General features: G+C 43.4%; 5 protein-coding genes and 1 long non-coding RNA gene across 10 annotated transcripts; 4 read left to right on the top strand and 2 right to left on the bottom strand.

Moving 5' to 3' along the window:
- Positions 1 to 4,915: 4,915 nt before the first annotated feature.
- Positions 4,916 to 20,155, bottom strand: LOC129597245 (uncharacterized). 4 transcript variants are annotated; one of them, XM_055494721.1, is made up of 5 exons: positions 20,024 to 20,155; positions 19,553 to 19,736; positions 18,461 to 19,417; positions 5,847 to 6,509; positions 4,916 to 5,752 (listed from the first exon to the last, which is right to left on the bottom strand). In XM_055494721.1, the coding sequence occupies exons 1-5, from the start codon at positions 20,036 to 20,038 to the stop codon at positions 5,382 to 5,384; spliced, it is 2,190 nt and encodes a 729-aa protein (XP_055350696.1). In that variant the 5' UTR covers positions 20,039 to 20,155; the 3' UTR covers positions 4,916 to 5,381. The 4 variants fall into 4 exon arrangements, with proteins under 4 accessions (XP_055350696.1, XP_055350697.1, XP_055350695.1 ...); XM_055494722.1 differs by having other exon boundaries at positions 19,996 to 20,111; XM_055494720.1 differs by lacking the exons at positions 18,461 to 19,417; positions 19,553 to 19,736; positions 20,024 to 20,155 and adding exons at positions 10,963 to 11,907; positions 12,024 to 12,620.
- A 208-nt stretch (positions 20,156 to 20,363) lies between these two features.
- On the top strand, positions 20,364 to 22,733 carry LOC129597261 (uncharacterized). Of its 2 annotated transcripts, XM_055494742.1 has the most exons (3): positions 20,364 to 20,936; positions 21,004 to 22,083; positions 22,154 to 22,733. In XM_055494742.1, the coding sequence occupies exons 2-3, from the start codon at positions 21,392 to 21,394 to the stop codon at positions 22,671 to 22,673; spliced, it is 1,212 nt and encodes a 403-aa protein (XP_055350717.1). In that variant the 5' UTR covers positions 20,364 to 20,936; positions 21,004 to 21,391; the 3' UTR covers positions 22,674 to 22,733. The 2 variants fall into 2 exon arrangements, with proteins under 2 accessions (XP_055350717.1, XP_055350718.1); XM_055494743.1 differs by having other exon boundaries at positions 21,004 to 22,733.
- A 5,223-nt stretch (positions 22,734 to 27,956) lies between these two features.
- Positions 27,957 to 29,576, top strand: LOC129597249 (uncharacterized). Its single transcript, XM_055494729.1, has 3 exons — positions 27,957 to 28,198; positions 28,294 to 28,917; positions 28,980 to 29,576. The coding sequence occupies exons 2-3, from the start codon at positions 28,297 to 28,299 to the stop codon at positions 29,403 to 29,405; spliced, it is 1,047 nt and encodes a 348-aa protein (XP_055350704.1). The 5' UTR covers positions 27,957 to 28,198; positions 28,294 to 28,296; the 3' UTR covers positions 29,406 to 29,576.
- Positions 29,577 to 33,014: 3,438 nt separating this feature from the next.
- LOC129597256 (uncharacterized) lies at positions 33,015 to 34,481 on the top strand. The gene is made up of 2 exons (XM_055494737.1): positions 33,015 to 33,534; positions 33,787 to 34,481. The coding sequence occupies exons 1-2, from the start codon at positions 33,171 to 33,173 to the stop codon at positions 34,068 to 34,070; spliced, it is 648 nt and encodes a 215-aa protein (XP_055350712.1). The 5' UTR covers positions 33,015 to 33,170; the 3' UTR covers positions 34,071 to 34,481.
- A 201-nt stretch (positions 34,482 to 34,682) lies between these two features.
- Positions 34,683 to 36,669, top strand: LOC129597299 (uncharacterized). The gene is made up of 4 exons (XR_008691550.1): positions 34,683 to 34,838; positions 34,898 to 34,927; positions 35,034 to 35,168; positions 36,438 to 36,669. It is a non-coding gene; the product is annotated as an uncharacterized LOC129597299 (long non-coding RNA).
- Positions 36,670 to 44,889: 8,220 nt separating this feature from the next.
- LOC129597291 (uncharacterized) lies at positions 44,890 to 46,870 on the bottom strand. Its single transcript, XM_055494775.1, has 3 exons — positions 46,465 to 46,870; positions 45,403 to 45,635; positions 44,890 to 45,046 (listed from the first exon to the last, which is right to left on the bottom strand). Exons 1-3 carry the CDS (start codon positions 46,487 to 46,489, stop codon positions 44,993 to 44,995), a joined length of 312 nt encoding a protein of 103 aa, XP_055350750.1. The 5' UTR covers positions 46,490 to 46,870; the 3' UTR covers positions 44,890 to 44,992.
- Between the last annotated feature and the right edge of the window lie 11,002 nt (positions 46,871 to 57,872).

Here is a 57,872-nt window from a genome sequence, read left to right as displayed (position 1 = left end):
GTATTACTACCAACAGACGACCGTTGAGATCTTGACGGCAGTAGCCTGGCAGTGGTATTCTTGCTGATGTGTCATCCACCAGCTCGTTATTGATCGCAACAGTGAAATTGTTCAGAATCAGTTGACTTGTGCATTTGGCCAGGCATGTTAAAGGGAAATAAAATAGGCCAGACCCATTTGCATAAAAAGGGCCATAAAAACCGAGTGGCTGGAAACCAGATCGATAATAATTTTTTATCAGGATTTTTTGGGGATGAGCTCCAATTCTTTTCAGGACAAAGGAAACTGTAGTATCGAACCGAGCAGCTGTGTATAGGTCTATGTTTTCGTGGCGGTCAATTATGTTGACCAGTGCGAGAAATTTTGTAGACGCGCTAACGAAATTTTCAAGCAGAAACGCGATGTTGTATCCTTCCGTTTCCAAGCAAGAAAAGATTTTTTTTGCTATGTTCCGGAAATCGATTATCGTACAGGTAAGACCTCTCGCTCGATCCATCAGCACTGCGCTCCAAAGCTTGGATACCCTGCAAAAAAAAACCTTTGTTAGCGTGGCAAGTGCAAGACCGTTGGTGTGATAACTGATAACTGTTCTGTAATGCGTGTGAGAATTCCGAGAAAGTAAATTCAGTTACTGAAACTGCTTTCTCAGGATGCTAAACATGACAAAAATTTCCACTAATGACGCTTAAAGGTGTAAGAAAAGGATTTTTTGTGGCTCCACGCGGCATCCTAGAGGCTGAAATGTAGTTTAATTTTGGCCAATCAAGCTTTAAAGCTGTTGACACAGAACTGGCCCTCGATCGGCTTAAAGTAAAATGCTGCACGAATGTCGGAACAATAACACTCGTAGCCATGTCGTTGAAGATTAGCTCACTGGGCACCCGACCTTTCGCCACGGACATCGCGACAGTGGCGGGAAGTCATTCTGTCGCAGCTTGCCACAGGATATTCTGTCGCCGACTCGCAGATATTTCGCCGCGCATTCAACCCGCCCGGCGATTTTTCTTCGTGAGACATTTAGTCGACGGGATATTTAGCAGCTAGACATTCTGCGAGGAAATACTTGCATTCTAATACAGCAGCTTTTCTATCGTAGCAGCCTGTCTAATTTCTGATTTTTGTTTTACCTTTAAAAGCCGTTATCTGAACCACACAGAATAACGTATGTATGCGTACACATCCAGTAATTCAGATTCAGTCTTGATGAAGTAACATACCACACTCGTACACACTGATCAGTCACAAACTTTAATTCTTCCTTACCACTTCACGTTAGCGAACGAATGTATGTCCAAGCCGGAGAAAATGCAGGACAAGATTTCCAAAGGTAAGGCCGTGATGAGTGGTAGATCTGGTGATGCAAGACAACAGATGCAAAAACACACTGAATACGGTAGGCAAAGCTTTAGTATTAGTAGAAGTACCGACATTTGCGAAATTCAACGTCATGATGTGACAAAGAAATAAATAAATAATAATGATGGTGGTTGCTAACCACAACTTTTGCACCGAGCGAGCTCTAACAACATTGAAACGGGAGGTCCCTTTCGTGTTACCTGTCACGCTAAAAACGATTACGGTTTTAGCGCCATTTTCACGCAAAAACAACTTTTACGCAATTCTTAATTCAGTTACCGCTATAAACAATTCAAAACACAGTAGTGTACAGACAAATGGAAATGTGAAAGTTTATCATAAGTCGCAAGCCGATATTCATTCGTGCGCTTGTTAGTGCGCCTACTCGTATTATCACACTCGTGCTAATCATAAGTTAGGCTAGCCGGTTCCAACTATGCAACATCTGCGTCACTACGTGACATACAATTTACAAATGCATCTGCTTTTTAAAAATGCGGATGGCTCCAATTATGCGGCTAATGGGAGTAAAATATGTACCATAATATACTAGTAAACAGATACGTACGACAGGTTTCCTGGTCGCCAGTGTATGCACTGACCAGGCCTGGCTCGTCGACTTTCCGGCATGATTTTGGAAGAAACAAATTGTTCACCAGATATTCTTTAGCAGCTAGTATTTTGTCTCCAGCAGAATCCGCCCATAGCCTGCTGTCACCGGCTCCGTTATGCAGGTAGATGTGCATAAGTATAATTGTAATTTGGTCATCTCCTATTTCCACGAACAATTGGTCTGCTGCTCCTCTAATATTTCTGTTAAATTTCCGTCCACCAAAGGGCTCCCCGTTTCGGAATACTACATCCAGAAACGCATTGATGCGATTTTCGTCACATACTGAGAGTAATTCCAACCTTGGCAAGGGTATGACATGTTTAAGAGACTGCAGGTATTTGATACGACGAAATAAAGAATAACTATCCGAATGGGGCGGCAATTTCGTTGCGAGTTGCCATCGATGCACCAGAGTAAATGGTTTTTCTGATCCATTTGTCTCAACAAAGCATACAAAGAGATTTCTATGATCGCAATGTATAACCTTAGTGGGCGGTCCGAAAACGTAAGCACCTTTCCATGGACCGTCTTCGCAACGCAGCGCTACGTTAACATTTACTGGGTAGTGACAAGAGATAAGAGTGTTCTCCCAGATGTTTTCAATATGAATCCACCGAGCAGGTACACCAGAACAGTCAAAATCTATAAACGCAGCGTCGCTTCTGATATCCTGCAGGTATCCCAGGCAGAACACATCGTTGCACATATTGACCACAACTGTATTTGCCATGTTAAACTGACGACCATTACGTTGTCCTGCTCGAAAAAAGGTTGAGGTAGCAGCCATCATCAGGACTGAATCAAAATATAACTGCAATGCCTGAAAAAGGGCATTAAAATTAAAAACAAGCATTTGACGGTATTACTTTTCAGCCTTGTTTATAGTTCAATCCTAAATCCACTGGTTGCTGCCATCAATCAATATTACATTTATTTGATATTGGGCAATAAAACCCTAAAATAATGCCTTGCTTGCTCTTCGTACAAATCCCTTGGTTGTAATAACTCGCACTGAGGTACTGTACACTGTCTGTACTATTGGTATCAAGTTACTACCAACGCAACCAGCGTCAGCCCGCCTATCTACGAGGCCAGGCGGAACCGTACATGAGGGGTTAACCCCGTCTGAAATCTATAGGAACTCAGTTATATGAATTTTATAATTAGTGAGACCTAGTTTTACCATGATAAGACTTGTGACTGAATCATGACGCCACCCAAAATGCAGTAGGCGTTCACGCGTGTTAGGCTTAGACATACCCTTTTCAATCAGAATCATCAATGAGACCTCGGATGCAGGTAACAGCTGATACTTATGATCAGTTGATCCTGCTTTCTGCCAGAACGGCTATGAGTGTCAAAAAGGAGAGTTTCGAATAATTATTATGGCAAGTCCATATTGGTGCCAACTGAAATGAGATGAAACTAGAAGAAAGTTTTGGAAAAATTTTAAGACAGTAAATGGAAGGTTTCGGGAGACCAAATCCACTGAACACAGTTTTATGGCTTCACTCAGCCGGGTCAGCCCTACAATGACCTACATCAATTTATTTCCCAGAACATAATAATCAAAACATTTTATTTGTGACATGCGATATATATATATCAAGTACTTACAAATAGTGCGAGAAGTAAGTTCATCTAATGACAGCTATAGCACAGTCGTGGCTATAGTAACTTTTCTTGGATATATCCATATACTCGTACTGCAGATAGCACATGTCTGCACAATTGTATTAAGCAGTTCAGTTGCCATCAGATCCAACTCAACTGGGCGAAGGGTGTATCGGTATCCTGTATCCTGATAATATTTTTAACCAAGAGAACAGAGAGATCAAGAGGCTAGAATCAACACACTGCAGATGTGAGCAACCCCGTACCCTTGTTATTCCTCTAAAAATTTACCGGTACAATGGAAGCTCTAATGCTGCATCCGAGATGTAGACACTAGACAGGACTACAGGTCGAATACGGCAAGCCTTCACTACCACGAACGCGACATACGGTACAGGACAGCCAACTGCTGTTCTCGTTCAGCCCACCCACTGCCCCACTCAAGGGGCTTCACTGTATTGTATGAAAATACAATACAGCCCCTAGAGAACCGCGTTGGCCCACCTTAGAGAAGGCCGGAGGCCGGCGACTGGGCATAGAGCAGACTGCTCGCACTTTCCCTGGCTGATTCGATCACAAACACATTGGCAACATGTCTACTGGCATGTAGCTAGACTAAAAGGAGGTCTGCATCGCCCACAAATTTTATTGAGTTGGCTTTCTATTTGCAACACCTATGGCCCATTTCGTACCACTCTATAAAATCGACCCCTTTTTTGTTGATTGTATTCCACGTATTCCTATGTATCCCACACGTATTCTGTCTGTATTCACGTTATGTTATCCATTATTTTGCTTTTGCAAGTACGGCTGACTACGTCTTCTTGTGCTGTATTAAATACCGTATTCCCACGTATTCTCCCCGTATGCTGTCCTTGTTGACAATGTATTCTTCGGTTTCTTAGGCTTCTTAGGTTTTTATCTAGAACAGGGAATACGTGGTGAATACTGGCTGAATACATGGGAATGCGCTAATATGCTGCAGGAAGGCAGCAGTCACTGAGGTTAGATAAGTGAGTTAGGAAATACTTTAGGAATACAGGCAGAATACAGGAAGTATACGTGGGAATACGGGCACACTCCACAGATATATTAATCTCGCCTCTATGACTAAGGTACCTTTAGTCTTTAACAGTATTCCCACGTATTCCATCCGTATTCTGCCGGTATTCCTACTGTATTCGCGAGGGAGTTTCCATTATATAGCATTAATTCAGACATGACTGTTGTTTTCTTTAGTGTGTCCCCTTATTCTCCCGTATTCCGCCTGTATTCCCCATGTATTCTTGGGTTTCCGAATTAGAAAACTTAGAATACGCCTTGAATTTGGGCAGAATACAGGCGGAATACACAGGAATACCGGCCAACTGGCAGAGAATACTGAAATCATATTATATCGGAAGCGGAGAATACAGTAGGAATACAACCGGAATACTTAGGAATACATGGAATACAGTAACAAAAAAAGGGGGTCGGTTTTCTAGAGACGAAATGGGCCATATCTATCTATTTGTGTCTTTCGTTTTCAGATTTTTTATCCAAACGCCGCCCCAAACGGCGCCTAAATCATTGTTAAAAACAATGTGCTCTTCATACACACTTGCACATTTTGAAAGATTATGCACCGTTGTATAATCCCGACTTTCAGATTAAGAAGCACCATTATATAAAGACCCGAAAAATTTGTAATAGAACAGTTTAAATTCCATTCACGTGGCGCCCCATGCGTCGCAAACAGATACCACACAGTAACATATTCCAGGCGCTTGCTCTTCTCAGCTATTAGGAAAATGTTGTTTTAAAGGTCCTTCTGAAACCAGTAGTTTCCTGTTCTGCATATTGGGCGCGGTAACTCGTTTCGTGCTGTGCTACAGTGCACGGCTCCATCAGTGGGATCGGGTCGTTCGTATATCCTATCCAACCAAGAGATTATATCCGGGTGGACCTTGATACTCCTTGAAACAGTATCTGTTTCCTGTGGACCATCTGACATTGGTAAACCTAGAAGGTCACAAGCGCTGGCAATTGATCTTCCACCCCATTCGGATCGATTTTGATCGGCACGATTTTTAACAACCCATGCAACGGCCAGCTGGACGTCTTTGTCAGTTACAGGGCCCAAGATCCTCAAGAGTGCGGCAGAGTCCGACGACGTCTGGTGCAGGCTAGCTGCACAGTTAAACAATGGTTTGTTATACTTTGTTTTGGATAAATCAATAGACTAAGGCACCACTGCGGCAACGAAAGATGGATAGAATCGTACCCGAAAAATTTTTTTGCACGTCACCTATTTGAGAGTCCAGTTTCTTCAGTTTGTCCAACAACTGGGCTGCAGAGTCCCGTTCTCCGCTGTCGTAGCAGAAACAATTTTTTACGGTACCAATGATTCGTCCGTGCACTGAGGGAAACATTAGCGGTACAAACCCCATGGCTATTTGAACTATAACGCGCTTGGCATTTCCCCTTTCCGACATTCTGATCCTCGTATCAATACAAGCATCACCGCTCTGGGATGGCAGGTGAAACCATTTATCGTGATTGCCACAATGGCAGTCCATTAAATCCATAACAATGCAACCCAAGCTCCAGATGTCTGTTTTCTTGTTAGGCTTATTAGCGTCACATTCCGCATGCATCTTTGCAATTTCCGGTGACATGTACCGTGAAGTTCCTTTAGCTCGTCCAATGTCCTTGGTGCATACATGGCTGTATTCGGTGATGATACCATCATCCAAATCGGTGATCTGCAGGTTCCATTTATCCCCGCACTGACGGCGCATTAGCACATTTGCGGGTTTCAAGTCACAGTGCACAAAGTTATGAGTGTGTAGAAACTCCACACCAGCGGCTGTTTGCTGACTGAAACTGACAACGTTGGCCCAGGACAGCGATCTACCGGATTTAATAAAGCCGTCCAAATCGCCATCTGAAAATCAGTTCAAAAACTTATACGAGCTTCTGTCACAACAATGGTGTGACGAGTTCTTTTACCTGTGTGTGACCTATTCTGTGTGTTGTGTGTATATGAGTCCTGTGTAAAGGTCAACGATGACCAGTACCTATGTAGATTACAAATGAACCAAACAACCAGGTGTACACGACCTTTTAATAATCTTTGACCATTGCCCACTACAGTATACTATTAGAAGTGATCACTAGACAGAACGATACTCGACTGATACTGGACTGAATTGAATGTCTTTGGTGGGCTCTTTATATATGGATCGAAGCCGGTTGGGGTGTGATCGTGAATCATCCCTATGATGTCATTATGATGCAAGAATGAGTAATTATGACGCAGTTATGACTGCATTGTCCTTGGCGTTCGACCTTGACGGGCACGTGGTGGCCTCATGTATGTGAGTCATCGTGACAATCCTCCTCTTTGAAATTCGCCGTCTCTGGCGAATAAAGCGGGATGTGATAAAGGTTTAGAAGAATTAACAAAAACAATAAATATAAGAGTTCAGTTACTATACAACATGTTATTAGATTATGCATTCATTTTACAGACTGTAGTGGGCTCAACAAGACTAGTTCGAAAACATAAATACAGCAGAATTTTAGGTCACAAAATTAATAAAACGCAAACAAAAATTCATAATAATACAAATAGTGAATTATATCCAGCATTTCTGTTAGGTATTCGGGTAATCCAATCATTCTGATCGTAGCGATAGGGTGGTTTTCAGGAAAATCATGGTCAAAGAAAAGCTAGCAAACTCATGCGCACAATGCTCTCGTGAGAAAACTGAGGTATCACAAAGAAAACACAAAAACAAACAGAAAAAACACAAAACAGATAAAAAAACACAAAACAGCAATTAAAAATTACTACAAGCAAATTAATGCAAATATAAAGTCATCATAGCAGACAAAAAATGCAAGCAAAATAGAGTCTGAAGAACGAGTAACAGGTTTGCCAGATAATAAAGAAAAGAAATAAGATATATGCTCACCAATATATAAAAGCTTCTCTGTCATCGCTCTTTTCACAAATAAAATAAACTATTTCAACTCAAAATAATGTGTAGCTCAAAAAATATAATTTTCGGTTCCTTAAATCATTATAAAACAACAGTAAAACGTATACATGAATGAATATTAGAAAATAAACTTTAACTGAAAACCTTTGTTAAAATACGGTATGAAAATAATAACAATCATTGCTTAACCATTCTATGATGCAATGCATTCTGTAATACATCTTCTGCTTAATTTACTACTTCGAAATATTTTCCGTTGCCATGCGGTACTGACTTTTCTCTGCGGCACGTATTTGATATGTCTGATCGATGCCAAAATGAAGATGATAGACATTGTGCATCGGTAATTCATTACCGCAGTAATAGCAGCTTGCTTCACCATAGTCTGTTTCTTCCGATTCGACTTTCGTTTGTGGAGAGCGGTCTTTTGCTCTTCTGTTGGGAAAATCAGACGAAAATTCCATGTTTACAATTTTGTTCAACTTTTCTAAAATCTCATCAATTTTTTCGTCATTTCATCAGTTTCCGTGGAATGCTTCTTTGTTGCATTTGCAAAAGGCAGGGTTAAAGATACTGCTGGTGTTTCAATATTTTGTTCACGAGTCCTGTATTTCACAGGATACAATTCTTCAGCTACTTCTAAAATATCCTTCGGTGTTTTCTTGCCCATGATGCGTAACTGCATCGCTGTTTGCTTGTCCCGCATTCCTTTTAGAATAAAATATCATTTTTCTGTCTGGTCCATATTTGCGTCGGCGTGTTTGCATAAGTCCAGGATGGAAAAGTAATACGTCCGAAAATTCTCATCGTTTCCTTGCTGCCTCGATATCAACATATCGATGGCTTGCTCTGGTGTGCCGACTTTTCCAAAAGTTTTGAGAAATTCTGTTTCTACTGCATTCCATTCGGCTGCAGCATTAACTGGACGGTTTTTGATCCATTTTCTTGCGGTACCAGCTAAGACTTCGGGAAATCTTCTTGCTTTTGTGGCATCGTCCCACGCATACGACTCGGCGCATCGAAGATAAGATTCTAGCCAAGTTTCCGCATCTTCATGTGGAGCGGCTGAAAATGGAGGCGGTAATTTAATCTTTGGTCCCTCTGCCATTCTTTGAAATTCTTCCTGACCGTTGAAATTGTCGTCCTCCACTTGATCTTGATTTAAAGGTAAATTTCCGTTGTCTAAATCCTCCTCTTTATCCTTCAAATTATTCTCTTCAAAATTTTCGGTGTCCGATTCTTCTTCACGAACGTCCTCTATGAACGCAGTCTCGTGTAAATTCTCTTTTTTTTCGTCTCCTTCAATAAGGTCCTCGTTAGTTTTTTGTTCCAGATTTTCTTCCAAATTTTCTTCAAGGCTTGTGTCAGGGGAGCCTTCGGGGGTTTTTTTTCTATCTGAAGCTCTTTTCACTTCTGGTATGCTTCTTTTTACTAAATTACTGTTGCCTCCAGGATTCCAATATTTACTATTAATCTGTTCTTCTGGTACTATTGGTGGTGGCAGGTTCCTTAGTCTGTTTGAAACGCGCTCGGCAACTGTACTATGTTTTAAAACACTACGCTGTTCTTGCGGTTTTTTAGGCGCAAGTTTAATTAATAATTAATAAAAAAAAATTTTGCAATTTTTTCGATAAATATTATTGTACCGACCAGATTTATACCAATTTATTTAAATAATTATTTTGCCGCTGGCAAAATCAGTAATATTAAGGCATATCGGAATTCTCTCGTTTTATGCTTTGCTAGCTTGCATCGATCACGGTTACGCCCTTCTATACTAGTATCTTACAGACCACGGCCAAAGATCGCTCCAGCGAACCCGTATGATACGACTATGCGGGGAACTTGCACAGTGTTACTATTTGCGCATCAGTGAAACCATATAGGCACTGATTGTTGGTGTCAGCAAATCGTGTACATAATGAGTAAACTGCTTTTTTGTTTTATCCAAGTAACACCAATCACAATAATTATCGTTCCATAGAATGAGTACTTTTAAATAAAAATGCTAATTTGTTCGGAATTTTTTTTAACTTATTTCAGTTCAGCAATTCGTTTTTTTTGTTATTCCGTTCAGATAGATTTGTAGTCTTCTTTTCACTAAATTTTACATATTTAGTAATACCTTAAAACAAACTAAATTTTACAATAAGATCAAATGGAAACTATTAAAATAATTCAAATATTTCACACTTTACCACGGACTCAGTAAAAATCATCTTTACCACGGGCTCAAATCAAAATCATACGACTATCTGTATGCAGCTGCGCTATTACGGACCAGGTAACAACAACAGACAGATACCTGTGTCGTCTGCGACTATCTGTAATGAAAGTGACCTATGGTCAGTAGGACCACTTTACAATACCTGTGCCGCAAGTGGGCTTGTATTAAAAATTTCCTCGAGGACAAATCCAAAACTTATACAAAATTCATTTAATAACTGTGCACTTAATAAATTTCCCAGCAATCCAGTACAATAATCCAATATAAATCAATAACATATAACTTCAATCCATTCAAAGGTCACACTAACAGGTTCATCCTTCACGACAATTTGTCACAACAATGGTGTGACGAGTTCTTTTACCTGTGTGTGACCTATTCTGTGTGTTGTGTGTATATGAGTCCTGTGTAAAGGTCAACGATGACCAGTACCTATGTAGATTACAAATGAACCAAACAACCAGGTGTACACGACCTTTTAATAATCTTTGACCATTGCCCACTACAGTATACTATTAGAAGTGATCACTAGACAGAACGATACTCGACTGATACTGGACTGAATTGAATGTCTTTGGTGGGCTCTTTATATATGGATCGAAGCCGGTTGGGGTGTGATCGTGAATCATCCCTATGATGTCATTATGATGCAAGAATGAGTAATTATGACGCAGTTATGACTGCATTGTCCTTGGCGTTCGACCTTGACGGGCACGTGGTGGCCTCATGTATGTGAGTCATCGTGACACTTCCCGTAATTCATCTTACTGTGTAAGGTGATCATTTTTAATTCCAAACTTTAGAATTATCACCCTGTTGCGCTACCTGTTATGCGATACAATGTGATTTATAAATGAATATCTATATAATCGTAATTGATTTTAGGCAACAGCGAAACTTCATGGTTCCTCTTTGAAGGCCAGGGCCTTCAAAGAGGTGGATCGGGAATTTATTCGGGATGGTATTAATACTTAATGAACACGCTAGCACCGTCCAAGATACACAGTACATGCTAGGACTGCCGTACATGACCAAGTAAATCAATTGACCTACTAGCATCATACAGTATACTGCGCCACCAGTAACTGGCGTTCATTATTGTACACCGCTTTTCACTACTGCCTTTAATATCTGTCCTGTTAAAGACTGCGACAGTTGTGTATTACCTGGAGCGTAATCCATTACTAGTTCTATTATGGTGGCCGCTTGTTGCCTCTCCGTGTCAATTTTGTAGTACGTCACTACATTATCATGTTTCAAAGACAGTAAGGATATCCACATTTCTTCGTAAACTACATTCTCTGGATTGTTGTCCGTGCTGTAACCTGTTTCAGTTTTGAGGAAAACTCTTTTAACTGCCACCACACTGTCACCGGTAAAATCTCCCCGCTCCGTTATTTTGGCCTTATAAACGCAACCAGAAGCACCTAAGCCAATCTGGTCGCTTTTGTGATCGTAATGGTAAAGACAAGAGCTACCGAAACACTTGACTGGTCGTATGGCGACGGCTAAGCGATCCAGTGCATCGACAACATCAGCAGAGTTCAAACGTAAACCAACATCCTGGTAAAGACAGCCCTGAATAGCCATCTTTATCCCTCCGTAAACAATGTCGGGTATCATGGGAAGATAGCCTTCTACTAACCTAACACAGAGTTCGAATATCGTGAGGTGATCCATGCGGAATTTCTTCTGTACTTCCTTGTTGTACAACCATCTGTCTTTGACCCCATAATGGCAAAGTGCAATGTCAAGGATAGTGCAACCAAGACTCCAAACATCTGTTTTCCTGCCGCAATGATCAGCACCACCCACCTGCGTTATCTTTGCCAACATTTCGGGTGACATATATATCAGCTGTCCGAAAATATAACTTTTCTCGCGACCTGTGATACTGTATTCTGCATACTCCAGGGTACCTATGCGCAAATTGTAGCCATCATTTCCTCGATAATGTAAGAATATATTTTTTGGTTCCAGATCGCCATGAATGATCCGATTAGCATGCAAAAATGCCAAGCCTCTAGCGATTTGCTGGGCAAAACTCACGAGATTAAGAAACGAGAATTTGTCTTTCGGTGTGTTTTCTAAGAAAGTGCTCAGTTTTCCATCTGCAATTGAAATTACCGTAATGCATTACCATTAGTCTGATGCATTTTCGAGTTACAGATAGGTATTACAGATCCACAATACCAACATACCTTCTTATGGAATTTTAAACACAAACCTGGAAAATAATCCATCATGATTTCCTTCACTATCCCTTTAAGCGCATGTCGAATCGTAAATTTGTAATATTGGACTAAATTTTCATGATTAAGCCGGAGCACGGAATTCCATTTACATAGCAAGCGTTGACGCTTGTGTTCGCGCAAAGTTTGATTGTTCGCTGTTTCATCTTTACCATAAATCTCCTTAATAGCGATTTGATTGGGCCCAGAGAAGTCGCCACGGTTTGCAATGGTTGCCAAATACACAGTACCAAACTGTCCCACGCCCACCAGGTCCGCTTTGCTGTCATAGACGTAAGTACAAGTGCTGCCAATAGATGCAATCATAGCGGAATAATGCAGTACTGCATACTCTGCAGAAGCTGAATCAAGAACTAAAATTGCAATAATACTACGATCAGTGAATGAAAAATGGATTTGAGTGGGTTTGATGATATCGCGACCGGCAATTTACAGCTAGGCCGGATATTTTGCGAAATTTTTTCAGGTTAATATGATATCGACAATATAAAAATACACGGCTCGCAAATGCAAGCAATGAGACAAACCCAACATTGTCAGTATTGCTTTGCTTACGTAAATACTTTACCAGTTTAGCGTTTACCTAGTGTAGATCAGCAGTAACAATCATACTCTTGTTCGCATGCACTGCAGAAATGGTGAAAAATGCAGACCTCTATATGTTCGGTTTTAGATATGCAGCGTTAAGATTTTTTAGCCTTGCATTCAAACCAAATAGTGCCCTTCAGCAATTCTCTGCTCTGTCAGTTTGTAAGTACAGCGCGTCTACAAACGTGCATGGATGTGCGCTCGGATGTACGTTATCGCCCAACTGAACCTGTTATGCGACGCCGCAGTACCGTAAGTGCTAGTAGATAAACGCCTATATACTACTAACACTATCATCAGAATGCTCTATAGCAGTATAGGTTACCAGAGTTTTATTGCGCTTCACGCTATGGTTTTAACACAGTAGTGACAGTAGTAACACTACGTTTGTACTTTGTACATGCTTTAACGGCGCTGCATTGATATTCGAAAGTCTAAGAACAGCACCGCAGCTATTAATATATGGGGGCCCCTTATATCTGTATAGTACATGCGGTGCTATTCCTAGACTTTCGAATTCGTATCCTTGAATATTCGTTCTGGACTTTAACAAGTATCACATGTACGACAATTATAAGAACAATCTGAGTACTACTAAAGCAGTTATAGGTATTGTTTAGTTTTGATGGTTGCCTAACTAAAACCAGCCGCAAGGCACTTTTTTCTAATATTATCAATCTTGTCACTTCCACTTCGTCTCGTGCAGTTCATCTCGCATGTCGGATTGTTGTTTACTTGGTTTCAATGGTCAGAGACCGCGGTTTTTGGGATATTGCAGCTTTGAACCAATACCGCTTACGCAATCAACTGTACATACGAAATTACCGCCTATAGTTAGAATCGGATAACTAATCTTTGCCATTTTTTAAGAGTAGACCTCAGTCAATGATGGAAGGCATGTGAAATACTCGTTATAACGAAAGGAAAAAACAGTGCCACAGAAACTTAGCATGCCGCGATGAATAAAGCAAATTGAGAAACTAAAAAGTTACCGAGTTCTGAATACGAAAAAACGACAGTAGAATATACACATATTCCCCAGCTCTGCTGTAGTGAACTAGCTTACTCTAAGTCCTTCAAGAACCAGTATCCCGTAATCTTACACAGTGACCGGCGTGTTTCGTAAAATTCATCTTTCTCTTTTGTAAAATACACTGCTCCGTCAGTAGGATCGGGCCGGTCGTAAACATTCTCCAGCCAGCTTTCGATTTTCGTTTGAGAATTCGCATCGTGCAGCTCAGGCACTTCGTTCTTGAAACTCTCGAGCGAATCCAGATGTCCACATACACAGACGATGGAAGTGCCACCCCATTCGGCGCGATTGTAATCCGCGCGGTTCTTTATAACCCACGCCACAGCCAGCTGGACGTCTTCCGGCTCCATAAAAGCTATGGAGAGCATAGCCTTTAAGAGAGCAGAGTAATCATTGGAGGTTCGGCCCAACCCTTCTGCAACAAAATTAACAAAACCGGTAAGACCTGCGCTGTCATACCGTACATGTGTAACCTACAGATGACAGACTCATAACAAATACAGCCCATGTACCTGACGATCCCTTTTACATCTCGCCGAGTTCAGGGTTAAGAGCATTTAGTTTTGCACGTAAATCTGCTGACGAATCTCGTTGTGTACTGTCCTCGCAGAAGCAGTTTCTCGTTGCCTCAATAATTCTTCCATGTACCGATGGAAGCAACAGCGGCACAAAACCCATCGCAACTCGCAATACTGTAGGCCCTCCGCCACTCTTGTCAGACATTCGCATCCGTACATTTTCGTTTGCGGTTGTACATGTCTTTTGGAATTATTTGTCATGAATGCCGCAGTGTGCGTCCATTAGCTCGATGATAATGTAACCAAGACTCCAGACGTCGGTTTTTTTCCCGGCTTGCCTCGGTCAAATTCTACAAACATTTTTGCCATTTCCGGTGACATACATCGTGCAGCGGCCTTAAGTTTTCCGACATCTTTAGTGCAGACGTAAGTGTGTTCGGTAATAATGCCATCATCCAGATCGGCTATTTGTAAGTGAAACTTATTTCCCCAGTTGCGCCTTATTAAAACATTTAGCGGCTTCAGGTCGCATTGCACAAAATTATGCGAGTGCAAGAACACTAAACCAGTTGCTATTTGCCGCGCAAAATGGCCTAAGAAAGCTGTTCATAGGATTTCGTAATTGTCGCCAAGTCTCCGTCTGGAAATCAAATAAACGTTCGTCTTTATGTTTAAACTCCATGAGCTGGAATATTAAATATACAGTATATTAAATTTATTCCTCGTCCTAAGTTCTAGCTTTGCGGTTTCATGTGTAATTATTATGTGGCGACTGTTGTGCGTGTACCCGGAGCGTAATCCATCAATAACTCAATTACTGTTCCATTTTGCTTCTTTTTGGTGATAATTTTGTAGTATGCCACCACATTTTCATGCTTAAGTGACAATAAAGGTAACCACATCTTTCCATCCACGCCGTCCACCCAATTCTTTTCCTCAGTTCCGCTTGTGTCGTCCTTCAGGAAACTCCTTTTGACCGCCACTACATCGCTGCCGGTGACGTTTCCACGTGCTTTTATGGTTGCTCTATAGACCGATCCGGAAGCACCCCCTCCTATCTGGTCACTGTTGTGGTCATAATGGTAAACGCAAGAGCTACCGAAAGAACAAATCGCTGTCAACTTGCAGACCATGTTTCGTAGCGATTCCTGTACGTCTTTAGCGGAGGCACGTGAGTTAACTTCACATAGACAAACCTCAAAAACTGATTTGATTCCTTCGTGAATACCGTGTGGTACCACTGGGATGTAGCCTTTCGCAGCCATGAAGGCGACTGCATTTTCACTGGAACCATTAGTTAAAAAATTCTCCACAACTCCGTTTTTCTTCAACCATCTTTCATTGCTGCTGCAATAAAAGTTAACAAGAACAAGAATTATACAACAAGAATTATACAAGAATTATATTAGAATTATACAAGACGCTGTTCATTTTCGTATAATAAAACACGGCCAATTTGCGACGAGCCCAGGTCATCATTTACGTCGTTTCCTCGATAAATTTCTTTCACAGCGACTCTGTCTGGACCGGTGAAATCCCCGCGCTTCTTAACGATGGCTCTGTAGACGGTGCCATGGTTAAGATGGCACCGTCTACAGAGTGTACTGGTACTGCTGCTTAGTGCTGCTAGTTAAAAATTAATGGTGGTTCTAGACTGTCTCGTCCCCGATTAACGGCGTAATAGGTCCCTAGTAACTTCTGTGCATTGTGCATTAATTTACCCGCGGTCGTTCTACAGTACTGTAGTTTGTGCGACAAGTGTTGGAGCTTCGTGAATTGCCCGCTTATTGGATACAAGTAATTTTTCTCATACGACATTTCCAACGTGATGCATGCAGTGGTGAGCAGAGCGCAAGATGATGATGATCACCCCCAGCTGAAATATAGAGTAGGATTCTCCCCGAGAGAGAATCTGTTTATTATTGGCTGACACGGATGGCCATTCCTCCCTGCCCTGAGCCGTCAGCGGTCATAAAAGCAGTAACGGATCACCGGCAACTTCCAGTTGCTTTCGTTTTACAGCAGCAGCAAGCGGATTTTCCCTCCCGCCCACCCAATGGATCGAGGAGTTGGATCAGCAAGCGTCCAAGGATGAGATGTAGCGTGTTGTAGCTTTGGCTTGATGCTCCTTTTGTTTTAGCGACGCGTTTCAGCTTTAGCTTTTGTTTGTTGTCTACACAGTGAGTCTGTTGTTCTTATTTTTTCAGTGTATGAGGCATACCTGCGTGTGTGCAGGCGTTGTTGGGTGTTTGTGCGTGCGCAAGTTGTTGTTCAGTGATCACTCCAGCGGGCAGAGTCGTCCGCCAGGGATTTTAATATTAAAATCCACCCCCCATGCACATCTGTGTCTGTTACTCTACTCTAGCAGTTAAGCACAATAATAGATGAGATTTAGTTTTCTCAGTTCTGAGAGATTTTTTTAAAATTTTTTTATGAGAGTTTGGGTCATTTTCTACTGAACCGATTTACCCGGTTTGTTGGTGTTTTCTTCTAATGGAACAAAACGAGCTTTTCGCATAACAGCTCTTCTTAAAATATTGATTCATTTCTTGTAACTTTGGCGTTGTATAATGAAGGTTTCAGTTTAAGTCGCACATTTGAAGAATCTGAACTGCACCATTTTCAAGTAACAGCAAATTTCACTATATTTCATGCACAAAAACATATTACGGTGTAGCGTACATGATACATCTAATGCAAGTAGACAAACTTCGAACAATTCTATGGCAGATGTTTGTTCCTCTTCCTCTTGTCAGGCAACACCGTTCTTACAGGTCATTCTGAAACCAGTAGTTTCCAATTTTGCACACCGGACGCGGTAACTGGTCCCGTACTGTGCTGCAGTACACGGCTCCGTCTGTAGGATCGAGACGTTCGTATACCTTTTCCAGCCAAGTGGCAATATCGGGACGAAACATAAAACTCTTCAATGCAATCTCTGTTTCCTGCGGACAATTTGACACCGGTAAATCCAGGTGGTCACAGACGGTGGCTATTGACACCCCACCCCATTCGGATCGATTTTGATTGGCACGGTTCTTAATAACCCATGCAACCGTCAGCTGGACGTCTTCGTCAGTTATGGAGTTTAAAATCTTCAAAAGTGCAGTGTAATCTGAAGATGCCCGGTTTAGGATCCCTACAATAGAGGTTTGAATTGTTACGCATGTATGATTTGTCGTTGTACGCATGCATTTATTCGATTTTACAGGGAGGAACAGGTTTTACGCATGCTGAATGTACAAACGTACCAGAAGTTTTTTCTTCCATATCGCCTAGTTGAGGGTCCAGTTTCTTCAGTTTCGCTAACAACTGTGTCGCAGAATCTCGATCTCTGCTTTCGTAGCAGAAACAGTTTTTTACACTGTCGATGATTCTTCCGTGCGCCGAGGAAAACATTAGTGGTACGAAACCCATGGCTATTTGAACTATAACGCGTTTGGCATTTCCCCTTTCAGACATTCTAATCCTCGTATCTATACAAGCACCATCGCTTTCGGATGAGAGGTGAAACCATTTATCGTGATTACCATAATGGCAATCCATTAAATCCATGACAATACAACCCACGCTCCAGATATCTGTTTTCTTGCTAGGCTTAATAAGGTCACATTCTGCATGCATCTTCGCAATTTCCGGTGACATGTATCGTGAAGTTCCTTTAGCTCGTCCAATGTCTTTGGTGCATACGTGGCTGTATTCGGTGATGATACCATCATCCAGATCCGTGATCTGGAGGTTTCATTTGTCCCGGCACTGACGGCGCATAAGCACATTTGCGGGTTTCAAGTCACAGTGCACAAAGTTATTAGCGTGCAGAAACTCCACGCCGGTAGCTGTTTGCTGACTGAAACTGATAACATTAGCCCAGGACAATGACCTTCCGGATTTAATAAAACCATCCAAGTCTCCATCTGCATACGAAGTCGAAATGTTGTAATTATACGCATCTCATAGTTCATTGATTCTATACGAGTAGAGTAAGCAATCTGTTTCCAACACTTGGCGTTTAGCACTAGTACCCTGTCGCATTATCCGCTATTTGTTATGGTGCAACAGTAAGGTACTAAAATCCTAACTACCTAACTGCAGGTTGGTGATAACAAACATCTTACCAGTGCCTTCTAAGTAAAAAATAATACAGAAGAAGTTTAACGGTGAAAATAAACATTTTTAAGCCTTGCCCTGTATAGATTTATTAAATGGACTCAAAATGATGTTCTTTTTCCGTTATCTCTGGAATCAAGGATAGTCCTTTTACTGTGAACCGTACCTGGAGCGTAATCCATTACTAATTCTACGATGGTGGCCACTTGTTGCCTCTCCGTGTCAATTTTATAGTAAGTCACTTCATTATCATGTTTCAAGGACAGTAAGGACGTCCACATTTGTTCGTAAACTGCATTCTCTGGATTGTGGAAAGAGCTGTCGCATGTACGAGTATCAGTCTTGAGAAAAATTCTTTTAACTGCCACCACACTGTCACCGGTAAAATCTCCCCGCTCTGTTATCCTGGCCTTATAAACGCAACCAGAAGCACCTCCGCCTATCTGGTCGCTCTTGTGGTCGTAATGATAAAGACAGGAACTACCGAAACACTTGACTGGTCGTATGGCGACGGCTAAACGATCCAGTGCATCAGCAACATCACTAGCGGTAATGCGTAAATCAACATCCTGGCAAAAGCAGCGCTGTGTGACTGTTTTTATTCCTCCGTAAACGATGTCTGGTATCATCGGTAGATAGCCTTCCATCAAGCTAACACAGAGATCAATTATCGTGAAGTGGTCCATGCGGAATTTCTTCTCTGCTTTATTGTTGTACATCCATCTTTTCTGGATGCCGTAATGGCAGTGTGCGAGGTCAAGAATAGTGCAGCCAAGACTCCACACATCGGTTTTCCTGCCACATCGATTAACATCACCCCATCCTGTGATATGGGTTAACATTTCTGGGGACATATAAGATACGTTTACGGGTCCGGTTTCTGGCGTTCGTTTGCCCTCGACGGTACAAAAATCTACGTATTCCAAAGTACCTATACGCAAATTATACCCCTCGTTTCTTTGATAATGTAAAAATATGTTTTCTGGTTCCAGATCGCCATGAATGATCCGATTAGCATGCAAAAATGCCAATCCCTTGGATATTTGGTGGGCAAAATTCACCAGATTAATTAGCGAGAATTTGTCTTTGGGGGTGTTCCTCAAGAAAGAATCCAGCTTCCCGTCTGCAGTTAAAACTATTACTGTATTGTACTGAAACTAGTACTAGTACTTTACTGTACTGTACCACTTATTTTTATGCTGAAAGTCTTTGCAAATTCACAACACATATGAGGATGAAATATTTACGTAGAACAAACCTGGAAAATATTCCATCATGATTTCTGCCACTATCCCTTTATGAACATGTCGAGTTGTAAGCTTGTAGTACTGTACCAAATTTTCATGTTTAAGCTGAAGCACAGATATGCAGTTGCGCAACATGCGCTCGTCTTCACGTTCTACGTTCTCTTCTTCTCTCCAGTAGATCTCCTTAACAGCGACCTGAAATAATCACCACGGTGTGTAATAGTTGCTAAATACCAGTAGATCTCCTAACAGCGACCTGAAATAATCACCACGGTGTGTAATAGTTGCTAAATACACCGTGCCAAACTGCCCCACTCCCACAAGATCAGCTTTACTATCATAAGCGTAGGTGCAGTTGCTACCAACAGATGCGATCATGATGGAATGGTGTATTATCTCATGTACGCACTACAGTGGTTGTATAAAAGTGCGTTTAATTCTTAAAGCGTCTTACATTAAATTATTTTAGATTGATCTCGTACATGGTAAATAAACATGCGACACAATCAATATAACCAAGCCCCGGCCAGTTTGCAAGACCCCACTATCATTCAGCAGGCCGTAAACATTAATTATATGATTGCAAACAGTCAGATACCGGCCGCCGTATTGCGTTTTCACGCTCATCACAAGAACTACCGAATAACGGTTTCCTTTATGTGATGAAGTACGGGGCATAATACTAATCTGCAATAAAGCATAGCTTATCGCAGTGCCGTTCTTATCTCTCAGCAAAAGCCAGACGTAATGAATCTGAATGTTTGAGAGATATTAACGAAAATTGTGCTATATGGTTCACTGAACCGTACAGCACAATTTTCCTTGATATCTTTAGAGCCGCAGCGTTAAACTTTATTGTGATAGAGTTATAATCCCCGCGTTACCGTTTTGATCACTGTTCATCTTTATGTTAGTAATTGGAGGAATGCGCAGTTACAGAAGATACTTGAGGGACAGACTCCATTTTTACTCCTGCACGACATTTATGATATTAAACCGGTTGGATTAACAATAAGTCTCTTCGCGCTTGTTAACTGCATGCAATGGAAGCAGGTTTCCTTATGATACCGAAATGCGAAACATTTGGCACCACGTGTACATATCGTTATAGCACCCATGACGATTTCATTGGAAAAGGTTCTTACGGCAGCGTATTCAAGGCAACGGTTACAGATGGCGGAAACTACACAGGGGAGGATTCAGTGGCAGTTAAGGTAGTGCACTTGGAATCAACAATGGAAAATCTGGTAAACCCCAAAAATTACACACAAGCGCGGAATAGATTGAGATCGTTAGTGAATCTAAGGCACGAGCACTTGGTTGCTTATCATAAAGTGACTATCATCAGAGCGGTCGGAGGAGTCACGGTCGAGCTAATGATGGAGTACCATGATGGTAAAAATTACTAACAAAAACGACTAATTTCTGCCGTATTCTCATCGCTGCTTTACGCTTCTTTTAGGTGATCTGGCAGCTCTTTTATACCAGTTACGGCAAAGTCAAAGTCTGCTTGATCAGAAAACAGCTATTCTGTATGCCATCGAAATCACTAAAGGAGTGGAGTTCCTTCACCAGAATAACATCATTCACGGAGACCTGAAACCAGGCAATGTGCTGATCAAGCGCACTAACTCCGGCCAAAAAAGACTGCTAATTGGCGATTTGGATGATTTGGTAGAAATGCAGCGAGACATGACCTGTACAAACGATATTACACATCTTCGTGGCACGATCCGTTATATGTCGCCCGAAATGCTTCAGAGGTTCGCCACGTTACGCAATGAAAAACCGGGACAGGAAGCTCAGGGGCTAAAACCGATTTGTGGAGCGTTGGATGTATTGTCCTAGAAATGGGAAACTGTGTCACAAGATCAAATGATGAACTTGTGCTGTTGGGTCCAGAAGGAAAGCTTGAGAAAACAAGTGAACTCTCTAACGCTGGGTTCGTTACACTGATGATCGCTGGTTACGTTCCCGTAATTCCCGACGCACTCCCGGCAGATTTGGCCGCATGTATTCGCCGCTGTTTGTGTGCAAAAAGTGAGAACAGGGCAACCGCTCAGGAGCTAGAGGGAGTACTGCGACAAGTGCAAAGTTTGGTCGAGAAAGATCCAAAACTCATAGATTACGTTTTTTTGTTTTACGACACCGAAGCGGCAACAAGGAAACCGTCCAAAATGTCTGTTCAGCAGATGGATGCCTACAATAATACTGTGGAGGACTTTCCTGTGCCTGTAGAGCTTCAAACCAAACGATTTTCCAACGAGTTCCTTATAGCGAACAATGGAATCGCTTGCAGAATTTGGGACCCTAAGGAGAAAAGCGCGGATCGGCGAACGATTACCTGGAATGTGGTGGAAAAAACTTGGCGTTACATTATGCTTCCCAGTGTATCAGTTCGCGAGCATACTGCATTGGCTATACAGGACAAAGTGTATTACATCGACAATATGGACAACGACTTCAAAGTTTTAAGTGTCACAGATGGAAAAGTGGTCGTGTTACCGAAGCTACCCATGACATCTGCGATAGTATGGGAGGAGTATGTATACCAGTTTCTCAGTTTGTCCCCTGCTGGATTCTGATTGCAATGTGTATGTTCGCTGTTGCAGGATTGGGCAAGTCGTGTGTGGAGTACAAACCGGTCTCCGGATAATTTACATCGGGATAAACATTTTCCTCAAGCAGGGAATTCCGCTTTCGGTATGCGTTGAGAGCTTTAGCACGGTAAACCAGGAGTGGCAGAGGTTCCCGGTGTGGCCCGAATCCAGGTGGTCCTTTGCGGCGGTTGCACTGGACGAGTGCGTATACGTTTTGGGAGGCGAAACCCTCGGTCACGGAGCGATGGACTCGTGTGTACGCTTAAATATGCGAACGCGTACTTGGGAGAAGAGACGCTCCATGCCAAAAGCCCGGATGAAGCATTGCGCATTTGTAATAAACAAACGCATTTACATCATTGGCGGATGGTCAGATAAAAACAAATATGTGTCGCGAATCGTGGATATCTATGATCCTGAAAGGAATTCATGGGAAAAGGTCGCTTTCCGGGCTGATAATAGTACATGTGAGCCAGTTTATCAGAAATTTGCCGAGCCTTGTGCTGTTTTAGTTACTTCTCCGAATTTATAGCACAGTTGTTCGATGTCTTGGAGACATGCATACTTTGGTGCTTTGTTGTTATGTGGGATTCTGGACACATTGTGAGATTGAGTAAAGCAGCCAGCAACAAACGGCTGGCAGAAGGTTTGTTCGCGAAGCACTCAGTGACCTGTCAAGAATTACAGAAGAGTCTCGTTCGCTCTTGAGCTACATTTGTATTTCTTTGTCCAAAGTCCAAAAAGCTCAGAAGACAGGCTTACATAACCAAACTGTGTTTCTGCAGTAGTGAATTTACATTACGTACTTGCTGTACATATACCGGCGATACCGCCACCTAGGCCGATTGCAATATTGAAATTACTAACACTACGAGGACATTTGGGTGCTGTGAACATTAGAGCCCTGCAACGGACTGGTAAATCCGAACCGCTCCGAATCCACTCCGATTTTCGGAGCGGATTGGACGGATTTGTTTTAAAAAAATTCGGATCGGAGTGGCTTCGGAGTTTAGGCTTGCCTGAATGGATTGGATTCGGAAGTAATTATGAATCCGCATTATCCGAAATAAAATTAATATTTTCAACTAATTTTTATAGAATTTCTATAATTTTTAGGACAAAAAGCATCCTCAGCTTCGCGCTCCGCGCGAGGCTTCAGTGTGACTCGGTAAAGCACCAAACGTAGCCACTTCTGTTACGTTAGCTTCAGTTACTCTGTGCCCTTTGTTAGAGGCGAAGCTTGTTCGATCAAAAAAAGAATCCGAATTACAACTTTTATGAATTTTTTCGTTGAGAATTAAAAAAGTTGCCAGTAACAAGTGAAAGCAACAGCCAAAAACTGTTGTTTTTGCGATGGCAAAATCAATGTCCCTACTCGAAAAACGCTCAGATATGAACAGTTTATGGCTAAAACGACGCAGAATTTAAACGGAGATTAAATAAAAATTAAATAAACGTTCTGAAGATTCAGAATTTTGATGACAACTTGCCGTGCGCTATCTTTAATTGTTGCAGCGGATAGTATAGGTATTACAGATCTTCCTGGAATGAGATAAAAAATAAATATGACAAAAATTTTCGGAGACCCTGCACGATTAGGCTGCGATGAACAGCCGGCTAAATTTATAGCCGTTTGCATTCAGACTGTGATATCAGTAGCGTTGCGAGCTACGGCTAACCAGCTGTTCATCGCAGCCTAATCGAGCAGGGTATGTTCACAGCACCCAAATGTCCTCGTACCCTGGTTCTCTGTTCTTGCGATTCAAGCAGGCTCCGCTCATCCACCGCTCGAAAAAACTGCAAATTAGTGTTTGATTTTTTTGAATGCACAAGCACAACCGCAAAATACGTATTATATGCGGCACACCGACAACTCGCTGACGGTCAGCTTGCTGACCGACAACTTGCTGACGACTACTTGCTGATCGACAAAATGTTGACTCGACAGTTTGCTGAAACAACAAATCGCTGAACGACATTTTGCTGAACGACAGTTCGCTGATACCGACGACTTGCTGACGGCATTTTGTTGACTGTCAGAATGTTTATCCGACAACTTGCTTACTTGCTAAACTGTTGACCGACATTTTACTGACCGACGTTTTATGGAAATCCCGACAACTCGCAGACCACAGTAATCCTTGTAAAAACAATTTGAGCGATTATGATCGGATACCACACACTTCTCCTGCTATTAGCAGCTGCCGGCTTATGCAGCAATAATATTATGACAATTCCAGTCGTACACTTCTCATTTTTTCTGCTCGAGCGCGTCCGAGCGAATTTCATAAAAAACCTATAGAACAGAAGGTAACTATGATACCTAAGAAACCTAAGAAGCCTAAGAAACCTAAGAAACCTAAGAAACCTAAGAAAACCAAAGAAACCTAAGAAACCTAAGAAACCTAAGAAACCTAAGAAACCTAAGAAACCTAAGAAGCCTAAGAAGCCTAAGAAGCCTAAGAAACCTAAGAATCCTGAGAAACCTAAATAACCTGAGAAACCTAAGAAACCGGTGTAATTATTAAAACATTTTTAACAGTTTAATAATAAATAATTAATATTGACTGAGACAATAACATACTCGTGAACTACTTAATACGGCGTAATAAATGGCAAAAAGTTTTATTTTAGTTATAGCTGTCTTAGTGTTGCTTCCTTTTTATGAAACATAAAACGAAGATTCTAGTTTTCGCGTAAATATCCCTAATGTGTGTTGAACTGGTCAGAAAATCGTCGGTCAGCAAGTTTTCGTCTTCTACAAGTTGTCGGTCAGCGAGTTGTCGATTACAGGTATTTCGTTGACCGACAAGTAAGCTGTAGTTCAGCAAATTAATTTCAGCAAGATGTCGGTCAGCCAGTCTGTAAAAAAGCGAAATGTCGGTCAGCGATTTGTTGGTCAGCAAGTTGTGATAGTTAGCAACAAGTCGGTCATCAAATTGTCGGTCAGCGAAATGAAGGTCATAGAGCTGTCGTGCTACCATTATATGCATCTATAAGCTAGATGACAAGGCACAAAACCGGAACTTGAAAATAGAAACCGAATCGGAGCCATACTAAGAGTACTAGTAATATATTTCGTATCGAAGTTCAAGGTTCCGAGCAACTTGTACAAGTCCGCCCACAAAACGAACGACCCGTGTAAGCGGCGGCATAATGAGATGCATACAATAATGCAGAAAATTAGCGTAGAGCAGTGGCTGCATCTCAGCCTTCTCAAGTACGGTAAGAGTGAGTGCAATCAAAGAATGCACGTTGCCCATACGGCCATGCAAATTGCCTATGATATCTCGGTCGTCGTTAACGTAACCACGATGGTGTAGTGTGCCGTAGTATGCTAAATGACTCGGTCCGTGTTTTCATCTTTGAACTTCCCCGCTTACATTGGTCGGTTATTTTGTGGACGGGCTTGTACAGTATATGGTGTCGATGTGTAGAATCCGTACATTCTGGAAAATATAAATGTACAAGAAACAGCCTCGGCTTCGCCTCCGCGTTTCTTGTGGTCCACGGACCACGGCCACTTTATTTAATTTAATGATTTAATTTTAATGAATACTTATTGGTATACATCTATATTTCGTCGAAAAATGATCGATAGGTACATCACAATAAGGCAAAAGCACGGATTTTATATAAAAATAACTCCATGATTCTCTTAAGGTCGAAAGCGTTCCCTGTGGCTGCACAGATTATTTTTGTTATATCCTCTACCCGAAAAGAAATCCGAAATCTCACTGTCTATAGGGTACTAAATCTGAAATAGTGCAAGTGCACTGGACACTATCACTAGTTCGGTAACTCGGTCACTTCGCCGGCTTTTGTCACTGGCGAATGGTTTGTGCCCGCTAATATATGTCCGGTCAATAGTGAATAGTGATACCTTGCTTATCTAACAGGATCTGTGAACTGGACATTAGTGGTAGCTCGGTTACTCGTTCAGCTAGCGGGTTCTTTGAACTCGACAGTGGTAGCTCGGTCACCCGCTCACCTAACGGGCTCTGTGAACTGGACAGTAGTGGTAGCGCGGTCCCCCGGCTCACCTAACGGGCTCTGTGCACTGGATAGTAGTGGTAGCCCGGCCATTCGACAGTAGTGGTAGCGCGGTCACCCGGCTCACCTAACGGGCTTTGTGCACTGGATAGTAGCGGTAGATCGGTCGCCCGCTCAAATAACGGGTTCTTTGCACTGGACAGTACCGGTAGCTCGGTCACTCGTTGACCTAACGGGTTCTGTGCACTGGACAGTAGAGGTAGCTCGGTCACCCGCTCACCTAACCGGCACTGTGCATTGGATAGTACCTAACGGCATAGTTGACCTTACGGGCTCTGTGCACGGGAGAGTACCGGTAGCTCGGTCATTCGTAGGCCTAACGGGCTCTGTGAACTGGACGGTAGTGTCAGCTCGGTCATTCGTTCAGTTGACGGGTTCTGTGCTATGGACAGTACCGGTAGCTTAAAAAAACAGCTTCTGCTTTGCCTCTGCGTTTCTTGTGGTCCACGGCCGGTCTATTCCAATAATTTCATGGGTTTATTGTTAATATCTTATGTCGCCAAACAGCATAAAAAGGCAGATTTGGTAGAAAATTCGGTTTATTGTTTCTGAGTACTGGAAGACATTAATTCTGGTTTTTGGATCTACGAATAATTTATTTTGAATCCGCGAAACGAACCTACCCCTGTCTTCCACGTACTAATCTACTAACTCCCAGAACGTTTGCACTGGACATACAGTAGTTCAGTCACTCGCTGACCTAGTCTTGTTACTGGAGGGTTAAGACAATTCGGTTACTCCCTAACCTAGAGGGTCAGTTCGGTCGCTCGTTCACCAAAGTCTTGTTAACCGCGGTTCGGTGTTAACCGGGCCTTGTTAACCGCCCTTTGCACCGGACAGTAGTGACAGCTCGTTTACTCGTTCCCTAACGGGCTTTGCACACTGGACAGTAGTGACCGCTCGGTCACCCGTTCACCTAGCGATCTCTTTGCACCGGACAGTAGTGGTGGCTCGGTCACCGGTTTTCTAACGCGCTCTGTGCACTTGACAATAGTGACAGCTCAGTTAATCGCTCGCCTAACGAGTTCTTTGCACGGGACAGTAGTCACCGCTCGGCCACCCGCACACCTACCGAACTATTGTGGTAGTTTGGTCACTTACTGGCCTAGCGGGCTGTGTCAACTACACTATAGTGGTATTTCGGTCACCCGCTGAACTAACGGGTGTGTGCACCGAACAGTGGCGGTAGTTCGATCCCTGATTGAACAGACAATCATGGTCGTGACTAGTGACAGCGTAGCGATAGCTGCTCGGCCGGCACTAGTGCATAAATCGTACTTGATGACAACGTTACATACGTAGTTGTTCTTGCCGTAATAATGGTCTGCTAATTAAATTCATTTGATAATTTAATCAGTAGAGCGGACTTTCATTTTTTGACTATAATTTAGTTGGTTTACGTGGCAACATTGCGTGGCTAAAAATACCACGATGATAATTATTATTATAATAATTTCGTTGCATTGGGTGAAGGTAGTCAACTCTTCCGCTTTGGCGTTCGAAGCGGGAGAGGTTCAGAAAGAAATGAATACTATCTGGCCGGGTTTTCGACTACGGGCTTTCAGAATATAATATTGGTTTGGGTCAGTCTTTTCTGGTTTACCGGCTCTGGTGTATCCCATTCGTGGCCATATAGATCTGAAATCTGGATAAGCCAGCCAGTGAAATTTCGAAATATGTGCTCCGTAAAAACGATTGTAATCAGTCACAGATGCGTACTCAGATAATACTGAGCAAGGAGCACATTAGAGAGAAAACTTCTTTAAGTAGTCGCGGGCAAGTTACCGTTTGTGAGCCGGCAGCCGTGCGTGCCTGGATGGTCGACTTTGGAAACCGAGTATTTAGGAGCGTTGTGTTACGGAAAGCACAGAACAAGCGTTGTATTGGAGCTCCTAACCGCTAACTCGTGGCTTTACCACTTCCCACGTTTAACCTGTGCTGCGGCATTTATGGTAGTGTTCTGCATTTAGACAAATAAACCGCTAGTGGAGCGCTGAATCCCAGGTACTGATACATACGGAAGTGTAATGTTGCCTTGAGCCTGTATGTTTGTACTGGCTGCAGTTTGGTGATTGTATGTAATGTACCTGTCATCGTAGGGAATGCTGCAACTACTGCTAGCAATCCTTCTGATAAAGTCGACAAACGGATGGCGTACGCGACCCGGCGATCCCGACACGACACCATTTTTCCCGCATCCTCTCTGCCACTATTCCGACCCTTATGAACTGACGTGCAGCCATGCCGACTTGCATATCCCCGGGAATTTCCGCACGGAAACTTTGTACTTTAACACTACGAGTAGCCGAATTTATAACGACGTCAATACGCTCATCCTCGACTGCCCCACCAGTGTCAACCGCACCTACTGCAACACCATTGGTCCAGGTGCTACAGCCCTTTCACACCGCTACTGGTTGTGGGACTTGACGCTGATTGGCTTCCAGGCGGAAGGAGGTGGCCGCGCGCCTATTGACGTCCTGTTGGCAGAAGTCCCCAGTCTCCTAACCCTGAATGTGCACTATTCCAAAATCGGCACGCTGGACCGGCATTTCCTCCGGCGTTTCACCCGCCTTGGGAGACTAGACATTCGCAACAATGATATCAGTACCATTGAACTTGAAGCTTTTGAACCGCTTGTGGAACTCGTTCAGCTCAGAATGGGCGGGAATGCTTTACAAACGTTGGACTGGAGTGTTCTGGAACCGGTAGCCGCAAAATTGGTAGGCATTAGAGTTACTTTATTGAAATAAAATTATTACTGCAGGGCCTTTGGTTTTTACAGAGATTACTGGGAGTTGACGCGCAGAATCCACCCTTGCAGACTTTGCGACGCAGCGGGCCGTTGTTTTCTATTAATATCACAACACTAGCTTTGAACCACAGCCGCTTGTCATCCGTTCCTAAAGAAGTCGTCGACACCTTTGATGTCCGGCAGTATGGTGATGTGATCTTTGATATTGGTCACAATCCCGTGTGTCCGGACAAAGCAGACTGTGCATGCTGTGCCATGAAGGATTTGGCCAATTGGTTCGCAAAGCGCAACGAATGGGCTACAAGCTATCGTAATCCGTTCGGTGGGCAACCCTGGTCACTGACTGTTAAGGCCACCTGCGGATTAACATGGAATGCCGGCACCAGGGATGCAGTGAAGGAGTTTACGCTGGAGAACCCCTTGTTGCCCAGCGTATATGCCAATTGTCATCATTAGTTTTTATTTTAATAAATCCATAATATACGATTTATAAAATACGCTGGCGGATTTTCGCCGGCTTAATTTATGTTAGATATAATGGATCGCTTATATTGTGTTGTTTGAGCTGCTGACAGATTATGATGCAAGTACTAGAGTACTTAGTACGTAAAGCTCCCGTGAAGCTTCCCCTGCAGACACTGTAGATAGATATGACTATACAATACCTATCATAAACAGAAACCGGTTTGTCTACTGTTCTAGTGGTTGGTCAATCCACGTGGCCACGATCTGTCTGTTAGTGAAAAAATAATTGAAGAGCAAGATGCGTATAAGCAGCACGGAAGGCGCGTAGCAAGATAACAGGGGCAAGATCCCTGAGCAGGCTGCAGCAGGACTAAATTCACGGTCATCCTGACCGTGGGATGCGGTCGAAAAATGCAGAGCAAAAAAATTCTGATCTGCATTAGTGCAACCAATAAAAAGCTGCGAAAGACAGTGGACATCCCTACTGGCGTCTGACGGTACATTCTCGATTTCTATCGCTACAATATGATCTGGGCAGTACTGTATTTAACCAAGTTTTGTAGGTAAAGTACTGAACAAAGGGAATACTATATGCCGTGCCAGGGTACAGCGGAGTGTGTCATAGTGATTACTGCAATAATCAACCAAAACCCTTGGATTGCGTTAAACTGGCGTAACAGAAGGCGCCAGATGAAAATTATTCCATTTCAGTGTTGAAAACATACCATAGCAGTGACGAGGCTTTTTTTATTCACACATTTCCGTTTCTCTCAAATGGTGGCACCTGCATTTGGTTAGTTGGTTTGGATGAAGGCTGTGGAAACGCAAATACGGGCTCGGACGTCCGAGAAAAGCTTTCCGACTTTGAGCGTTGGTGATGTAATGTAGGAAACGGAACCAAGTTCTCGTCCCGAATTTGAAGCGAATCATGTTGTTGCGATACAGCAACTCCATCTCGCGAGGTGGCTTCGCGTATCGTATCTGTAGGCGTGGCCACTGCCTACAGCCACTTCTTGCGGTTGATCAACCGTACCATAGCGAGATTCGCTTCGAACTCGGGATAAGACCTAAGTATTTGACTTGATCCCATGCTCTTTAGTAAAAGCCCAACTCAACGGAACGCCATACTTAAAACGTTAAGAACGTACTTCAATGCGAACGTTGGCTGCATGATGACTGTTGACCTTTGAGTCTGCGTATCCTTAACAGAAGTTCGGTTTAAGGGGAGTGTTTCGGATAATCATTTTTTAGGTTAGGTTTAGGTTTTAGGTTTTAATTGCTTAATGTCTACAGATACAAGGAATCACTCCTTATCGAGATCTATAGACAGGTCAACATAATAAAATAAGAAAAACAATAATTTAAAACTCTTAAAAGAAAGAAATGAAACAGTTCATCGATTTTATCAAAGGTCAAGGTTATTCGATGGCAGGTGGTCTTTAGCAGATGCGATCTCCTTCCATGAGACGTCTTCCAGTGCTGTTTGGAACGTTTGCAGTGAGCGATACGACGATAGATCCAAATCCAGGTCGTTCCAGATTTTAGCGATCCTCCATGCGAAGGAGTCTTCGCTGACTGGCACTTCCGCTCCACAAAAACTGGTCCTGGCGGCTTGAATCGGGAATGGGTGGCGCGACATTCGATCCGCATTCCGAGTGTTGCCTGCAACAGTGATAGCGGCAGTAACTGACTCATAACTAATGAAAAAGTTGTTACCGAAAGGTATCATGCCGAATACGAGTTTATATGCAACACACAAAGAGGTTTTAATGCGACGCAATTCAACACCGTCCCAGTTTATCTCGCGAAGCCGGCCACAGTAATCTGTAAGTGCACTACCCATTCGCAATCTTAAGTAGATAATGATTTTTATAAGTATTTCGAATAACTTCCGGATAAGTAAGTTGGTTGTCCCATAAAAGATCAGACAGGGGAGGCGCGCGCTACCGAATATTTGTGGCAGCGTACTGTAAAATTGCTGAAATTTAGCGCGGAAATGGGAACTGGGAATTCTCTGTTCGGGAAACTGTTGGTTGTTCAAAAGAGTGGAAGAGTTGTTTTATTCAATTGTTCTAGCGATTGGATACTCGGTTTTAAGTGAAAAGGGCATCTGCCTGTACAAAGTATGAATGAAAGAATTTTGTGCACATCCCTTTTCTCGTTTTCTTTTACGTTTCAGTGTGCACAAGGTTTGTAATAAATAAAAATGATATTTCACGACCGAAGGAGTAATACGTAATTAATCGGTTAAGTAATCGGTTAGGTACTTAATTGACGTATATCTGCCAAGAAACCAACCGGCTCATCTTTTGTCGTACTTGTCAAAGATAAAATGTGTTGAAACTGCATAAATACGAGTATGTAGCCAAGTTTGTTAATTCTGGTTATGTGAACAGTTTTGTTCGCTGCTCGTTTAGCTGATTCTTAGCTTCGAGGTATACAGTAGTTGTAGCAAAGCAAGCCGAACGTTTATGAAAAGACTTACGCTTTAATCGCAGTTTCTGTTGCGATTTAAACGTACTATTGGGATTAAAGCGTAAGTCTTTTCGTAAATTGCACACTGTACATTGCTAAGAATCAGACAATCTGTTTTCGCCCGTTTTTGATGTACTGGAGAAGTTTATAAGCAAAACTTTTTTGTTTCCAGTTGGGATATTTTGGTAAATCGTTAACCATTAATCGGTTGATGCATTAATCCGCGTAACGTCGTTGGATATAAAACTACTGTAGTAAAATCAAGTTTCATTAATTTATGACGATCCTTAGTCGGATAAAATATTTGGTACAACCGATTGTACAGTCACTGGTTATCTGTAGGTCTATTGATTGCAGTTGCATCTGTTTTCAATCCACCTTGTAAACGCTTCCGGTACCGTACCACGAGGTGCGCCTACCTCTGTTAGATATTTACCGTACTGGGACGATAAGGAGAGCAGCAGATAATATGAGTCAACAAGGTTGGTACTAGTCTGCAATCTGCATGGGCATAGCATGAGATCATAATTCCAGCCTGAACAAATAAGCAAAAATCTTGATGACTTCAGTTATTGTTCCTGATGTTAAGGCCGTGACCTCAAAGCGTACAGTATCCGGCAAGCATGTACTGCGCCCTATAGTATTTATTGGTTCAACTGCTATTATCGTGCTGTGTCGATTTATTGATAAACACGTGCAGTATTTTACATCTCAGTATCTGCACTGTTTTGTAGCCACGTTGTAATGCAAACTTTTATTCGGTAAAGGTCAGCACTTAAGTTGTTTCTACACTGCATTTATATTTACGACAGTATTTCTTTGATTTTTGTGGTAACTTTTAAGTATCGTAAGCGCTACTAGTGCGGCAGTTAACGGAGACTGAATAATACAGTGATTATGGTACGAGGCAAGCTTACTAGTCCCTGCTGCAGTTAACGGATCATGAACGGAATACCGTAGTCAGTGAGTGCATGCTGTATCATTGTAATGGCTTACTACGGCGATAAATTCACGGCCTATGTACCGTTATCAGTGCTCAAACGCTGCATCCGGTTTAGACTGCGGCTGAAATCAAGTATCCGTGACTTCGCCTCATGACGAGAAGGTAAAATTCGCCGATCTAAACGCTATCCCTGCTGTACCTCTTCGCCTCATACAGAAGGTGTTATTCGCAAGGGCTTCGGTCCACCCGACGCCCTGAATAGTTTGACCTGGCCGTTGCCACAGTCATGGCATCGCGCCGCAGAGCTAGCCGACGCTTTCCTCTACAATGATGCGGTAATGCGACGCAACCTCCTGGATGACGGCATGGATATCGTTCCCGGCTGCGCCCCGGAATATAGCCTGAACAAGCGCCAGCGCTGGACACTACCGGAACGCCTGCGAGAACTCGCGGAGGATGCAGCTGACGACGTCCGCGACCTTAACCTGCATCTTACGGTACACTGCTACCAAACATACCCCTGGTTCTATCGCTACAATGGGAGCACTCTCAGCTTAACATCGACGAAATTTGCGGCTAATGCGAACGATAATGGGGACGAGGGCGCATCTTTGTGCACGATTTATCCTTCGCGGCCGGCACGGCCTGCGAAGCTAAAAAATCTTTGGGAGAAAGGAATGCCAGATGCGGCTAATACGAGAGGTATGGATAATTGACGGGTAAATTGAAACTGCTGCAAATTTTGGTTACGGTTTCGCAGGTGAGGTTGTGTGTTGTGCAAGCACTCGTAGGTGCTTTAAATAAATACAAGGGTAGTATCGTGGTCAGCAAGGCATTAAATCAACATAGTGGCGATATTTAGTATTCGTTTTACCAGCGGTGATATTTTCCAATTCGTGATTATAAAATCAGTACGTAGTGACGTATTGTCACACCAGTTTCGCGATGTTGTAGATATTGCGAAAGTTGCCGCTGTAAACGACATCGTTTATGAAATTGCTTTGCCATGGCAGTATGGCAAATTCTACTTTCATAAACAATTTCACGCAAGAGTCACGAAGATGTACCAAGCTTGCAGGGGAAGGAAATCTTCAATCAAAACAAAAGGCTGCCGCAACAAAGTCGGTCTGCATTCGTCCAGTTACCGCCTTTTACCACCGGAAAATTGTACTGAGTACGCGGATGTGATTCCAAAGGATGTTGGGATATACCCCATCGCGCTGCCAAGACAGCGGTGAAGATGCTTATTACGACGACAGCGACACTGGTGTACCAACTCCGCGAGCTCTCCATAAATATATTCCACTTCGATCGCTTGGAAGAGTATATTCCTCAATCTCCTAAAACGACAACAACAAAAAAGAAAAAAGCGGCTGTGGTAAAGGTTGCGGAATTGGGTTACGAGCGTTGTGAAGAGAAGTAAAGCAACTGTGTATTTTCGATGCTTCCGATGGTGTTAAATGTTAATAAGCCGTTAGTTATGTATTCCCGTTTTAATAAGCAACTTCGCAAACGACTACTAATCCTTTTTCGTGACTTATTTACTTATTTCTATTTAAAACTGCTAATTTTTTTGGTCATGAAATTAACACATTATGACATTTCAAACAAAAAAAGTAGAATGCTGCCGCTACTTTTTGCAGCCTTGGCTTACGAGTGCTGTTTGTATGTTAAACAGTTAAGTTCAACCACTCATCGTGAACTTCTACAGATAAAGGTAATTTGCCATCTAATTTGGCTGTATGTCTTTCTTGTTAAAAAAAGCCTATTCGACCGATTACTGCCCCAGTAACAGCAAAAAGGCTGAAATCTGTATTGCGGCCGCCGGAAGGGAAAAATGGAAGCGAGACTGGATGAAGCATAAAGTTCAGCCTGCCAACACGCAGGGTTTCAAAAAACCTCTTGTCCAAGCACTGTTAAATACGGCTAAATTACATACATTCGCGCGAGATTCGATGTCTAATGTGCTTGCGTGAATCTGGGAAATTATCATCTTCAGACTTCAGGTACGAATGCACAAACTCCGCACATTCCAAATCCCTTCACAATGTAAAATATTTTTTAGGGAAACCAAAATATACAAAGGTTCAAACATGTAAGTAGCTGCAAATATTCAAAATAAATGCGCAGACGCTCGTAACACCTACAATGTAGAATAGCGATATACTGCAGTATTGTACAAGACTTTCCTCACATTCCAGCGTAACAACTAACTAATTACCAACACGCAACAGCTCCTAGACAGCACCGGTGTGGCAATGTGACGAATACTACATTTCATCGGTCTCCATGGCACACCGCTATTCCAGATGATACCAGCGCCGTACGCCATCCAGGTGGGTTGGATCTTATAACACATAAAAAGCAAATTCAGTAATACCTGCTTTATTTGCCGCTTGGAGTAAAAGCTTCGTATACCTGTGAGATCCGCGATGACTTCGCCGAGGAAAGTGTCTGCCAGCAGCCGATTCTTGTCCCACACGGACATAACGACTTTCTTCTCGTGAATCTCAGCGGGCTCAATGGCTCCAGATGTGAAGGTTTCCTTCCATTCAGGACTCAGAGTGTGCTTGATATAGCGCGTGTGGTACGGGAATTCCCTATAGTGCACGCAAAGATGTCCGTTTGAGTAATGACACTGAAGAAGCATAATTTTGGTTGAAGACTTTAAGGCTACGTACGCTTGTCCAGGGACCACTTGAACCTTGCAGTAGGGATCGCAGTAACCGGCTTTGAGTTTGCGCGCTTCCAGCACTTGCAATGTTAGATAGCGCTTGCAAGGTTCAAACGTCATACGCAGGAGGATATTTCCCGTAACCGGATGCGGCGCGCTAGATGTGGCAGACTGCAAACCCAGCAATAATCTAAACGGCTGGTAAAATTAGAAGAGTCTGTGTTCCGGTGTTTTCCCGATTCTAGTAACCCTTATCGTAGCTGCAGTGGTGGCCTTTTATCTTGTCCCTGCCTGCGCAGCTGGAAGGTTCTGTCAAGCGCTAAATAAGTTCCATCGTTATATTGCTTAAATACCTTCTTGTGAGTCAAGATACCACAAATCAGATGATCGGCGCTGTCATAGTTATTCTGCGGGGAGGGGAAAACGAGGGTATACCGGGTGATTAGGAAGCTAGTTAATGAGACGCTCCTGTGTACGTGAAGCAAAACCAAGAGCATCGTCTTCAGCCGTAGTCTTTAAGCTGGCACCCTCTTCCCCGGGAAAAGGTCTTAAAATTCTTACAGAATTAAAAAAAATTGGAGCTGGAATACCGCTTACCTTTTTTTGCGCGCGGAACGTCTGTTGTTGCGGCCCCTTTATACGTAGTTAAAGACGGGCCTGCACAGAACCATGCCTTCGCGGGCTCACTCTCCGGCCCTCTTACCTCAACGTTCAACGACTTCTAGCTTCTAGCTTTAATCGTTTTGTCCGTACTCCACGAGAGCCTGCTGCGGGTTTCTCTCAAAGGTCACAGAGTCCAACAATGAGATGGAATGTTGCAGTGGGATGTAGGGACTATAGAGATTGGGTTAGGTCAGGAAGGACCGCTTCCACGCTTAGCGTTGCACAAGTGATTTAATTACTGCAGAAGTTTACCGCACAGTTGTTCTAGATTTGGGCAAATGGATCGAGCGCCGCCACAGCATTGTAATGGCTGTCTGAGCAGCATGAGCATGTTGGCTGCTCCGGCCAGCTTAGGCCTGTATGGACTGTGGGTCAATATAGCACCTACTCTAACGTAAGAGGCGAGGAATGGATCGATAATGGCAAGTGTATGCTGGCTGTACTGCACGGGAATGGCTGTAGCCAGTGCCTGCTGACCCGAGATCGATGCCGGCAACGCTTTTGATGCAGTGGTAATAACGGCGTGACCGCTGCACCATATTTAGTATGTACGTACAGTACTTTTATCACTGCCATGTTCACATGCCGCCCAAGCGCATCATGCAAATGCAGCAGAATGATGAAAAGATGTCCTTTTTGCTCACAGCCATAGCCACCAATCGAATTTCGTTTGGTTTACGGTAGATAAAAGACAAAAGAAAAATTACTGTTACTGTCAGAACTTAAAGGTTACTGCCGGTAACTTTTAATTAAACAAAACATTTTCAAAACATACTGTTTAAAATTTCTACTGTAATATTTTAATCATCCCAAAAAAGTCCCCACTGGTGCTACAGTAAAACGAATAAAGTGGGCGACCGGCAAATACTGTATGTAGCTACGTAGTACATATTTGTGTAGTATACGTACTCTGCACACAGGGTATTCTGATTGCGCTACATTTTTATGCAAACGAATGCCGCTTTTAAATTGGTTAATTCACCGCGAGCAGTACTTACCTTATGCTCTACGCGCTATTTGTGCGTACTGTACTCACCAAGGCACTATTTCCGCCTCCAAATTGTAAAGCGCAGCCCCGTCTGTGCCATGGCCGCTTGATTCAGCGCCATACACATCCGTTCTGCACTGTTCTGCACCTTAACATTTGCCGCCGAAAATACTTTAAACAAAAGCATGAGTATTTAATGCGGTTTGACATGACCCTTGTGCTGATACTGGTGAGTAGGAGGTTTTTCTTCACCTGGACCAAGTAGACGGGGTAAATGACGCCATGAAATTCACTCTATTTGAAGCCCGATACCGGAAACAGAACGTATCGCGGCTGACATTTGTCTTGAGAACCCTCTGGTTCAACCAAGAACATTAGCACAAATTTTGAATTACTTTACAAGAGAAGTGGATGAGTTTGTTTGTGGGTTAGTAGGATTATCAGAAACTGTCGTTATTGCCTTTGACAATGTTGCTGCTTACCGCGCTGACAACATGCTTGGATTTCTGTTCCATCTTCTTAAATGCACATAAAAATACAACATATGGACGACCGCAAACTGTAATTCGCGACAGAACATAGTTTCAATAACACTAAACCTCGGAAATTATTGGCAACACATACAATAATAAAAAGCCGGCACATTCCAAAATCCCCTACAAAATCTAGATTAAGGTAAGCCAAGTTGGAAGGGTACAAACACATAGGACAATAATGGAAAAATGCGTGAGCACCGGAAACGCTTACAATGTACAATAAAGGTAACCAGCGGCACTGCGCAAACTAGTAAAACCAACACAACTAATGACAGACAAAAACGCTAAGAATGCGAGATTTCGTCAGTTTCATGACATTATGCCCCTATTCCAGCTGGTACCAGCGTCGTATGCCATCCAGATTGATGGGATCTAATAATATACTGTATATAAATTTCTCAATGAATACTTTGTTTGTTTCCTGTACACCCGCTTTGCGTTATACGTATCGACAGCTACGAGTACCTGAAAGATCCACGATGACCTCGCCAAGAAAAATATCCGGCCACAGTCGATTTCTATGCCATACCGAAATCGCTATTTTTTTGTGATAAATCTCATTGGGTTCGATGCCCTGGAATGGGAACGTCTCATTCCATATGGGATCCAGATTCTGGTAGACAAACCGCGTGCGACACTTGTATTTCCTATAGTGCACACAAAATGTCCGTTTGGGTAATGACACTCTGGACCTATTGCAATTTTGCGTACGCTCGTCCAGGCACCACATGAGCTGTGCAGTAGGCATCGGAGAAACCAGTGCGACAGCCCGCTTTCAGATTGCACGCTTTGAGCACTTGCAGCGTTAGCGTGCCGTGTTCGTACGTCATGCGAAGGAGAACAGCACCGGTAACCGGATGATGCCCACTGGATGTGGCCGACTGCAAACAAGATAAGACACTGGATTGTAGTTTTATTTCTTCTTCCGTTCGTACGTCACGTTCTAATAAATTAAGCCTGCGGTCTGGCCGGACAGTAAACAGGTGTTTCTCGATTCTGGTAACTGTAATCGTAACTGCTTCGTGACCTCACATTCTTTTTCCAACAGTCGTTGTTCCCTGGAAGCGCTAAATAAGCAGTTCCAGTTGAGATGCTTTAAAAGCATCGGTTTTTTACCTTGTGCTTCTCCAAACTGTTTCGCGACGGTCGTGCCAGCTGGTTCCGCGGCACATACATTTCGTAGTCCTCCACCTTCGCCTCCCCTCCGGCCCGCTCCGTCCCTAAATAGGTGGTTTCCGTCGTGGTTAACTGTGCCGAACACTTGTGCGCCGTCCACATCGACGAAGCATTCGAGTCCATTCTTAGCGCCTGCCACGACATGCGCTTCCGTTCTTAGCTCTTTAACAATTACCAACTGAACTAAAACAAACAGACGAACCGTCATTAATTCATGGCATTGCTGCAATTCACACATCACACAGAAGATATCACTGCAATTGTTGCATGCATACCTAAGAAGCATTTAAAATGCCATTCCTTGCGCTGCTAAAAGAGACGTTTGCGACTGCAATCTTGCGGAATTTCGGAACATGCACCTGTGTCCACCCCACCCCCTTATATTTGCCACTGATTAGGGTCGTTTTTGGGCGATAACATTAAAGACGACTTAAAGAAGCCACATTACACAAACAATGCTGAGTATAGTTACTCACTCATTAATAAATATACTCCAAAAAGTACTCGACCAGAAAATCTTTGTAATTTACTGTTTGATTTATAGAATTTCTAGAAGTAGCAGTTCTCGCAGTAAAAACGTCCGTCTAGTTGTAAGCCAAAGTAGCGTCCAGCCGCTTTTACAATGGATACGGTGCATTATGCATAGTGCACTCCCTTCCGGGCAAAAAATCTTTGAAATGCCCATAGAAAATTAAGAAAATTTGGAACTCGGCGTCATTGTTTGCCCTAGGGATCCCTATTGTTGCACCCCTCCCCCCTAAAAGGTAAAGACAAGCCTGCACTTTCTATGCACTCTCCCCTGTCTTACCTTTCGCAACCAAGTTCCAATGTGCATCTGCCTTGCCCCTTTCAGCTCTTTATCTCCTCGCCCACACTCACCAAGAGGGTGCTGTGGGTATAGCAAAGGTCACGAGTCCAATAATGAGATGGAATGCTGCTGTGTAATGTAGAGCATGCATTACATGTAGGTCAGAAAAAAAACACGCTCAGGTTCAGCGTTGTGCATGTGATGACTGCATGGAAGGGGTTAATCTCGCAGTCATGATCTCGCAGTCATGTTCAATGCAGCACTGCCTTAGCACTGAGTGACTGGGTTAGCACTGAGTGACTGGGTGACTGGGAACATGCTGGCAGCACCGGTCAGGTTGCATTTGCATCGGTCAATAGCAGGCGCCTCGCGAAGGAGCGCTTGCGATGATGGATCGATAATGCGCTGGCAAGTGTATAGTTATACGTTGCCTGCATGTACAGATACGTGCACAGAAATGACTGCAGCCAGTGGCTGCTCACCCGGCGAGGATATGGGTACTACCGTACTGGACATGGGTACAATATCGGTGGGGCAGCTGAAATGCATTCACTGCAACGCTCAAAACGCCGCCCGACGCGGACTCACACTCAACATGCAAACGCCTCCTCCCGCCTCCAATTAACATATATGGTGTTTAGTGTTTACCTTTATTTTCTTATGCATGGAATGGCAAGTACCATAACTTACGGCTATGGCAACAGAATGCTGACAGTGACCATCAGAATGTTCTCTTGGTCCACAGCCAATCCGGCCGCCGATCAAACTGTTTGTTGACTCTGGAATAAACATACCTAGATGGAAATTCTACAGTCAAACGCTATGGTCGCCTAAGCAGACCATTTTGGTTACGCTATTTTTGTAACAATTTGTTTCAGTTTTTAGATTTCGAAAACCGAAAATACCCGCTGGTACTAGAACAGTCAAAGTGAGCGACCGGCACGTACAAATGGCATCCCGAAAGTAAGTTACCCTTTTTTGTATATCCCTCTTTATATGCATTTTGCGTGATAAGCAGAGGAGCTTCGTCATCATACTTCGTCTCAGTAATTTCAGGAGCGATAATTTTAACGCACACATTAATTTTTTTTCGACTGCATCTACTGCTCTGTTCGTATTCACAGGACACCTATTTCCAGTTTTTAAATTTCGGAATTACTGTATGTCAGGACTGTCTGTCAACGATCATTTCAACTTATATGGTTTGATTACTGTAGTTCTACTTACAGAATACAAGAGTTATGTTACTAGTACTACTAAAGTAAAATTCAACTGTCAAAAGTATAACTCTTTGTAAAAATATTATCGCATATTATGAGTTTCTTACGCATATTATTATCGCATATTATGAGTTTCTTACGCACTTACGCATCACGCATATTATTGCGTGCCTCTTGAAAGCGATTGCCATCATTAAATCGGCCTATATGAGTCATAGATCACTGAATCCGAGCAGAAATAAGAAAGGGCCCTAACGTTTGTTTGTCGCCAGCCATGGTAAAAAAGTGCCTAAGAACTCTACAAGAAAAGCCAAGTGTATTGGCTGTCGTTTTATGGGAACCGTAAAACTTCAACCGTTTTATGGGAACCGATCGATATCAATCATAATAATGGCGATTATGCTGCCAAGTTTGAACTGCAACTCGTAAGTAGCAGTATTAGGGCGTTTCAGTTTGCATGCGTTAGAGCTCCGTACATAGAAAGTACTTATACAGTACTGAATAACATTACACTCGCTCTATTTTTTCTCATGAACGCTCGAGATCACGCATTCTGTGAAAACCAATCCGTACACTTCATCCGCAACCGAGTGAGCTGCTACTTAACCTGTGCCACAAGAAACACACCGCGGGTAGGACGTTCAATCCTAGGAGTCAAAAGATCTAAGGTATTGTATTTGTACCGAGTAATCTTGTGTACCGTTGCATGCTCTATAGTATATGGAAATACACAACAGCATTGAGAGCTGTTCCATATAGAACTAACCTGCCGTTTTCAGTCTTTGACCACAACTTTCCACACCGCCTGCAGTGTGAAGACTGTTTGTAATTTAAACTGTCGTAGTAGAAAATGCGGCATCTTCTGCTGCTAATTCTGGTACTGAAGTCGGCAAACGGTTGGCGCACGCGACCCGGCGATCCGGACACGGCATCACATTTCCCACACCCTCTCTGCCATTATTCCGACTCTTATGAACTGACGTGCAGCCATGCCGATTTACACATCCCCGGAAACTTCCGTATAGAAACTCTGTATTCCAACACCAGCCGCACCTACGACGACGTCAACACACTCATCCTCGACTGTCCCACCAGTGTCAACTGCAACCTACTGCAACATTATCGGTTCAGCTGCCACAGCCCTTTCGCACCGCTCCTGGTTATGGGATGTGACGCTAATAGGCTTCCAGGCGGAAGGAGGCGGCCGAGCGCCCATCGACGTCCTGCTGGCGGAAGTGCCCAGTCTCCTAAATTTGAATGTGCATTATTCCAAAATCGGCACACTTGACCGCCATTTCCTTCGACGTTTTGACCGCCTTAAAAGACTGGACGTTCGCAACAATGACATCAGTGCCATCGAACTTAACGCTTTCGTACCGCTTGTAAACCTCGGTCAGCTCAGGATGGGCGGAAATGCTTTGCAAACGTTGGACTGGACTTGGAGCGTTTTGGAACCGTTAGCCCCCAAATTGGTAGGCGCAACAATTACTTCGTCGCAATAAAATTACGATTGCAGTGTTTGCATAAATTCTGTTTTCACAGAGACTACTGGAAGTTGATGCCCTTGCAGACTCTGCGACGCAGCGGGCCGTTGTTTTTCATGAACATCACAACCATATCTTTCAACCAAACCGCTTGTCATCCGTTCCAAAGGAGGTCGTTGACACATTTGATGTCCGGCAGTATGGCGATGTGACCGTTGATATCCACCACAATCCAGTGTGCCCGGACAACGCGGACTGTGCGTGTTGTGCCATGAAGGCTCTGGCCGATTGGTTCGCAAAGCGCAGCGAATGGGCCACACGCTATGGTAATCCGTACCGTGGGGTACCGTGGTCACTGACTGTAAAGGCCACCTGCGGATCGACCTGGAATACCGACGATTCAGTGAAGGAGTTCACGCGGGAGAGTCCCTTGTTACCCAGCGTATATGCCAGCTGCAATTAACGTTTTTATTTAAATAAATCTGTAATATACGATCTATAAAATATGCTGACGGATTTTCACCGGCTTCATGTCAGATGTAAGCAGCTTATCGTACAAGTACGTAAAGCTACCGCGAAGCTTCCTATCCGGGCAAAATGTTCGCTTTTGCCTTGTTTCGACATCACGACATGTAACACTGTTTTTCTCTTCCACAAAGCTAGAAAAGTTTTTTTTTTACTGGCGATGCATAGATACTGTACTGTAGTTTTTCTTAATGTCACCCCGAAGTTCATCAGATGTGCATTCGGCTAAAATGTGAGCCCGTCTCCTGTTGCGGCAAAAGTCCTCACATTACTTGTCTTAGCAACTCGGTCGGCTGCCACATGAAATTATAAATATAAAATAATGAATACGAAATGCGACATGAAAATATGCGACGTGAATTATGATTCTATACACACTGTGTGCACACACTCTGTTTCTATCAGATGGCGAGATTTTGGCGACCTGCAGATTCCAGCAGAAGCTTGTCAGAGCCTTTGTAAAATTTAGGTACAGAAGCTTTGAATAGCGTTGAATACGCTAGAAATTCGTAGTGCCATTGAGAAAATAGCGTTAAATTATAGAACATATGTATTATCTTAATTTTTGTGAAACGAATTAAACGAATGTGTGTTTTTCGATGCTTCCGGCTAATGCTTGGTAAATGACCGTTTCTACGCGGCTATGTGTTACACTTTTGTGGAATTTATTTATTATGCCTGTTTAGAAGTACTAGTTTTTTTTAGAATAGCCCCCGCAGATAACGACATATCATCGGAAAACAGAACGCTGACGCTACTTTAGAGAACATTCATTATCACTTTCAGGGCTATGAAGTTAGGTAAGTGCAACTTCTCATAAAGGAACAAAAGATTAAAACCGCGGACCGGAATGCACAGCCAAAACATAAGTTTAATAACATAAAACGTCAGAAATTATTTTCATCATATCAAGCTGCAGAAACCCGGCTCATTCCAAAATCCAGTCAAAAAAATTATATAATATAAACCAAGTAACAAACAGACAAGCATTTAGAACACCATAATTAATAATAAAGTATAGATACAATGTAGGACTAAATTAATGGTCGCATAGCCCCATACCCAGCATTCTGTACGCAAGCGGTGCAGTGCACTTGTACGAAACGGATATTATTTTTGAACTTAGGGGGGGTCCATAAATTACGTACGCAGCGAACCAGGGAGGGAGGGGTCCAAAAAGTGTGACAAGCTGTGACGGCCTCGACGAACCCATGGGGGAAGGGGTGGTCAGCTCCATGTATTACGAGTGAACGAACCAGGGGAGGGTCAAGCAAACGTGACGGACCGCTACGAAGGGGGAGGGAGGGGGTAAAAAATCGTGGTTTTCTGCGTACGTAATTTGTGGATGCTCCCTTATCCATGGTTAGTCGTACAGTGCACTGCGCTGCATACGTACTGAATGTGGAGATGTTGGGTATGCGACCATTTCGTCGTACGCTGTACATGTACGTGAACTTCAGAACCACTTGCAATATACAATAAAGAAAAGCAGCGTCACTACTCACTGCACAAATCACTCGTAGTTAAATAATAATCACGCACACCCTCTTTGCTTTAACGTTAAGAATGCAAAATTTCGTCCGGTTCCATGGCACACCCTAATTTAGCTGATACCAGCGCCTTGTTTCATCCAGGTTGATTGGATCTGATCAAAGACACAAGCTAACTCATTATACCTGCTTTTATCGTTTGATTAACAGCGTCATGTACCTTTGAGATCTACGACGACCTCGCCGAGAAAAAAATATCAACCCACATCGGATTATAATGCCATACGGAGATCGCGATTTTCTTGTGGTTAATCTCATCAGTCGATGCCCTGGAAAGTGAAGGTTTCCTTCCATTCGGGACTCACATTCTGCGAGATGTACCGCGTGCGGTAGTTGTATGTATTCCCTATAGTGCACGCAGAGATGTCCGTTCGAAGAATGGCAGTCGAAATCATAATTTTTGTTTAAAGCTACGTACGCTCGTCCAGGCGGCACCACGTCAATTTTACAGTAGGGATTGGAGTAACCGGGTTTGTTAGGCGCTTTCAGATTGCGTGCTTTCAGTACTTGCAATGTTACACAGCAGCGGTGATAAGTCATGCGCAGGAGGATATCACCCGTAACCGGATAAAGCACGTTGATGTGAACCTCTGCAATCAGCCCACAACATTGAACGTCAAACACTTTCATGACAGCTCTTAAGTGAAAACTCTTAATTAATGCTATCTAATCGGTTTATCACGTGCTGAATGTCTGTTCTCATTATTTTGCCCAAAATGTGCTATACTGCTTCCAGATTGACTTTAGTTTCGGTTTTACCAACGTCCGAGACGTTCTAAACGTCTAATTAACTAAGAGCCTGTGTTCCGCTGTTCTTTCGGGTTTTAACTAAATCACAGCTGCATTGGTGACCTTAAATCATCTTTCAATTTTCGCAGCTAGAAGCTAACACAAAGCGCAGACAAGCAGTTCGAGTAAAAATGCTGTAGTCACATAGCTACACTACCTTTTTGCGAGCCTGGAAACCGCTACGCAACGGCGGCGCCAGTTGATCGCGCGGCACATACGTTTCGTATTCGTCCATCTTCTCCGTCCGCCCGCCCCGCTGCGTCCCAAGGAGGGTGTTTTCTGGCATGGTTTCACCCAACACTTGCGTGCTTTCCATATCGACGGCGCCCTTGAGTCCTTGTTTGGCGTCCTTGCCCGTCCTCCGGCGTTTGCACCAACGCCGGACGCAGCCTAGTAGGTGATGGCAAGAAAGATCAGACAGCAATTAGCGATAACAGCTGCCAACACTGCTTTTTTCGGCACTACAGCCTAGTTGCACCGTATTTATTCGTATTATACAGATTTAGATAAGTTCATGCATGTTAAATTTTTTGGGGCTTTTTTTTGGGAAATGTATCCTCAGTATCTCATCGTATCCTGACACTTGACAGTATCCTTTACATTTCCTGTATGCATCCTTTGATACTATCTTTTCTTTCACTACCGTATACCACCGTATTTTCAGTGTTTTCTGTGTATCCAATATGTATTTTACTGAAAAAACGAAAGAACACATAACACACATAAACATAAGAAATCCAACACAGGATACTGCATGCTTGACGAGTACGCACCAGATACATAAAGCAACGTAAGCATACTGATATTGCATTAAGTCTATCAAAGCTGAAGGCGGCAGAATGCCTACATAGAGTACTGTGCGATACGATAGGCAAAAGGCCCCGTAATACGCGCAACATAGCAACTGATGTTTGCGTGATGTTCAACTTCAACATAAAGGAATCTACAAATATAGATATACGGTGAGCTGCGGCAAAGAAACTAAAAAAAGGATTGGGCGTTTTCAAAAATCAGTGTCAGGGTACCCCAAAATCGCATAGCAACTGATGTTTGCGTGATGTTCAACTTCAACATAAAGGAATCTACAAATATAGATATACGGTGAGCTGCGGCAAAGAAACTAAAAAAAGGATTGGGCGTTTTCAAAAATCAGTGTCAGGGTACCCCAAAATCGCAGTTAATCCCCTTAAATCTCGCTCCGGTCTAGGTCTTCACTTACATTTCAGCCGCTTTAGCTTGTCCATTATATTGTCGGGAGCGCGCTCTCCCTTCGTCTTGCGGTGCGGCCCTTGGTAATTCCTGTTCCTTTTTCTCTCGTCCACAATCCCTCGTCGCTTGCTGCGTCTGTTACAGAGATCACGAGTCCGATACTGAGAAGATATGCTACTGCGTTTATAGGGAATGCGTTGGGACAGGAAGGACCACGATCAGGCTCCGCGTTGCTCGGGTGATGACTCAATGGAAGAAGTCAATCGTCATTGTGGAATTTAAGCACTACCACAACACCGAATGACAGCGTCAGCAGGCAATCTATTAGCTGCCCGGATTAAATTGAGCTTGGGAGGTTCAGCAGCAGGCAGTGCCAGATACCTCGCGGAAGAGCGACGATGGATCGATAATGCGCTGGCAAAACAGGCTGGCGGTACGACTGACTGTAGTTTCACTGACTAGGACTGACAGGAGTAACAGTAGTCAGTGCCAGCAGCCTGGGATTTATGCTGGCAACGCTTTTCATGCAGTAGTACGGTATGGTAGATCCCCCTTATATAACATTCACCCCTTTTTTACGTAAATGCGACTGACTCGTGAGAACCGAATTGTCCAGTAGACCAAGTGTATAACACAGGGGCAGTTCTCCACATAATGTTCACCCGTCCACAAATACATATGACGTACATCCATTATGGAACCGTTGATCGGCATTATTTAAGGGAAGTGTGCCGGTACATGGTGTCAAATTCGTGTGCATGTACAAGTACAACAACTACAATTTGCTTTGTGCACCCCCAAAACACTTTTTCCCCTTGTTTTATGCACAAAAATTGGCCAAATTACCCTGTTAATTAGACATGAAACCAAGTGCACTGCCGTCCAGCCTCTGCCTGCACGCAGTCATTACAGCTTCTCCAAGGTTTAAACACATTTGTTAACTGCCTAATCAGCACTAATGTTAGTGAAGTTTTTTCATATTAAGCTACCGTATGTAAAGCAACAAAAGAAAAAGATGTCAACCGTAATGCGCAAGCAGAACATAGTTTCAATGACACAAAACGTCGGAAATTGCTTATTTTCGTCATAAGCAAATGTGGAGACCAGGCACATTCCAAAATTCCGTCGCAAAATCGAATACTACGGTAAAACCAAGTTATGAAGAGACAAACATTTAGGAGACTACAAGTCTACAAGTAACTAAAAAAATTTGTTAACATTGGAACATGCACAATACATAATAACGAAAAGCAGGGGAGGAATACGACTATCCTTACAAACCAGTGTAACAAGTCACTAACAACTCCAGCACCGGTGTGAAATATGATGAATGCTACATTTCACCGGTCTCTACGGCACACCGCTCTGCTAACTGATAGCAGCGCCGTATGCCATCCAAATGGGTCGGATCTGACGAAAGATTAAAGCAAACTCATTACCACCTGCTTTATTTGTCGTTCGGATTAACAGCTTCGTATACCTGTGAGATCAGCGATGACCTCGCCGAGGAAAGTATCCGCCCACAGCCGATTCCTGTCCCATACGGATATAACGACTTTCTTGTCGTGAATCTCAGTGGGCTCGATGGCCATAAAAGTGAAGGCTTCTTTCCATTCAGGGCTCAGAGTGTGCTGGATGAACCGCGTGCGGAGCGCGTATTCCCTAAAGTGTACACAAAGGTGTCCGTTCGAGTAGTAAAACTGAGGAAGCATAATTTTGGTTGAAGGCTACGTACGATTGTCGCGGCACAACCCGAACCTTGCAGTAGGGATCACAGAAACCGGCTTTCAGATTGCGAGCTTTCGGCACTTGCAAAGTTAGGGCGCAGCGTTCATACGTCATACGCAGGAGGATATCTCCGGTAACCGGATGAAGTCCGCTAGATGTGGCCGACTGCAAGCACGGCAAAGACCTAAACGACTGATAAACTAAGAGTCTGTGTTCCGGTGTTTTCCCGATTCTAGTAACCCTAATCGTAGCTGAATGGTGGCCTTATATCTTGCTCCTACCTACGCAGCTAGAAACTCCTACGAAGCGCTGAATAAGCTTAATCTTAAATACCTTGTTGTGAGCCATGATACTACGCGACCTCGGTAGCAGATGGTTCTGTGGCACATAAAATTCACCGTCCAACGCCTCCACACTCTCCATACGGGCCTCACCTTTGAATCGCCTCTTGGCGTCCCTGGCCTTCTCGCGGCGCTTGCACCAACGCCGGACACAGTAGTAGACGATGGCCAGGAATACCAGGCAGCAAGCGATGATAATTATCACCAGTTCCGTAGGCACTGCAGAAGCACAACCATTTATTTTACTTAATACAATGACCTGCAAATTGATTGCAAAATGACCTACAACTGATTCTTTTTGAATTGTTTTCAGTTGTCGCAGCATGCCTTTTTTTATTTTATGTTGTCACTTTGGCACTGCATGGCCACTGAGAGTCTGAGTGTATTGCTCATTTTTTCAATATATTAATTTTACTACCTGTTCGAGTACTTCTATAAACAAATTTAATCGTTACAACTGATCTTGATGCCAAGAAATAATTGGTGGAAGCTGCTAGGTAGAATAGGTCAAGACCTCAACTTACATCCCTTCTTCTTCGGCTTGGCCATTGCCTTATCTGGAGCCTGCTCGTGCTTGGTCTGGTGCTGCGGCTTCTACGGCAAGTTTTGGACACCTTAAAAACAACTACAAGAAGAATGACAATCTTCACGCTGAAGTAAAAGAAACTTTCATTAAGAAACCGTTAAAAGTCATTAATCTCAAATTTAATGATCGGCGCTGTTATATGTAGCTATTGTCGGCGCCGACGTTTTAGAAATGAATTACAACGATCTAATAAACAAATGTTCGTGACAGATACTCTGAGATGCTGACACTGGTCTCATTCACAACGAGGATCAACAATTTAAAAGGCAATTGCGTTCTTAAAACACAACAGCGTCGGCTTGCTGCAGGAAAGCTATACGAAAGCACACTGAGTGATCAAGAAGTTAGTTAGCGAGACACTCCTGCGTGACCCAAAAAGGCAGAGTAGCATCTTCAGCTGCATTCACACGGCCAGGCCACTCTTTAGAGCTGAGCCACTCCTCCCGGAAAAAAGTCTTAAAATTAGAAATCTTCCAGAATTAAAAAAAATCGGAACTGGAGCACCACGCGGTATTTTTTGCCCTTGGGGCGCCTGCTGTTGCGCCTCTTTAATAACTAAAGACGGGCCTACACACAAAAATGCACTCTCAGGCTCACTCTGCGCCTCGCTTACCTCAATTTTCAACGGCCATTGCCTTGACACTTCGGGCTTTTATCTTATCGTTCACAATTTACGGGATCTTGCTACGGGAAGAGCAAAGGTCACGAGTCAAATAAAAGATGGAATGTTGCTGCGCATGTAGAGAATGTACTAGGGCAGAAAGGACCGCGTTCACGCTGAGCGTTGTCCATGTGATGACTACTCTGAAGGATTTATCGCGTAGTCGTAGGTAAATGCAGCACTACCACAGCACTGAATGGCTGCCTGATCATGAGCAGTGTAAGCATATTGGCTACTCCGGCCAGCTTGAGCCTGCGTGGGTCAATAAAAGCCACCTCGCGAAGGAGACCGACCAGGCGAGGATTGGTCGATAATGCGCTGGAAAATCTATACTGGCGATATGCGCATGGGGATAACTTTAGCCAGCGATAACAAGTCCGGGATCGATGCCGGCCAGGCTATTGGTGCAGCAGTACTGCAGTAATATCCGTGTGGCTGCTGCAACGCATTCACTTTCATCGCTGCCACGCTTAAGTGCCGTTAAAGCTTACACATACCGGTATTTTACTATTTACTGTGCGAGATTAGCGATTGGGATGTGCATTGTTCATATGCCGATTGCCGATTTTCCATCGGACTTGAAGGTGATCCATAAGAACAGAAAACAACAGATCCGGTAATCCGGGATGGAGAAATTCTTGTTCCCACGGATATGCACAACACCGCTGGTAACGGGAGTTTATAGCCAATTCCTTGTCGATGTTGTGGATGATGATACGTCAACATACCGAGGATACATCTGCGGAGTGGAAAATGATCGATTTTGGGTGCAAATCGGCTGTATGCAGCAACAACGGCGGCTGGTATCCATGTAGAAGCTGCGAATAATGTTCGTATCCTCCAATATCAAGCCCACTGAAGCTGCCGAAGGAGTCGACCTCCTGATCAGCGTTGACAAGGATCATCCGGAGTCATGGCAGCCAGCACGTATCACTGATGGGTTCTGGTGCGAAGACTTTTCGCTAGTAAATGTAGACATTACCATGCCCGATAACACCGTCAAAAGTTATTCCGTGTTCGACGGTGTCGGTGCCATTCGAAAGCGTATCCGTCGGCGCGGACAGCTGGGGTCGCCTGTTACCAAGCAGTCCTTTCGCTACGTTCTACTTCCTCTGACCATGTTCACTCATGCCATTCCCAATATTGCCGATGTACTGGGTCGCATACAGGACATGCCAAAATTCCGCAGTTATTTCCTTTGTACTACTGGTAGCGTTCGGAAGGAAATAATGTTTCTCGGGGTCGTCCACGAGTGCATTGCCGTGCTGATTGAGCTAGGTCGGCGCCTAGTCCCGACGAATGAGGATATTTTCAAACGCGTGGTCCTCGCCATTACGCAGTTTACTGCCTCAGTCCCTACGGTGACCCAAACGGCGCTCAGAATATTGGACGAGATGTTAAGCGTTATTGTGGCAGTGGATGGTAAGGCAACATACCGACAAAATCTGTTTTTCTTCGGCATTGTCTTGCAGCTGGCTTATAATTGCAGTTGCCTAATGTTACCATTCAAGAAAAACCCACTGGACGGCTGACAACACGAATTGCGGTTTAAAATAATTAAACCCATTTATGCATTTTCCATAAGATGTATAGCATATAATGCATTTTAGTGGATTTTAGAAAATAACTGTTTTATGGTACTTCTATATAGGTACTTGACAAATACCGACAAATAGCGTACAAATTATTTGGCTACTGGATGCAATAACGATTTTAGGGTGTGTGAGAGCGCGCGAATATGCAAATTTTAGTGCATGTGCAGAAATACTCGTACGAGTAAATCTTCAACACTGAATACTTCGCTTTTTCTCATATTCCGGCCACTTTAACTATACAGTTTCATATTCCGGTCACCAGGTAGCAAAATGTCCTAACAAAAAAAATTCACAGAAATGGTTAGTTTTCATAAAAACTTGTTAGTTTTCATAAAAACTCTCTCATTAAATTTGAAGAGTAAACATCAATAAATTTACTAACAAAACAAAACAAATACAGTAAAAATACTCTAAACCGGGTGAGACGCAAAAGACCGGTGACCGGAATATGAAACCATTCACTCAAAGTGACCGGAATACGAGAAATAGCGAAGTACATATCGGTTTACTTACGGTTTACTTTCTAGACATGGACAAGCCCGGTGAATTGCGCTTAAATGACCTGTACGTAGATTTGCATCTTGTTGTATTTTCCTATTTGGATGTCTTCGAACAACACCAGCTTCGCAGGTACGAGAATATAATTATCGACTATTATCGGGCACGCTGCTTGTGGCATTATCTGTTGCATGTGGATCAAATACGAGCAATTTAAAAAGGTATATCTAAGGCAAATATTATATATGAAAACAATTATTAGGCCAACTATGTAGCTGCATTCAGATACAGTAACTTGCCAGTTTTATGCTCTGTGAGCCGCAATTCCGAACAGCCCACGCAAGCGGCAACCCGTAGTAGTCGAAAGCTCGATAACCCCACTCGTTAATATACTAGCGGGAGTGTTATCCGGTAGATCGGTACCGCTTCTTTTTTGTGCTCCCGACGAAAAGTGTGCAACGGAGTCAAAGGAATAAGTTTGTGTGCTGCATTACTTGCGTACATATTTATGATTACGCATATGACTGGCTGCTAAAGTATCACCGCAATGCAAATTTATTCGTTTCTACTGCTTCTTTGGTTTCCTGTGAACTAGCATAAGTAGCAGCGGATTGTTTCCTTGCAGGACGTGTAGGCACTTTCATCATTTATTAAGTTCTGCTACAATTCAGCAGTGCCTGATCGTACCACGCCAGTCTATCGATAATCTCGAAAACCTGGAATTATATTCGCTGGCGTGTCTCTTCAGAGATCACCATATTGTTACTCAAGTGCTATGCAGCATTTTAACGAAGAACACAAGAACTATTTATCTCATTGGCGATTGGGAGAATTGTCTGCGCGCACTGGTACCGCTTCTGCAATTCTTGCATGTGGGACTGGAATGGCTGATCATTACCGACAATTCGCTGCTGTTGTTCAACGAATTTTTGGAATTCCCTGAACACTGGCCGATGTTACACACCGATGATGGTTTTACTACATTTCGAGGGACTTATCGGCCGGCTCCTGATTTTGCCGCAGTGTGTCACCATCTACTGATGAAGAACTGTTCTTTTTATAGCAAATCCTCGATATGTTTGGCGTCGATATCGTTTATTACTGAATTCCAGCAGATTACCGACATGACCCTCGGCTCGCGTTCACGGCTCGCCTGTTGTCACGACCCCTTTCGTGTTGTCATTCCGCAATGGCTATACAGCTTCGTGGAAGCAACGAAGTCCACATCAGCAGCCTCCTTCCGGTCAGCGCTTGAACAGTTTTGTCCGGAACTTCCAGACAGCAAAGTCAAGAATCTGTTAACCTGGATGAATTCTCTCACAGAAAACGATTTACAGGGAAGATCATGTATTTGGCCATTTATCCCGCTGTGCTATGAACTGTAAGTGCAACAGACGCATAAAGACTCATGTACTGTGTTCAGGCTAAATATAAAAATGTGAACAAATTCTTGTGTAGGTGGAACAGCGAAAAGCCAGGGAACTTTGAAGATGTTAAGAAAGATGTTGCAGTTAGGTTTCCGCGGAAGTGTATGGTTATGCAGACGCTCGCCTTGCTATTACCGTTGTCGGATCCGCTGGAACCACCTTCTAGTTAAAAGCACCTCCATCATCGGTGAAATTCTGGAATAAGAAATTGCCTACATAGCCACGTTGCTACATCCCTTTTAAGTTAATTTTTCCATGAAATTTCAAGAGTACATCGGTTTTTTGCATGAGCAACTCCTCCAAAGTGTTAAATGTGAGGGCACCCGCTCTTAAAGAGTGGGTAATCAACTTTCTGGATGGTTTTTGGGAGACCCTTAACTGCGTTTTTATTGGGAGGGTGGTTATTACGCAGATGTGTGCACGAAAAATTTGTCAGAAAGCTTTTTAACAACGTCCAGACAAATACGTCGGAGCTTTGATTGCGCTGGTGCACGAGAATTATAGTTCAAGCCGATCCAGACCTGCTGCAGTTACCAGCTTTTACTGCTTGTCAATAATCTGACCTTCCCGGTGGCAGTCGCCAGGCATCGTGTCACTGCCACGTATTACATCTAGATTAAGGCAACCAAGTTGCAAAGGTACAAAATTTAGGACAGCACAATTAATTAAAAATGTTCCTGAGAATCGGGAACACTTACAGTATAAGGAACAGTGTGGAATAAAGATGAGGAGCAGCATTATGAAAACTGCACAACCAGTACAGATGGTTACAACAGCACGGTTGTGGTTACGTGGTAGCGTTAAAAATGCAATGTTTGTCAGATTCCATGGCACGCCGCTACTCCAGCTGATACCAGCGTCGTACGCCATCCAGATTGACCGGATCTAATTATATAAGAACATACCTTAATGCTTACTTTGTTTATTTTATGTATGCCCGCTTTCCATTATACGAATCAACAGCCTCGCGTACCTGCGAGATCGACGATGACCTCGCCTAGAAGAGTATCCGGCCACAGCCAATTTCGATGCCATACCGAGATCGCGATTCTTTTGTGGTGAATCTCACGGGGATCGATGCCCGAGAATGGGAAGGTTTCCATCCATTTCGGATTAAGATCGTGCTGGATGCACCGCGTGCGACACTTCAGTTCCCTACAGCGCACGCAAAAATGTCCGTTTGGCTAATGACACTCACGAAGCATAAGTCTGGTTTAGGGCTGCGTACGCTCGTTCAGGCACCACATGAGCTCTGCAGTAGGGATTGGGGTAGCCGGGTTTATTTGGCGGTTTCAGATTTCGCCCTTTTTGAATTTGCAGTATCAGAATGCAGCGGTGGTACGTCATACGCAGGAGGATATCACCGGTAACCGGATAAAGCTCATTGGATCTGTCTGACTGCAGATACGACAAAGCACTGAACGTCCAGAAAGTTTTATGATAACACGTAAGAGAAAATAATATCATCTAACCGGTTTACGATCAAAAGGTCTAAACTCTAGTAAACTAAGAGCCTGTGCTTCGATGTTTTCCGATTCTAGTAAGTTAGTAAACAGTAACCAATATCACAGCTGTGCTTCTATTGATGAGCCAATATTCTTTTTACGTGCACAACAGCAGCTACACAAAGCGCTGATAAACAGTTCGAGCCTGAATGCTTTAGCCACACCCTTTCAGTACCTTCTTATGCGTTAGGATACCATTAAGCAACGGCAGTGCCAGGTGGTTTCGCGGCACATACGTTTCATCGTCCTCCTCCTCCGCCGTTCCTCCAGCCCGCTGCGTCCCTGGGAGGGCGGTTTCATTCATGGTTAACTTGTGCACCGTCCACATCGACAATGCCCTTGAGTCCTTTCTTAGCGCTTGTCACGACGTGAGCGTCGCGCTCTTTAATTTTCACCAACTAAATTAAATCATACAAACAAAACCATAGCAGTCACTAGCTCATGGCATTGTTGGCATTCTCTTGAAACACTCATCGGTTGCCGCTACAACCTTTCAAACTCGGGCTTGACGGAATATTATAAACTATGTACAGTATATGTCTATTAATTTCGCTTAGAGCTTTTAATTAAATTCATTTAATAAAGATCTATAGTTTCGCGCAGAGCTCGACGCTAACAAATGGTTAACGGTGTTCTTGCGAAAACCGTTAACGCTTCAACTGGAAAGAGTAGTGTTTCCAGTATTTTGCAAAATCGATTAATGTTTCTAAGGAATACTTTGAATAAGGAATACTCTAATTTTTGAAGTACATACTTTTGAAAACTTCTTCGCCACTGACGGCCGTCGTTTTTGGGCGATAACGATAAACTTGACCTACAGAAGCCGCATTACACAAACATTGCTGAGAAAAAATTTTAAAGTTATTGATAAACTATGCTCCCAAATGTGCTTGACCAAACAATCTCAATAATAATTTTTATAAAAGTATTTTACGACATTTTATAGGATTTCTAGGTCGCTTTTTGCGCTAAGAACGCCTGTTTCTGTGACCACGCTGTGCAAGGTAAAACCTCTACACTCAACCATGCTCTCTCGGGCTTTCTTACCTTTTTTTAACCGACTTAACCAATTGATATCTGCACTTCCAGGCTAGTTCCAGCTCTTTGTCTTCTCGCCAACAATCAGCAGGAGTTTGCTGCGGGTAATAGCAATGGTCACGATTCCAATAATGAGGCTGAATGCTGCAGTGTACCGTGTATTTAGAGCATATACTGTATCATATTTAAATAGGTCAGGAAGAACCGCGGCTCAGGTTGAGTTTTGCGCATGTGATGACTACAGGGAAGGAGTTTGTCCCGTAGTCATGTCATAGAATTAAATGCAAGACTGAATGAATGTGTGAGGCTGGTGAGCAGGAAACATGCTGGCTGCTCCGGCCAGCCTGCGCCTGCATGGGTCAATAGTGGGCGCCTCGCGAAGGAACGCTGGCGAAGGTGGATCGATAATCCGCTGGCTGGTGTAAGCTGGCTGCTTTCACTGCAATATCGGTGCGGGCACTGCAACGCAATCTTCTTTTACCACTGCCCCGCTTAAACGCCCCCCCCCCCCCAACATGGCTATTTACTGACCATGTGCTTCCACCCACCTCCTTTTGACCTAATTATTGTTTATTCTCTCGAGCATGGGTTGGCAGGAACAAGTAAGTACTGCAGCAGTGGCTGACACGATCAGATTGCTCACAAACTGCCCGTTGGCCCACAGTCATGCCAGCCGCCGGTCAAATTTTGTTTGGCCGTACAACACGGAAAATTCTGCAGTCAAATGTGGTGGTCTGACTAAAGCCACATTTTATAACAATTTTTTAAAATTTTGAAGCTTTGTGAACAATTCCAAAACCCCCACTGGTCTTAGTACGGTCAAAGTGAGCTACCGGAAAATACAACTAAAGGACATTTCAGAAATAAATACTCAAGTACTTTAATAAGTTCTGCGAATTCTATTAGTTTTTGTATGTATTATTTTGTATCTGCCGCTGTATACGCATTTGGCAAAAACTTCCCCTATCGTTACGAAAGTCGAAAGCGAATATTTTTATTACAAAGGTAACTTCATACTCCCAATGACAGAAAAAGGCGTGAGTACTGGGAACATATGCACTGTACGATAACAGTAAGCACTGGACTAACGCTTTTCGTATTAACCAGTAAATCAACTCAACGCCGGTGTGGTGCTATGGCAGATGCTACAGTTCCTCGGTTTCCATGGCACGGCGCTCACAGAGCTGATACCAACGCTGGGTGCCATCCAGGTGGATGGGATCTAACAAACGTAAAAACCAATTTGTAAATGCCTGCTTTTTTCTCAGCTGGATTAGCACTTTCGTATACCGGAAAGATCCACAATGACCTCGCCGAGGAAATCGCCCGACAGCCGATCCCAATCCCACACGACAATCTGGATTTTCTTGTGGTGGATCTCGTTGGGATCGATGCTCTGGAACGTGAAGGTGTCCTTCCATTCCGGATTCAGATTCTGCTGGATGTGCCGCGTGCGATACTTGTACTCCCTATAATTTCAATCAAATATCCGCTTAGCATATGAAAATGACTAAGCATGATTCTGGCTCAAAACTACGTACGCTCGTCCAGGCACCACGTGAATCTTGCAGAAGGGATCGGAGTAGCCAGTGTCCTGGGCCGCTTTCAGATTGCGCGCTTTAGCACGTACAGCGTCAGAGTGCAGCGTTCGTGCGTCATGCGCAGGAGAACATCACCGGTAACCGGGTGATGACCGCTAGATATTGTCGACTGCAAAACACGGCAAAACATTTATTTTTAAAAATGCTTTATGACAAGGCTAAAACAGGAAATGATATTTAATGTTGTGACCATGTTGTGAGAGCCTGTTCTCACGACATCGTCTTGACTTTGCTTGGCAGTTTCAAACTTGACTGTAGTAGTTTCGGCTCTTACGTTGGCACGGGACGGTCTAAGCATCTAATAAACTATGCCAGGGCTCCGATCCGACAATTCTGTTCGATTATGTTAATCGCTATCACAGCGGCAATGGTGAAATTGGCTAAGGTCACTGAAGTTGGTTAACCGGTAAAATGTCCGTAGTGAAACCGAAATTGTTT

The sequence above is a fragment of the Paramacrobiotus metropolitanus genome, unplaced genomic scaffold, assembly GCF_019649055.1.
Source record: "Paramacrobiotus metropolitanus isolate TYO unplaced genomic scaffold, Prichtersi_v1.0 Parri_scaffold0000102, whole genome shotgun sequence".
Taxonomy (NCBI): domain Eukaryota; kingdom Metazoa; phylum Tardigrada; class Eutardigrada; order Parachela; family Macrobiotidae; genus Paramacrobiotus; species Paramacrobiotus metropolitanus.
The sequence above is the reverse complement of the archived record's forward strand: the minus strand, read 5'-3'. Positions and strand labels throughout refer to the sequence as shown.

What these genes read in the sequence shown, in the direction of transcription:
- LOC129597261 (XM_055494742.1), top strand. Translation starts at nt 21,392, where the DNA reads ATGGGAAACTGTGTCACAAGATCAAATGATGAACTTGTGCTGTTGGGT. An exon ending in TCTGCGATAGTATGGGAGGA is followed by an intron (nt 22,084 to 22,153) that starts GTATGTATACCA and finishes TCGCTGTTGCAG; the next exon opens with GATTGGGCAAGTCGTGTGTG.
- LOC129597245 (XM_055494720.1), bottom strand. Translation starts at nt 12,354, where the DNA reads ATGATTGCATCTATTGGCAGCACTTGTACTTACGTCTATGACAGCAAA. An exon ending in CATGATGGATTATTTTCCAG is followed by an intron (nt 11,908 to 12,023) that starts GTTTGTGTTTAA and finishes TTTCAATTGCAG; the next exon opens with ATGGAAAACTGAGCACTTTC. An exon ending in AGTAATGGATTACGCTCCAG is followed by an intron (nt 6,510 to 10,962) that starts GTAATACACAAC and finishes ACTGATTTTCAG; the next exon opens with ATGGCGATTTGGACGGCTTT.
- LOC129597249 (XM_055494729.1), top strand. Translation starts at nt 28,297, where the DNA reads ATGCTGCAACTACTGCTAGCAATCCTTCTGATAAAGTCGACAAACGGA. An exon ending in AACCGGTAGCCGCAAAATTG is followed by an intron (nt 28,918 to 28,979) that starts GTAGGCATTAGA and finishes TGGTTTTTACAG; the next exon opens with AGATTACTGGGAGTTGACGC.
- LOC129597291 (XM_055494775.1), bottom strand. Translation starts at nt 46,489, where the DNA reads ATGGACAAGCTAAAGCGGCTGAAAT. An exon ending in CAAGCTAAAGCGGCTGAAAT is followed by an intron (nt 45,636 to 46,464) that starts GTAAGTGAAGAC and finishes ATCACCTACTAG; the next exon opens with GCTGCGTCCGGCGTTGGTGC. An exon ending in GTTTCCAGGCTCGCAAAAAG is followed by an intron (nt 45,047 to 45,402) that starts GTAGTGTAGCTA and finishes GGCTGATTGCAG; the next exon opens with AGGTTCACATCAACGTGCTT.
- LOC129597256 (XM_055494737.1), top strand. Translation starts at nt 33,171, where the DNA reads ATGCGACGCAACCTCCTGGATGACGGCATGGATATCGTTCCCGGCTGC. An exon ending in AGATGCGGCTAATACGAGAG is followed by an intron (nt 33,535 to 33,786) that starts GTATGGATAATT and finishes GCGATGTTGTAG; the next exon opens with ATATTGCGAAAGTTGCCGCT.